Source organism: Microcebus murinus, chromosome 4 (assembly GCF_040939455.1).
Source record: "Microcebus murinus isolate Inina chromosome 4, M.murinus_Inina_mat1.0, whole genome shotgun sequence".
Taxonomy (NCBI): Eukaryota; Metazoa; Chordata; class Mammalia; order Primates; family Cheirogaleidae; genus Microcebus; species Microcebus murinus.
In genome coordinates, this window is record NC_134107.1 from 55959889 (window position 1) to 56031977 (window position 72089).

The following is a 72089-nucleotide window of genomic DNA, read 5'->3' on the forward strand; positions in this document are numbered from 1 at the left end:
TCCAATCTATGTAATGCTTCAAAAAGTGGGTATAGGGAGATATTTTCTAACTGCCAGTGACACTAAAACTTTTTCAGACTGATTTAATTGTGAAACTGGAGTATTCATCCATAACTTTCATCAGTGGGTTGATGTGCTCCGGAGTGCAATGCTTAAGCTATGGATGCTAAGTATAAACCAAAATCTGGTTATCACCCAAAAGCTTCTTCTGTTCCTTGTAATGTGCCCAGGAGGTCAATAATGTTTATAAATGTTTTATTATAAAATTCCATTTCAGATCATTCTCATCTTGATTTGCTGACTTTGGTGCAGAGGTTCTTATGGCTGAGGAAAGACTGGCTTTGTAAATTATGTTGAAGAATATAATCTGTGTGAAATCTATAGCTTATATTTACAAGGTGTTTTGATACTGTATCCTGCTCCAATACCTAAATTTAAGAGATGGGCTGCCTCTGTTACATTTTTATGGTAAGTAGAAGGCATTCCAACTAAGCTGGCTAAGGCCATTCATGTTAAAACTCTATTAGTTCAGTCATGTTTGGTAAGAAAGAGCTAATCTACCTGCCATGGATCTTCAAGTTAGAGTTGATTTGATAGCCTGTAACTTATACCTGAGATGAAAAGGAGATTCAAATTATAATGGGCCAATATCATTGATATGCTTATTTGGGCATGTAGTGGGTTGTGAATGCGACAATATTTACTTATTTATTCATTCATTTTCTTTTTTTCAGAATATTACTGGAGTACAAATGTTTTGGTTACGTAAATTGTTTTATACCATGTGAATCGAAGTTTTCAGTGTGCATATCACCCAGATACTGTGCATTATATTTGTTAGGTGTGAATTTACCCATCCACACCTCGCCCCTCCCACCTGCTTGATTTCCAATGAATGTTATTTCCATATGTGCAGATAAATGTTGACTGATTATTTCCAATTTAATGATGAGTACATGTGATGCTTGTTTTTCCATTCTTGTGATATTCCACTTAGAATAATGGTCTCCAGTTCCATCCAAGTTAATACAAAAGGCATTAGTTCACCATTTTTTATGGCTGAGTAGTACTCTATTGTGTACATATACCACACCTTATTAATCCATTCATGTATTGGTGGGGACTTGGGTTGTTTCCACATCATTACAATTGTGAATTGTGCTGCTATAAACATGTGAGTATAGGTGTCTTTTTTATAGAGTGTCTTTTTTTCCTTTGGATAAATACCCAGTAGTGGAATTGCTGGATAAAATGGTAGTTTTACTTTTAGTTCTATGAGGTTTCTCCATACCATTTTCCACAGAGGTAGCACTAGTTTGCAGTCTCACCAGCAGTGCATGAGTGTTCCTATTGCTCCACAACCACTGCAGCATTTGTTGTTTTGGGACTTTTTGATAAAAGCCATTCTCACTGGAATTAAGTGGTATCTCATTGTGAATATAATAATATTTAAATCTCTCTGAAGAGGTGTTTCAGCACCACTTGCTGTTGGATAAACAGAGTTGTTTCCAAGATGAAGGAAGGTAGATTTATTGGTGAAGTTGCCCCAAAATTTGGCTTGGAGTTTTAATACTCAGTTCTTGGTGTTACCATTGGTGCTGGAGAAGAGACTTTTCAAAATGACTGTGGAAAAATACAATTGCCTAGCCTTGTGTTTAGTTGACATGAATTATTATTCACCAGGGACCCAATGTGCTCTATATTATCAACTCTACTACACATATTTAGGCACTTCCTAGGTATTTTGAGATCACTAGGAACACTGGGTTAGTTGTTCCCCCTGCATAACCTCATTGGATTAGAACTACTGCAACTTTTTTCATCATTGTCTCCAGAAAGCAACTTCCTCTACATACCCTCAACACATTAAAACATTTCCTTTCATCAATGTGCCGGGCCATTAGGCCTAATGTTTACCTATATGTGAGGCTATGCTCAGTGATTGTAATTACGACTTTTTGTCTCTTCCTATATGGTGACATAGCTGATAAAACACAGAGAAAAAAAAAAAAAGAATCTCAATTTCTGGTATAGTATCATCTGAGTAGATTTGTTTATTGAGACTAAAATTCTCTTTCCAGGTATTATTCTGACTAGTTAGTGGTCTGTGTAGATCACAGGAATAAGTGGACAGTGAATTTAGACAACATATTTTCAAAGCAGTTTTTTTCATTAGGATGGAAAATATGCATTCCACAATAAGTGACTGAAAAATATTACCTTGAGACACTATCAACCAAAGCACTCAGAAGGAAAAAGACACATAAATCTCTTTTCTTGACCCTGTCATGTTATGAATTTCTCTCTATAATATGATTAATACAAAAGTTGGAGATACAAAAATAAACAATAAAGAAAAGGAGATATCATGGTTTGGCATACTTAACTATTAGTCTTATTATACAAAAATGTAAAAGTCTACAATTTGGCCACAAAACCAGTGGTGTGATTACATGCTCAGTGTTGTTCACTCAATATTTATTGAGCACCAAACATATCAAGATCTGTACAAAGCACCAAAAATACAGCTCACTTAAAATCTTGCAGGAAGTTTTGTTTACTGTGATTGCAATGTAAATTGACTTTATGATGAAGTTATTTAAAAAGCTACAACTTCTTAACCATAATTCTAAAACAAAAATGCTCTGCAAAATGAATTATGATATGTATTTATTGCTGATATGATCTAAAATAAGATTGTGGCAAAATATCATGTGGACATATGAGAAGATATTTAGTCTTTATCCCCTAATATAAACAAGTGATAGTTTACCAGGTACCACTTGCTAGGGATGTCATATATATTATGTAGTATGTGAATTTTATTATTTTTTAAAATCTGAAACATAGAATTTTGAAATATGCCTAAGGCAAGGTTTCGGGATATAGAGTTGTACATAACCTTAAATTACGTACATAATCTTAAGATTACATACATAATCTTAAAACTACTCAAAAAGAAGATCAACATATGATCCAATGGAGATTTTCAGAATGGGACTGATATGACAAAACCTGGATTATTATGTTCAACTAGGAGCAATATCACAGGAAATGATTTAGGATCAGGAATCATTATATTATAATCAGTTAAAAGACTGGCGGTTACTCAGCCATCAAGAAAGAAGTATTAGACATATTAATGTAGATGCTTTTATATATCTATAGAGAGCAAATAAATGTGATTGCTTATGCTTGATTAGTTTTATTCTGGAGATCAGAACTAGAAATGAGGAGTAGATATTAGATATTTCAGGGAAGTAGATTCTTCTCTCTCTCCCCATATATATGTGTATGTCTGTGTGGGTGTGTATACATATACCCACAATACATATTTATAGCAAATATAATATATGCATAAATTTAAAGTAAATAATGAAATTAAATATATATTTATATGTATATATGAATGAGTTACCTCATAAGGTAGTGAATGTTCAATAAATGGAAAGAACAAATAGATGTCTGACAGACAATCACCAAGATAAATTTGTTAGATGGTGGATCAAGATTTCATAAAGAGTTGGATTAGATCATTATCCTTAAAAATACTACAGTCTTTGAAAATACATCAACAGTTTGAAACGGGGAGAATGTTCTTCAAATGCCAACATTTAGAAAGAAAAAGTGGCTAATCTTCTTAGTGTATGACCCATAGAATACCTGGGAGTGATTCAGGTAAGTCATGCATCATTTGATGTGACAGACTCAGCTTCTCTTAGAGGTTCTCTATTCAAAAAAGAAATGGAGGCCATGGGGACCAACTTCAATGGCCCAGATGGAAGTAAAAGGGTAATATTTGGCACAGTATTCCCAAATACCCTACATGGAAATGAGCTAGGATGACCTCTTGGGAATTGTTTCTTTAATAAATACATCACTCATCAGGACACTGAATAAATACTAAGGATATAGCAAACACCCAATCCTCAGATCATGCTCAGAAATCACAAATAAAAGAACTGTGGCTCAGGTAAGGAAGCCCATGGATTCAAATGCAGCAAATATTTAAAAGTGACTTTTCCACCTGGCTTATGCAACCAATTCTTGGATGAAGAGTGAAAAAGCAGAAAGTATTTTTTCAATTAAATAAAGAATAATTCAGGAAAGGGACTACCATATGGGAAGGCAAACTTGGATGAGCATCATTTATATCATTTGTATTTGATGGATACTGGTTGAAAATATGAGTTTGGGATTTGGGTCCAATAAAGCTGAGTTTGAATTTCTTTATGCTACATATTTGTTGTGTGATCTTAGGCAAATTACTTAACCTAAGGGTTAATTTACTCACTGGAACAATCTAAATAACATATTGCCTTCACTTTCTTGTTTTTCATTCACTTTTCATCACACAATCATTAGGCATCTATTTCTGCCATTCTATTGAAATTGTCAAAGTCACCACAGACCTAGTTGTCAAAAACAATGGGCATTTTTCATTTTGTCTTTTTTGACAATTCTGATATTTTTCACCATTAAACTACTATACTACCTACTTCTACAAACTTTCTTTTCCACTGCTTTTTTTTAAATATAAGTATAGATCACCTTTGCTATCCTTTTATATATTTGCCTACTTCTTTGGCCCTTTCCCTTGAGATATTTTTCTTTCCTTTATTCTAAAGTAAAGTTTTTCCTCAGTTCCCAGTGTTTCTTTCCACGTCTACTCGCCCACGTTAATTTGTACTTAAGGTAAGATTTGAACAATCACTTAAAAGTTGAGACCTTGCATATTACCATCTCCATCTCCTGGTTTCCCACTGTTAGTTGAGTTGGAAATATTTATTCATCTATTTTTACTAATTTCTTCTAAGGAACACAGATTTTTTGGGCAATAGGTAAGGTGAAAAAGTAGAGTCAAGAGAGTTTGATTGTACAGGGTGCTTGCAGATTATCTGGAACTAAACAGAAGATTTTATTCCATTTTCTTAACGTGATCTTAATGTGCTCTTTATGGCTTCTTGTTCAACTTCTTATGTCTTTATAACTGATTTCTGGAACAGTTCCTCAGCCTTGGTCAGAACAGCAAGTTGAAGAAACTTGAAATGATATGTCTATGTTACTCTCAGAAACTCTTGAGAACTCAGGGTTCTCAAGCCACTTTTAAAGAATCAGTCCAAAGACCTTCAGAATGGGAGGAGAGAATAGTGAACTCTACTCACATCTGCATCCCTTATGCAGCCTCTAGGCTTGTCTGATGGTGATAAGAAATTCCACCAAGCTTAGACTGTCACTGATGTCATGCACCACATATTAGGAGACTCCCTAAACTGAGAAGCTAGTCTTAGCATTTTCGAGTGTGTGGACAGTTTCTGGTACCACCAAATTTGCCACCATTAAATGTCAGTATGGCTGTAGCTAGGGACTTTAGGTAATCAATAGAGTACTGTACTACTTAAGTCAATAAAAATATATTAATTAAGTATAACAGCTATTCCCAAAGGAATTACCACACTGTTTTGGTACCTAAACCATGAGGACCCCAATATTGAAAACTCATAGTTCAGGCTTTGATAACACCATTCTAATTTAGGCACGTTTGGGTCTTCTCTTGCTTCCTCTCTCTGGTCCACTTTCTGGATAACAGTAGGTCAAAATAGGCGGTTTGCTCCTATCCTGTACAACAAATCATGGCATTTATCTGTTCTCTTATAAGGCAATGTTGGAAGGTTAAGAGGATTGATAACGATACATATATCATCCAGCAGGGGAGGGGGAGATATATGTTACCAAGGTGAGCCCCACATAGGTTATAATTCAGTGGATCAGGTTAGTTGGCAATATTTTTAGTGTCCACATCAATAGAGTATCTGCTATTTCAGTGCCCAGACTGACATTTTTGTCACTGACAATGTCTCTGAAGTAGCAGGCATTTCCACAGTCCATTAATTTTCCTCTATTCATCTCCTCCCATCATCCATTGCATGTTATTAGAGATGTTACCATGCCTCAGACTTCTCAAACATACATTGATTTTATAGATTTTTATAAAATTGAAGTGGTGCAAAGATTATTATCACTTCATTTTTTTCTGAATTTCCTTTTAGAGGTATTAATACAAATGCTTATGATAGGAAATGATTTTTTAAAAGGTTATACATATAGATCCAATTGAATTTGGGGAAATATAATGTTTCTCTCATGGTTCTCTTTAACTGTTATTGTAATAAACTTGTTACAAGATTTCTTTGTTACATGAAAACAAAGCAAACTTGATTTTGTAGGCATGTAATTATAAATAGGCCATATTTCACCAGCCCCCTATGAAGATCATTATTAATATTTCTGGATGTAGATTTTATCATAATTAGAGGGTCTATACAATTGCATCCAGCAGCAACATAGTCACCATCTTTTCCCATCTGGCAGTCCTTATTTTTTCCTGGAACTGGCTGTGTAAAGTTTATATACTCAATCTCCAATTTCTGATATTATCATTACCCTTCATGTAAATACCTTTTTTAAATTTATAACTCTATATACGGATTAGGCTTCTGTGGAGGTCTTCACTCTAAGAATATGCCTTCTTTAAAAAACTTCCTTTAGGAGTTCCCAACTTGTGTTTTTTTCCCTGTTTTAAAATTTGTCTCTGATGTTGCAGGTCTCAGACCTTTTGCAGCACTGAAATTTTGCTGGGTCTCAAGTCCACTGAGTAATTACACTCTCTAAAATATTCTACTCACTCTACCCACTCGTGTAGATTTCTCTAGACAGCCACATGAACTCTCTCCCTATTCACAGTCCACTCGAGATGGCAATACTAATAATAACATTTCTCTTGATGGGGACTCATTTTTATTGATGAAGCATTTTCACAATGATTGATCCTTAACACAATCATCTCATTAGTTTCAAAAAAGAAAATCTAAACCAATCCAAATAGGATAAAATACAGCAAGGGCCCATAAGAGACATATTATGAGAAAGAATAAAAGAGTGAAGACAATGAAATGGAATTAGAGGAGAGCGGTTTGAGATTAGGAGTTAAGGCTAGAAACACAGACATAAAGTGTGTGATTGAAAATTAAATGTTTTATCTTTCACAGGAAATTGGTGTATTATCATGATTATTATTACTATTATTTGTTATTCTAGGGAGAGGCCTTATGAATACAGGCTTACAATTAATTAATACTGAGACAATATATAAAGATTTGTAAGTGTTATGGCAAAAGATGACCTTATGATGTGCTACCAGCAGATGGTGAAAGAAAGAAAGAACACAGTCCACTTAAAGGTCATTACTTCTGGAAAAGTTCTCCTCCACCTGCAACACCTACCATGTGGTCCAACAACAGTGCAGCCCCCTTCTTGCTGACGGGCTTCCTGGGCTCAGAGGGAATTCACCACTTGATTGCTATTCCCTTCTTTACCATCTATCTCTCCATTTTTTGTGGAAATGCCACACTCCTCATTGTCATTTGGAATGACCACAGCCTTCATGACCCCATGTACTACTTCCTGGCCATGCTGGCGGGTACAGACCTTGGGATGACACTAACTACAATGCCCACAGTCCTGGGCGTCCTGATGCTGGACCAGAGGGAGATTGCCCAGGGAGCCTGTTTCACTCAGTCCTACTTTATTCACACACTGGCCATTGTAGAATCGGGTGTCTTGCTTGCCATGGCCTATGACCGTTTCATTGCCATCCGCACCCCTCTGAGGTACAACTCCATTCTTACCAAATCCCGAGTGATGAAGATTGGGCTGGGGGTTCTATTGAGGGGCGTTGTGTCCATTTTGCCCCCAATCCTGCCACTCTATTGGTTCCCATACTGCCGTTCCCATGTTCTCTCCCATGCCTTTTGCCTCCACCAAGATGTCATGAAACTCGCCTGTGCCGATATTACATTTAATCGCATATACCCAGTTATTCTGGTTGCTGTGACTGTCTTCCTAGATGCTCTCATCATTGTCTTTTCTTATGTCTTAATCCTTAAGACAGTTATGGGCATTGCCTCTGGAGAGGAGCAAGCTAAAGCTCTCAACACTTGTGTTTCCCACATTAGCTGTGTCCTGGTATTTTACATCACTGTGATCGGCCTGACTTTCATCCACAGGTTTGGAAAGCACGCACCACACGTGGTTCATATTACAATGAGCTATGTTTACTTTCTCTTTCCCCCATTCATGAACCCCATTATATACAGCATCAAGACCAAGCAGATTCAAAAAAGCATTGTTCGCCTATTTTCTGGGCACACTAGATCTTGAGCTATTATTTTGGAATTTTGAGATCTCTATAATATCTAGGTCTTCCTTATCTTTAGAAGGGAACCATGATTTTATATGGAGTCTCTTTTTGCAGAGATAGATGATATTTTAATTATTGCACAAAGAAAAAATATAACTTGAGCAGGAAAATATACATTCTAATAAACAAGGAGTGCCCCTATAGAAAACTCTAGAACCTTTATCCAAAATAAGAATACATACTATTTCACATAGAGTTACATGGTCTAAAACAGCCTACTTCAAGCACAGCTCCTCTAACGAAAAATGTGCAACTGGAGGTACATTTTGTGTGTCATATAAAGGTAAATTGGAATGATATAGTATCATCCTTCCATGTCCATGTTTTGAATTTAACTCTATTGAAAATTATGATGCTCTAATTAGTAAACAAAAATGTGAGTCACAACAGCAAATATCTAGAATTCTAGGAAGCTTACTGTGGAAATTTCAGTTTCCCTTAGTACATCAGTGCATTTTACTATTAAAAGGAAATTGACACAGACTAACAGCTCAAGAGCAACAAACACATTTCCCATCAGCTAATGGAAGCCAGATCCTGTCCCACTTTTTTCCTTCTTCCTTTTGGCTGCTGAAACTAACTTAACAATTTTTATTCTTCTCAGCTTTTTACTTTGCCTCCTGATGGTTTTCTTTTGAAAGGGGTAACTATAGATTTAGACATCATCTCCCATTTCCATTTCTTCTCCCTTAATTCTCACATAAAAGAACTCAGAGCTTCTTTTTCACTTCGTGAAATAGTTCTGCAAATCAATCAGAAAACTTGGCAAAAGTAATGTCATATTTTAGATATTTTACACTGATAGAATAGTGTCTTCTTTCAAACTTTGTCCAAGTGCCTGTAAGTCATATGCTGTTCATTCTGGTTGAACCACAGTCTGTTACCTGTTGTTAATGTTATAGGTAATGATAACTGCCTCATCTACTGTTAGTTCTGTGCTAGTATTTGGAGCTAGTCTCCTTATAGGCATGTAACAAGCTGTTATATAACAGGATGTAACAGGCTGCATTCATTACTCTTTGAAGACTGCTGATTCTTCCTATTTTTAAGTTAGTTCTTCTAGTTGGACTTCCTCCTGACATCTTACTTTCTGATTAAAAGTTCATATATAGAACCCAGTGAATAATTATTCTTTCTGCCTCACCTAAGAAACTGTCCATGTTGATATTATATCTAGGCAGTGACCACTCTAAAAACATTCCAGAGATTGGTAAAATAATAATTATCAAAAACTAAAGCTAAATGATGAGAGATTCCTCCAAAATAGGAGAGCTATTTGAATATAGGATAGCTCAAAACTAATAAATGTCTACTCCTGAAAAATTCAGTCACTTGTACAAATGGTTTTGTGAGAGTTCTTGGAAAGTTGGTCCCGAGGGTTTCATTCATTGTCATTTTGGTTGTCATTCTCTTTGTACCATTTATTTATTTATTCTAAAGTTTGCATATAGAATGTATTTCATTTATGGACATAGGTTTCTAGTTACCATTGCATTTGGTCTGAAATGCACATTGTTTAAAATGTAAACTACATAATGAACCTAGTCCCTATTGAGCATTATAGGGATATCAGTAAGAGTTACAAAAAAAAAGTGGTGTTAAAATTTTCAGGCAGGCAAAGGGTTTTTATAAAAATGACAAATGCAATGTATTTGTTAGAAGTGGATTTCAATGCTGTTTTCTTGATTGTTTTAGAAAGACAGCCTACAACAATATGTAAACTTGCAGAGCAAATTTAGAGGCAATGTGCTGAGAAATAATCTCAGGTATGATATGGAACTCTAAGAAACAGAGGTATTTAAATATAAATAAGAAGTGATGGGATCTTGTTGAGAACTCAGGTTTCGTCATGTGGTAGCAAGAGGTGCTGTAATATGTTTCTATAGCCTATCAATCTTTAAATAGCCTCTGTTAATTGTCAAAAATCTATGAAAAAAATAAGATGAATATTGAAAATTATGGATTTTTTAAAATAAATTTACATTTATGGATTTGAATTTTAAATAAAACTCATAACCAATGCATTCTCTTTTACAATTTCTTACTTTAGAAAACCTTTTCAGTTAATAAATAAAAATCCATTTAGTCATATTTAAGGACATTTATTTAAGAACATTTATTTAAGTCATATTTAAGGACTGATCTAGTCATATTTAAGGACATTTATTGCACAATTGACATAAAACCAGAGTCTTTTCAAACAAGTGCAACTTCCAGACAAGTCTCTTAGTCCCTATCTCTGACCCCCACTACCCAGTTTGCCAAACCTGAGACCCTCCTTACGCAGACATCATGTCTGTGAGGTCTCCCAGAGCTCTCCTCTAAGGGGTGATCAAGTCCAAACAGTTTATTCTTTATCACATTGAGTTCAGCCAGGGCAGTAACTGTGTTTCCCTATCAGCTTAAAGTCTTCCTAGGGATGACTACCTGACATTCTGTAAACTCCCAAAGCTATTAATGCAGTCCTTTAAAAAATATACCACGCCATTTGAGTGGTGTGGCGAGGAATGATTTATTGAACTCACGACAGACATCGATATGTCATGATTGTAGCAAACATCTTATTTGGGGTGTTGTTCAAGGGTTTCCATGAATTAATTCATTTCATGTTTGTGCCTACTCAGCAGTTCTTGATTAAGAAGGAAAACTGTGTACATATACATATGATATGTCATATGCAGTTTTCAAATATCTTGTGTAGAAACACAGAATTTGGCAATTTAACAATGCTGATTTATGAATGAGCAGTGATGGCTTTAGACTTGACTAGCTTTGACTCCTCTGACAGCCCACCTTACCCTCTTGACATCATTATTAAATGTTATCCATGTTGAACAGCTGGATCCAAAATTATTGTTGACATATAAGAAAAAGGAAACAAAACTTGCAAAATAAATTATAAGAGGAATAAGCATAGGGCCTGCACTTATTAATATTTAGCTCCACAGCTGAAGGGGAATATACAGGTATTTCTCTAAAGTAGTATAAAAAACTTAAATGTAGAATCTGAATCCTCACCTGAGTCCAGGATATAATGATAATTAAATGAAATAAATTATGTATTCAGGTCTCACTGTTGTTAGTGAGTGTCCTGAGAACCTCACACTTTTAACTAATTGATTATCACAAAAATGCTGAGTTACTTTTTATTACAATTCCTAATATATAGATGAAGAAACTGACACTTAGGTACATTACTTAGGTCAAGTATTTTATTAAAAATCACACAATGTGGAACATAATCAGATTGATCCATAGAAACAATATGTGGTGCAAATTGGGGGTGGTTTCTCTCCTTCCTGTGGTGGTCAGAGGAAAACTGAGATAACATACCCTGTCCATATATCACACTTTAAGTGGGACTCTAGATTTTTGCTGAAGATTTGAATGTGGGTGCTAAGTAACTCAAGGTATAATATCTAAGAGATGTATGAGGGTAGGTGACTCCAACAGAAAGGAGGAGGTTTGCAAGACTATGTTTATGAAAATATATGTAAAATCCACATCGTGCTGCTCTGCATGAATTAGCTGAACAGTGTTTGTAAAAGTGTGTCTATATGCTTATAAATGTTCCAGTGTGTTTAGGGATGTCAAATACTTTAAATTTTTAATTGCTTATTCTCTATAATGTGCCTGAATATTTCTATTTACTTCTTTGAATCACAAGGTGTGTATCATACTAAATATCTGATAAATGCCTGAAAAATAAGAGACATTGCACCAGAAACCCCCTTTCTATATCACCTCATCATGTTGTCATAATGGAAGAGATGAATGCAACAAATACATTTAAATAGCAATATATACCCCGGTTAGATGTTTAAACAATACAGTCTTTGGGTGTTGAAAATGCATCCATTAACCTATTGTTAAATATAAATTGAGGTAGGAACCTATACATACAAAAGAATTGGAGGGAGGAAAAAAGAATAATGATGACAAAGTCCTAGTAGTCATAGGTAAAAATAAGAAAGAATGTAAAAAACTGAAGTTACATAAAGAAAATAAGATGGATAGATGACAGCACCTTATATTACACTAGTCATTTTTTGAGGAAAACAATACTCTATATTTTGAGTTTCTTTGTATAAATTAACAAAAATCTACTATAATAAGCTACAAAGAGGTAGATATTTAGATCAGTATATCAAATACATTTTCAACAATCAGAGCTGTACACTAATGCAGCATATTATCTCATATATTACTCACCACTATATACGTACCAGAAAAAGCTGCAAAATCAGTTACTAGCATTTTAAATATTCAGACATAATGTACAAGACTGTGCACAGCCTCTAAGTTTTCTACAAACTCCAAAACTCTCAAATTGCTCATTTCCTGATTTACCTGCAAATATTTTTAAACAAATTTGTACATGCCACTCTAGTCAAAAATATGTGTACATTACTGAGAGCTCCTGTTTGTAACTTGGTTCTTAATGTTTCCTTTAGGAGTGAACTCTACTTTTTATCTAAATGATAAAATCATATTCCTATCCAAAGTCTTCTAAACACTTCTAGACTAACCACCTTTTAAGACATCGTGGACAAAGAGGGATTTATCTTCATCCATATCTGAGTCAACCAGTAGAGCAGCACATCTCTCATCTTGGATATAGTTCCCACAATCCCCCTCACCTCTGCATCAGAGCTCTGCTTGGCACTGTTTAGTACCATATAAACATAAAATGCATGGCCTCTCTTGAAAAAATATTGTTTTTGTTGTGATACTCTCTGGAAGAGACTAACTTTCCCTCTCACTTTTAAAAGAAAAATCCCTGTATAATCCTCCTTGACAATATAATCTCACTCGTGTATTCCCACCTCTGCTCTTATATGATTTTCATATCCTTGCTCCAAGCCTTCACACCCTCACAATACACACTAGAATAATTTATAATTACTACTAATAATAGTAGTAGTAATATTGATACTAATACAAGGGCACTGTTGATACATTAACTCATTCAATACTCACAGTAACTTTGTGAGTCAGATTTTATTGTGACACCCTTTACAGATGAGGAAACGGTCCCAGAGCTGTGAAGTAATGTCCCCAAGATGAAGTGGCTAGAAACAGCAGAGGAGGAACTTCAACTCAGGCCCACTGGCTGCAGAATATATGCTCATAAGTATTATACAATAATAATTCATAACAAAACATTTTTCAAGGCCTAAGTTATTTGTTCTAAAATAAGATATAGTTTAGGGTGAGGAAGTCTAGACTTAGTCACATATTATGGAATTTGGTAGTCTTTTGGCACTCCAGGTCATATTTTAACTGCTTAAGCGTGATACAAGTTTGGCTCATTATATCTTTGATTTTACAATAAATATTCTTTTTTGGGGGAAGTGTAGGTTGTGGGGTAATGCTAATCACTACTGACTAGTATGGCAGAAACAATATGGGGCACTAAAATCTATATACGTGTAGACAATTTCCAGCAGCCCTTGCAATTATGTTGGCCACCTGCCTGGTTCTGACTCAAAAACGTGGAGACAGTAATGTTCTCCTGGCCAGGGCAGCATGACTTTTATGACTCTTTCTCTCCTCCTGCATGTGGCAGAACTTAAAGGATTCTGAACTGGCGACATCAAATGCTGGAAAGAGTCTGGATTCCTGGGCAGCTGGTTGGAGAGGAGCACTCAGGACCATCGGCATTTGACTGTGACATAGGCAATAAATAAACCCAAACTGCTTGAGAAACTGCCTAAAATTAATTAAGCAAATCATTTTTCTGACGTTGCATATTTGCACGTATTTGCTGTTTTGCTTCCGTATCAATCCATTGAGACAGTTTTCTGTTTTATAGTACCATTTTGAGCTCTCACCTCATAGACTAAGATAAAGTGATTATCAGTTCCTGATCTCCAAAAACGACAAACTCAAATTTGATCATTTCCTCAGTTTCTCCTAGATTGATTATCATTCATGATTGGCACGGAATCATTATTTCCCAAATCCATTATTGCGTCATTATATGTCTGACATTTTAACTAGGACCCAGATTTCTGAATGGAAATAGTGTATTTTAAATATTTTCGCCACAAAAAAAGTAATAAATATGTGAGGCGGTTGTTAACCAGCCTGATTTAATCTTCATTGCAAGTATGTAGCAAAACATCACATTGTACTCCATAAATATATACAATTATTTGTTAATTAAAAATAAAATTTTAAAAAGACAAAAGGTATTAGCCTCTGCAGTGCTTTTGTCAGCCATGCCCATGATGAGTAACTAAATAACTTTCTATTATATTTCATCCTTACAGCCATCTCTGGCTGTGTGGTCTCTTTGGCTGGATCTCTGTTTTTTCCACACTGTCTCCTTGGGCAGCACCTCCATCCTGGACACATCAGGACAGAGCTCTCCCTCACCAAGCCTGTGTTCCTCGCCACATTGGCTCAAATGGACTTGGATTTTCCCTTCACCACCTTTCACATGGTCATAGACTTTTGCAGTTCAATGCCTCAGAGTTCATCTTTTAATCTTGTGTACATTTATTCTTCTTTATTAGATTATCCTTTATGAAGCTCTGCACTGATAGTGAAGTCCTTTAACCACCATGTGGATGACTGCTACTACCTGTATTAAACCTCCATTGTCACTAGCAGATTTACCTCCACTGTTGGCATGACAGTCATTTGTTGCTAGGTCCTGCCTGTTGTTTTAAATGGCTTCTCTTTTCTTTGCCGATTGTCTCTCTCAGCCCTCCTGCCTCCATCTGGGCATGGTCCACTTAGTCTGTGCTTATGTCTGGATTAATAGTTGACATGGATTTATACTAATGTTATTCATCATAATATGGGATGTATTTCACATTATTATTTTTGCACTGATCTGGAGAAGAGTTCGATCATTTTACTCTTTGTGGAAAGTATCTGTAAACCTTCTGGTTCACTGTGCTGTAGCAGTTTCAGTTTAAGACAGTAAGCATGAGGACACCTCCTCTGATTTCTCCCACAGTCTCCTGGGCCACACTCAGTATAAACTGAGTGGTCACCAGTGAAAGATTGAGAATTTCAACAGTAATCATGATGACAAAAAACAATTGACTGTAGTCAAAATATCATTTTGACTTTAATTAGGAGGTTATATTCCCTGACACATTCTGGCAGGACTCTTTAGAGAAGTAGCCTGAACTGTCCTTGGGACCACCAGAGGGAAAGAGATGCCTGTGGAGCTAATTGGGCCAAGATGGGTGGAGCCACAGCGAGGGAAGTGTCAGAGGGTCTCTTGATTGTAGGTGTGTGTCCCACCTTATAGGGACAGGACATCTGGGTACTCCTCCCAGCTTCCCGTTTTCCCAGTACATCCCTTGAGAAAATGTCTGTGCTCTCTTCCCCATTTCCAACAATAAGGCAAAATAGAATAAAACAACACCTTGGATTAGGAAGATGTCATAGACTTTCAAAATATTGTAAATGTCAATTGTTCTTTCTTTATTCCAGGAAAGCAGAAATGGCAACATTACCTTCAATTTAATGTATGGAAAGGGTTTTTTTTTTCTAGAAATAAATAGAAGAATAATCGAGTCTCTCTCCCAACCCTTCTTTCCTTCCTTTTTATCCTATCTCCCTTCCTTCCACGCCCCCTACTAATACTAATTCATGGCAAAACATTTTTCAAGGTCTAAGTTATTTGTTCTGAAATAAGATATAGTTTGGTGTGAGCGGGTTTAGACTAAGCTACATATTATGGAATTTGGTAGTCTTTTGGCACTGCAGGTCTTATTTTCACTACTTAACTGTGATAAAAGTATAGCTCATTATATTTTTGATTTTGCAAGAAATATTCTTATTTTTTTGGAAGTGTAGGCTTCGGGGTAATGCTAATCACTAGTGACTAGTATGGCAGAAACAATATGGAGCACTAAAATCTATATACTATTAGACAATTTTTAGTAGCCCTTGCAATTAAGTTGCCCACGTGACTAGTTCTGGCTCAAAGAACGTGGAGACAACTATGTGCTCCTGACCAAGGCAGGGTGACTTCTTATCACTCTTTCTCTTCCCCTCCATGTGGCAGAACTTAAAGGATTCTGAACTGGCGAACCCCTGTCATCTCTAAAAATTATATTCTGAATGGATTGATATCAGACAGCTCAGGTTGGTTTTCTCTAGGTAGAGGAATTAGACTGAGAAGGTATAACTGCATAAGACCATTAAATATTTACTTTTTATGTATCTGTATTGAGCATTTTATAATATATAAAATATTTCTCAGTTATATATCAGCTATATGATCTTTGAATATTTTCTTACATATGCTGAATTATACTTTACTCACTTGGAAAAGGGAGATAAATGCCTTCTGCATAGTGCATTAATGAGGATTGAGTGAATTAATGTACATAAAACTCAGATTAGTAACTGACACATAGAAAGTGTTTATATAAACAAACATACATATCTCTATATAAACAAACATATACACACACATTTAAAATGGTCTGATTTTCTACTAGGCACTGTAATAAGTTCCTTGATGCATTATATCAATATGTTCTAGTTTCAACATTAGAAAGCAGATATTGTTATCTGAATTTCATACTGAATACCTCCAGACTCATAAAGGTAATTAAACTGCCCAATGTCATATATTTGTTCTAAAGGCTAAACTCAAACAATGGTTTGTCTAATTTTATATATCACCCTCCTAAACATGACACATCATTTTACTATTTTTAAAAGTTATTATTAATTAATTATTATGGAGATTTCAAAACACAGAGAGAACAGGGTGCTACCCCATAAACAGTCTCACAATGAAGGTAGGCAGTTGAAAGAGAATTGCAGGGTAGTCTAGGGACCACAGGGGGGCAGCAGAATTGTACTTCCACTTCAGTTCCGCTTCCAATGACGCATACACACACACACACACACTCACACACACACACATACACACACATACACACACTCACACACACACACACACACACTCACACACACACACATACACACACACAGACACACACACAGACACACACACACACAGCCCTGAGCACTTACATACTATACTACACTCTAGGCTTTTTGCTTATGTTTATAAATGAAGGTGTAGATAGAGGATAGATAGAGTAAATGATTGCCTTTACAGTTGTCTCCTTACCATGTTTAAAATGCTCCTGTCCCAGATCTGAGGTATTTTGCTATAGTTTACTACATCAGTTCCTAGGTTATATTCTGAGGTCAAAGGAATTCAAAATATTTGAAAAACAGTTTCTGACGCACAGCTTATGCTTTGTAGATGTCTGGGCTAAAGGTTTCAGGAGTGTAGTAACAGGGAGTGAATACTAATGTCTCCTCTTTTCCCTACATCTAAGATCCCAGATTCTCAACATTTTAAGACCACATTCCTAATGCTACAGACCTTGGAAACAGACAGGACAGCTGAACTTGGTCAACAATGGAGAAAAGTATATCGGCTTCCAAAGGTACATTCCAAACTTCTCAAATCTTCTCCAGTCCTGAAGGTAAGCAGGCTTGCTTCCTTCAGGGTCAGAGACAAGAATCTTCCTGGAGCTTTTTGTACAAAAACATCTGCATTCTGGGTATATATATATATATATATATATATATATATATATAAACTTTTCTTTTTATTTTAGCATATTATGGGGGTACAAGTGTGCAGGCAGTGTCCTGTGGGGACCACTGGTTCTTCACAGAGTCTTCCACTGGGGAATTGCTAAATAGCATCTGCAGGACCTCTGACTGCACACTTTCAAGTCACTCCCCACAGTTGAAAAGACCTAGGTGCCTGTCTTATTTAGGCCCTTTATAAAGTTGTAAAAATTGAATCTTGATTTTCATCCTACCCCAGTCACTCCATTAACATGAGTACATTAACAATGAGTTATCTGCTATGTAGTATCCCTCAGGTTGTGTCAGGAATGAGTCATTAAAATACTCTGCAACTCATTTCCTTGATGTTCTACCATATTTCAGGCAAAGGACTAGGTACTTTATATACATCATCTTATTGTTGTTCACAATTGTTAGATTAGTTTTACAGTATTGCCACTATTAAGAAAGATGAGGCCTAATGGTCATGGCTTTTATTTTTTGGACTTGTGATGGCTTTCCGTTTTATTCATAAAATTGTAACTTTTCCAGAGTAGTAGCAATTAAGAGTTGTGAATTTATAAAAATATAACAAAGCTGTCATGAAATTAAGTCTACTGTCAATTTATGAGGGAAAAAAGTATATACTTTCCCCACTGAGCCATTGAAACAGGAATAATAGAATAAAATTTTTAAAAATTCCTTTAATATTATGCAAAGACAAGCAAGTGGAGCTGGGAGCAAGTTACTAGCCATGACTGGCGTATGAAGCAAGATGAGGGTTTGGATGGGATGGCACCTACTGCAATGGCCTTGCCATCACTTTCAGAGTAGAGAGCTCTTGGGCGTCCAGGCACACAAGAGGAGGTGCAGGGTATATGCAGACCTCTGAATGTTGTTTCTTTCCTTAGGGGTTAGAATAGCCATGACCTGAGTTTATAGGCCATGAACCCTTTCCTGTCTCTCCCACTCAGCAGCAATAGACATAAGATGGCTTGTCCTGCCCCTGTGCCAGGCTGACTCACTCCAGCGCCCAGCAACGGGAGGGACCCTGTCAGGACTCTGATAGCACTATCTGGAGGGCTAGGTCCAGGGCCAGGAGGGGCCGGCTCCAGAGCCTCTCCTTCCCACTCCCAGAGTACAGTTTGCTTATTTGTGTATTTAAATAACATATTTATTTTTAAAGAAATAACTGGGAGTCTGCCCAGCTCTGGCTATGGCATGGAAACCACCCAGAATATTGTAGGCTCCCTCTGTTCCTTCTCTTATAATGAGCTCAGTTAGAGGCAGAAGGGCTCAGTTTAAGTGCACTGGATGGTAGGTCAGAAGTTTTGAGTCCCAGCCTGGGCATTTCCACAACTAATTATTAATAAATTACACTGACAAAATCCCCACCCTTCTCTGAGCCTCAGTTTCCTCTTTGGTAAAAAGGAGGCTGGAGTAAACCATTCCCAGTGGTGCTTCTTTCAATGTAGAATTTCTACTGATTAAATCCATGAGCTCCCTTAACTCCTAGACTGAGGAGGTCACTGGACCTGAGACTCCTCGGCAGGCAAGATGTCCCCAGGTCCTCTTGTTGAGCAGCTAGGCCTGCTGAGTATCAGATGTGTATGTTCTGGTTCACGTGTGAAAAAAAGAGGATGCTCTTCTTCTTTCTATTCTTATATACCTCTAGAAAATAATTTTATACCTCCTCACATAGCCATCGCCAATAACTCATTTCAGAGATTCAAATCCTTTGATTTACAAACGTCTTAGGTATTACAGAGTGGAGGTTAAGAGCAGAGTCGGGAGGCAGACTGCCCAGAGTGGCTGGTGACTCAGTAGCTCTTACTAGCTCTGTGATCCAGTTTCTTCTTCTGTAAAATGAGCTTTTAACATTCTCACAAGATTGTTTTGCAGACCAAGTGAACTAATATATGCAAACTATTTAAAGAAGTGCCTTATATATGCTACCCAGTCAGGAAATGTTTGCTATTATTATTGGGTTTAACTGCAATAATTCTTGCTATAGTCAAAAACTCTTTTATTCTGCATTTATTGCCAGTTCATTTTTAACAGTAATAATCATAATAACTGACACTTGTTGAAGGCTTACAATATGTCAGACACTGTAATAAGTGTTTCGCATAACTTACTTAATACTTTTCAATTCTTTGAGGTAGATACTATTATTATCCCCATTTCACCACAGTTAAGGAAATTATGTCTCAACTTGATCAAAGTTGCACTTGTATGCACACACATATACAAATACACAAGCATACGCTACTAGCAAATGGTAAAATTGGGATTTGGTCCTCAGCATCTCTTCCTTCATTACCAGTAAATATTTACTGACATCTACTTCTTGGCACTCTTTATGCTGGCTGCTAAAGATACAAAGGTGCTTAAGGAAGTCCTTGCCTTCGAGGGTCTCCCAGGCCATGTTATTCACAGGGCATGTTTTACCTCTACATTCCACTGCCTTGAATGACTATAAAATTACACTGCATTTCTCTTTAGCTGGTTCTTGGATTAGTTTCATTTTTCCAACCTGAGCATAACATCGCTGAGATCAGAAAAGTTTACGCCAAGTGGAGAAGGGGTAGTGATTAAGATCACTGTCTTCAGTTAAATGGTGGGCCTTGTGAATTCAAGGACTGCGGCTCTCTGGTTTATTGCTGGGTCTCTAGCCCTTGTTACAATGTGTGTAATTTGTGTTTAACAAATGTATGAATGCTCCAATATGGGAAGGTTAACTTCTGTAACAGGGAATCAAGTTATACTACCTGACCTAGCACTAAAGGATTTTCATATACGTAAGGACTTTGTAAATGTTGTCTAGCAGTAGCAAGGCTCAGTGGGAAATCCATGAATCCCTTCCCACAATAAAGTGTCTCACCCATGACTGTATGGATCTCCAGAGCAGGTTCCTGCCCTAAACAGAAGGCTGGTGCTGATGAACTCCCAAACTCACATAGCTCTGAGAAGCCCTATGCCATTGCATTTTCTTCTCTGTTCCCTTGTCAAGTACACAGTGGTGAGAACAGGCCTAGACATGAGGGAGGGCTCTTCCCACACTTGTTTATTGGATGAATCAGATCATCAAATGGATATGTTAAGACAATGAGAGAAGCAGGCAAGAAAGAACTCCTGGTGAAATGGAACCTTCCAAATCAGGGCTCCAGCTGGTGGGATGCAGGGCTTTGTGAAGCCTGGCTTATAATCAGAGGCCCGACAGGATATGAGGAGGAAAGAGCCCAGAGCCTACACTGAGCAGCCTTCCTTCATGTGACAGAGAGCCTCCCGCCCCAAGCTTCCAGAGACCCTCCCTTAAGTCTGTCCTACTGGAATCTTCTCACTTTTGCCCAGAAATGGTTTCTCCACAGGTGTTCCCTAGGAGGAAGCCCTCCCAGCATCTGAGGCTGGTCCCTCCAGTACTGCTTCCAGCTGTGCTCCTCCCTTAGCGCCTGCCTTGTCCTGGATCCTCTGCCTCGTCCTTGCTGAGATGACCCCTGTGGCCAGTATGGTTTCTTCAGGAAATGCCTCACTCCTTCATGGCGTATCCCCAAATCCCACCCTAAGATCCAAAATAGCCATAAGGAGAGCATATGACATGGATTCCCTGTAGAAAAGAGAGAACAAAGGGAGAGAGGGGAGAAAGGAGAATAGGGGTGGAGGTGAGTAAGACAGTTCAGGGGCAGGATTAATGGATTATAAAATCTACTAGTATTTACTGATACCTTATATATTCTAAAGTCTAATCAACTTAGCTACTTTTTTCCTCATACTTGGCAGAGTCTGCAGCAACTGCTTCTAAGCCTGTCGCTGCATGGACTAGGGTGGTGAGACGGAAGGGGTGCCACAGCAGAGGAATTGGGCTGCAGGTGAAGGATGCAGCCACAGAGAAGTCTGTGACTATGGCTTTGGTGACATGAGTCTCTAAGGGCTTAGACTTTAGAGAACTTTGACTCAACAAACCTGAACTTGCCCCCCCCCACCCCATGGGGACTTTGGGAGCTGATGTGCAAGATGTGTCTATCAGAGGCTTCAGGCAGGGTAGGGCCAGGGCTAGCTTCCAGCTATCAGGGCCCAGAAGGGCTACACAGCTGCTGGCTCAGATAGGTGGTGAGGTCAGGTTGGTGGCTCTGGGTGGAGTCCATGACTCTTGGAGGTGATAGACCAGGAAGGAGTACAGGGTGGACATGGGATGGGTAGGAGGCACAACATAGCAGCATGTTTTGTTCTACTACCACAGAGACCTGACTTCCCATCCCCTCATTGAGGGGTAAATGCTTTGACTCCTCTGAGTTCAGGCTGGTCATCTATAAAATAAGATAATAATTATATCAATCTTATGAGGTTTTTATGAGGATCCAAGGAGATACATCCTCTCTGAAACAGTGGCCTAGCAATACAGGACAGAGCTATGGGTTCACTGAGTGCTTACGGTCTCAATGCAGCAGGAAAGTTCCAGAAAATAGCACTACCCAATCTTAGAGATCCAGCGCCAACCTTAGAACATGATGTTTAATCGAACAATGGCCTGGGACCCTCCCCCAACAGGACCATCTAATCAGATGCTGCACGCAGTCAAAGTCCAGGTTTAATGGTTGAGGCTTCCGTCTGGGGAATGTACACGCTTGAAGCTTTGACCCTGGTGGGGCAAAGGCAGTACATGTAACCTAAACATTTGTACCCCTGTAATATGCTGAAATTAAAAAAAAATGGTTGAGGATTCTAAGGCCACAGGACACAGATAAGTATCTAGTAGCAACTTTGCAATCTATGAAAATATCACTTCCCTGGGAATCTGTACAAGATTCTGAAGCATGAGAGATTTTTAGGAATCTGCACAGGAGGTGAGAGGAAAAGAGGATGATGAAGGGACTAGAGACCACATGAGGGACAAAAAGAAATAGAGTGAATGTCTATTAGAGGAAAATGAATGGGAGATGGTAAGTAATACTTACTGAAGTCTTTATACATGGCAGGTGCTGTTCTATGATATTTAAATAATATCATTTAATATGGTAGTTTTGTGAGGTATGTACTGTTGGACACATTGTAATTAATGCTAGGAATAAGCAGCACCTCTTGAGTATTTAGAATATGCCAGAGTCTAATTTATGTCCATTATATTAATTAACTTAGTTTCTCCTCATATCAATCTTTAGAAGTAGATTATTGTCTCTTTTACTATGAGGAACCCATGGCACAAATAGTATAAGTAGATTTCTTGAAGACCCAGGCTATTAAAGGTAGCCAATTTGTGATTAGAACCCAGGTGGTCTGGACTCTCCTACTGTCTGCATTATTTGGCCTCTCTGTCAGTGTGGGGACTTGAAGGTCAAAGAGATAAAATAACCTGTCCAAGCTTACAGAGCCACCAAGTAGTGAGGTTAGGATATAGGCCCAGTTGTGTTACTGCTGGAGATGGTGCTCTTTCCATGGGAAAACACAAACATAAATATATACCATGGACCCAAGAAAGTAGAAGCAGATATTCTTCTCCTCTGTCCCCTGCTCCTCACTTTCATCCCTTGGAGATTGAAGATCAGGGCTTGAGCCACAGTTGCAGACCATACTTCCTCAACCATGGTTGCACCTCCTTAGGAAAATTTGAGAGATTAAGAAGAAAAATTGGAGATAAGCTCAGAATAAAAAGAGACTCTTAAATAACAGAAATTGTCAAATGACAAGTCATACGCAGATCCTTGAGAAAGCTGGAGGCCCCTAGCACCCAAATCCTCCCTTGACCCTTGGTCAAACTGCAAGCTTGGTTGAGGAAGAGAGTGTTTATGTATTATGTTGTTCAGTTACTCCTCTTCATAACCCACTGGCTCTCCCTTTACTCTGCAGCAAATTGAAACCTCACTGTATCCAAAAGATACATATATCTATCTAGTTTAAGTCTGTGTGACATTCTAACTAGTGTCAAGAATTGAGGACCCTAAACCATGCTGGGAGCAGTGCTGTTAATACTGTAATAGGAATACAACAGAATGAGGAGAAATTCTCCAAGTTCCCTCCATCTCCCTGTGCAGGATCTGACAAAAAAGTCACCCTGAATTTTACAAATGCAAGCCACTGTTCCATGTATTAACTACTTGAACATAGTTTTTGGCTTCACCTTGTCTTTCTCATCTGCAAGCAGAATCAAAAAACTCAGCATCAATTCTACAGAAGCCTCTGTATTATTTCTGTCAGGCTATAGCTTTCTGTTCTTCTTTCTCAAAAATCATCCATCACTATATTTTCTTCTGAGCCAAAGATTAGGGGTCATATACTGCCTGGATAGACGCTCACTGGTCAGGAGTAGACTAGGAAAAGTACACTTTGACAGGAGCCCAGAGTAAAGAGAAAGGGCGAATGAGAGGATTGGGGATAGGAAAAGGTAGATCCGAAGTTGTGAAAAGAGGGCCTGTTGTCTGAATATCTCCCAGGGAATTATTTTGGGAGATCTGAGTAGTGTTTCAAAATAAGCTTAAATCTGCTACCAACATTTAAATCAAGAAATACATCAAAATAACTGTATTTACAATTATGTTCTAAAGTAACATGTGATCCTAATAGTTACATGTATATACTTATTATAATGCTATAACAGATAAAACTTAGCATATACTATGTTCCTAGCTCTTTATACAGTAAACAAATTTAATCCTCATAATCCTATGAACTAAGACATATTATCATCCTATATTTTAGGGACATGAAGAAGTTAAGCAACTTGCCCAAGATCACATAAAAAGTAGATGGTATTTCTGGGCTCACCGGGTCCTTCCCAATCCCTATGACAACATTTGGCTAGCCTAAGTGTTGATTGCCTCATTTCTTTTCTCTCTTTTTTTTTTTTTGAGACACAGTCTCACTTTGTTGCCCAGGCTAGAGTGAGTGCCATGACATCAGCTTTGCTCACAGCAACCTCAAACTCCTGGGCCCAAGCGATCCTTCTGCCTCAGCCTCCCGAGTAGCTGGGACTACAGGCATGCACCACCATACCTGGCTAATTTTTTCTATATATATTTTTAATTGACAAATTAATTTCTTTCTATTTATAATAGAGGTGGGGTCTCACTCTTTCTCAGCCTGAGAAAGAGTGACCTTGAGCAATCCACCCGCCTTGGCCTCCCAAAGTGCTAGGATTACAGGCGAGAGCCACTGCGCCAGGCAAGGAGTTTGTTGATTGCCTCATTTCATCAGGGGTGGGCTCATATTCACTGCAGACCCTGCCTGGCATCCTCTTCTCTTAGGTGATCTGCCTGACTCTAGCAACCTTATGAAGCTTCTGATCTAGAAGAGAGGAGGAGAGAGGGCTTATTGTGATGGGTGAGGAAGGTCCCTTCTCTGTTCATGCACTAAGGGGATTCCTCTCTAAGATTAAACTCACTCTGGCTCAATGTGTTTATCCAGTTCCATACACCTTGCTCTAAAGGGAGATGAACAGGCAGGTGTTCTCTATCAAGAAAATCCATTTTCACCTCTCAAAATCTGGCTTACATTTTCTTAATTTTATTAAATCTTCTGATCCATTCCTGAATCGCTAAAAATAACCTACACTGAGAGAGACATTCATTTTCCTCCATCCTGTACATATCTCTATTATTAATAAGTATAGAAAATATTGTAATATTGTGTTCTAATGAACTATTATTTTTCACTAGGACTCCTGGAGGGCAAGACACATATCTTATTCTTCTTTTTCATTCAAGCACTAAAATTAGTATTCAGCACCCAGCAGGTGTTTCAAAACCATTTGCTGAAAAATTGCTATACTTTCTACAAGCCCAAACCCCTCTGTTCCTTCCAGCCTCCTCATCTCTGATTAAATACGCTCCTGTTTTTCCTTAGTCTATATCCAATTATTAAGTTCCCCTCTCCCTTCCCATAGTGCAAGAATGGACAATTCTGTCTGGGGCCCTGTTTGAGTCAATGCTCTGCCCATACCTTCTGGTTCTGCATAGCCTTCTAGGCAAACATCTGGCCCCAGCACACCAACGCTGAATCATGCTTAGTCACGCTGAGGCTTAGGGTGTGTGGCCAGATGTTTCTAGCCTTGAGTGATGTCTGCTATCTGGGTCCCCAGCAGGATGCTTACAGGACAGATGGCAAGAAAAGGAGAAGCTGACTGCCTGACTAAAACTCCACCCTACCCCTAAAATGAAGAGAAAGGGATCCTTGAGACAGAATTGATATATCCTAGAATATATTATTCCCTGATTTAAATTTTTTTTAGTTGTGCTTATCAGATGTCGTAGCATGATCAGTCATTGTGAAACAAATATTCATCTTGCAGGTAGCCTCTCATACCTAGAAGCAGCAAAGTCATGCTTTGTTAGTACATATACATGGGTATTTAGTTCATAAAATATATAGTCATTAATCAAATGCTATCAGAGTAATTTGAAGCATAGGAACCATGCTAGTGAGTTCCCTGACATCTGCTCATGGGCCTTACAATCCAGGGCAGAACCTTGGTTTCCTCCTCTGTATAAAGATATGTCAGGGCTGATGGAGAAAGGGCTTTTCCAGCTCCCACGTTTCTAGGATACCACATACTAAACATATACTTTGCATGGAGCCCTGGAGACTTGGACTGAGACAAGAGACGGAAGAGGAAGGAATGAAAAGAGAAAAAGGAGATAAATATTGTTTGCCATTTTAGGGTGCTGACAAAGGGCCTGTGCTCTTAGAATGCACATGCTCAGAGGCAGAGGCAGATCTGAATGAAGCTGCTGGGAGCCCTCAGTTTAAGGACATACTTCAGGCCAGTCTTGGAGCTACTACTTATTGGGAAGATGTAGGTGACTCCAGGCCCTATAAGAAGAAATGTTCCTCCAGAAGGGATAACAGGCTTTACATGTATGGGTAACTGTCATAGACTACAAAGGAATTAAACAAACAAACAAACAAAAACAACATGACAGGTAGAGATAGGGCTTGGGGAGAAGAAAAACAGGAGGTTAAGGGATCAGAGAAGGTCTCCAGAAGAATGACTTTGAAGTTAATTTCTAGAGGAGGTCATGGTGGTAAAAATATGTTTTAGAAACATAAAATGACTTGGGAAATTATACAACAAGGAAATTTTTAAAAGAGAGGCAGATAAATTAGCTCAATAGACCCACGAGGAATTTTCAGATGAATGTTCTGGCTCATTGCCTTGACTGAGCTTCTTGAGGTCAGGAACGGTGATGGTTTTGGGTGCCCAGGGCCCATTACAGACTCTGGTACATCTTTGGCATAGTTTTTCTTAAATGGTGAATGAATGACCTATTGTCAGTGTACTTGGCTCTGCCAGGAACACAGAGAGAAGATTTGGTGCTGCCATGTTAAAACTTCCTTCTTGGTCTCAGTATGTGTCAGTGATAGGAATAGAGGCAGGATACATGATTCATGTCTAACATAAATGAAAACATTAAGAAAATAAATATACCTGAAGATATTTATATGAACAATAGAAAACAGACAGATATAGAGAGTAAGTTAAGTTTGTAATACCTGTGATGAAGGCTGGATCATAAACTATGTAAATCACAAATTAATGAAAAATAGTGGTAGAGAAATATTCTGGGGATGAGTCTAGAAAGACTAGAATAAATGAGTTGTGGAGGAGGTTCTTAAAAAATGGTAGTGGACCAAACTTGACAGTAGTGACTTAAGAACCAGAATATTTTTCATTCTTTCATAGCATGATATAGCTTATTGGTCCCATGCTTAGTATAATACTCTCATTTTTGATGATGTGAAATTCTTAATAATTTTTGACAAAGAAGCTATGTGCTTTCATTTTGTACTAGGCCTGGAAATTATGCAGATGGCCCTGAGCAAAATGTTGTGTCTTGTCTATTTCTCTCTCTAACACTGTTGTCAGTACAATGCCCAGGATATGTAAGTATTCAAACGCCTGTTGAAATTGAATTCTATCCTTCTTATTCCATTCTACTCACAGAGGAATAACTCATCAGGGATGGAAGAGTGCCCCCATGGAAAGCTGGTGGTGTTCTGGAGTGATTTGGTAAGTAGAGGAAAAAGAGTGGTGGTGGGGGTAGCTGATCCTCCTTCCCTAGTGCAAAGGCCACAGCTGGAATAGAAAAGCCCCTCACTGTACAGAATTCTCTCTTGTATTATTGTTCTATGACTTATGTCATCATTTTTCTTCCTCAAAGAAAATGTGAACTTTCTACAACTAGAGGGACTTGGCTCATAAGCCTCTGGTCAGCCTCCAAGAGGTGCTGGTTGATGCCATTTTGGCTAAAGGTCTGCTGTGTGGACAAGCTCCAGAGGTGGTTCTGGTTTCACTATTTCCACTCACCATCCCTGTTTTAAAGCCAGTTCTGAGGCAGTGGCTGTGATGAAGAAAGGCCTTGACAGAACTCAAACTAAAGACTCTCCTTGTCTAGTTTCAACCGCCTCTCACTGATACACACTCACACCAAAATTAGCATGTACTAGAGGGTGAATGAGTGCACATACACGCACACACACACAAAACCCACATCCTACAATTCTATGTCCTCTGTCATAACATCCTGTTGGCTTTACCTTAAAAAACTGACCCAGAGGCTGACCCTTTGCTATCACTGCCATTGTTACAACCCCCATCTGAGCCATAGCATCTCCACCTAAATTATAGCACTAGACTCAAAACTAATCTCTCTGCTCCCATCAATTCCCTCCAACAGTTTCTTCCCAACACAACAGCCGAAGTAATCTTTTAAAAATGTAAGTCATACATGGTCACTTCTTTGTTCAAAGACTTCTGTTGGTTTCCTATATTGGTTACAATAAAACCAAGTCTTTATAATTTCCTATAACAACTATTATTAATGCGTATATTGTGTTTCTTATGCACCAGGTACTGGCATATGTATGTATTGTATATATGTATGTATGCATGTGTGTGTATTTATATGTATATATGAGAGCTTGCATATATGTATAAATATATGTATGGTATGCAGAGAGTTTATTTTTTTTTACAGCTCTATGATACCTGTATTGTTAGTGTCCCAAATTTTATAGTTTAGAATTTCTATGACCTCATCTTCTCCTACTGTCCACCCTCACTTAATCTCACCATCCACTGGCCTTATTGGCATTCCTTGAAAATTCCAAGCTTCCTCCTCATTTAGGATATTTATATTTGTAATTTCCTATGCCACAAACATTTAATCACAGGTCCATATGAATAGGTATCCTCTCAAGTATAACCTTATTGTGAGAAGTTCCTTGCCACACTACTTAAAGTAGCAATATCCTTCCACCCTTGTCCTAATACACTCTGCCCTTCATTTCAGTTTTCTTTTCCACCATAGCACTTAATACTGTTGGTACCTTTCATATACTTTGCTTGCTTATTTACTTATTGTCAAATTCTTCCCACTATCAACTCAGGAAAACAGGGACTATGTTTCTGTATTTTCATGTGTGTGCTGTATTTTTAGCACTTTTATAGTGTTGGATGAATGCATGGACAGCCAACACATACACAACTGTAAGTAAGGGGACACATGCAGTCACATATACTGCTACACACACAAAAGAATCAGTGCAGTGATGCTGGGCGTCCTAAGGCCAGCTGGAGCTGGCAGGGCCTTGATGAGGATACTGAGTTCTAGAATTGGGACCATTTGTTTTGCAGGCTAGGATTTGCTCTTGAATCTTATTCTGGCCAAAATAAAGGGCACAATAGTCTATAATAGAAATGAGAGTAATTATTTATCTATATTGAGATGTGTAACTGGAATGCTCATGTCTATGTGTGCAACTAATTGTTCCCTTTTATAAATCGGTTAAGTAGAAAAAACAAACTGTGCCAAGGCAGGTAGCCTGATGTGGTTAAGCCACTAAAGGAAGCATGATGCCACTGGGGTCAGATATGGCTTATTCATCCATCTTCATGGGAAGGGCAGCTTGGCCTGGACACTGATGTTATGTGAGGTTCAAAACATCTCTGGACTATAAGCCAACAAAGCTCTATGTTTTCCTATCTGGCCAACTCCCTAATGGTGAACATACTTCTCTTTATATATGAGAACATTCCATAAGATAATAGTTAACAGTTACTGGCCTGGGAGTCATTCTGTCTCTTTTAAGCAATCTTAAGCCTTTTTTATGGTCTCTCTCTCTCTTTTTTTTCTCAGTTAAATTTGGAGAGTGCAATTTGTGTGCCTGGCTTTTCAGGCCTTGTAAGTTATCTAGTGACTGTAGTGGCCGTGTTTTGAAAATAGTCACATATGTATAAATATAGCACACACATACATTATATATATATATATATATATATATATATATATATATATATATATATAACACAGGACACATTTATCAGGCATTTCTGAGTAATTAACCATGCAGGACCCTCAAACACTAGCCCACAGACCCTTCCATTTATCTACATGTATAGGCACCACAGATGGGGACTGGGAAGGTACAGCGGGAGTGTCCTGGCTCTCACTGTCTCACTGTGGCCCCTCCCTTGCCACAGCATAGTCCTGAGCACTTATCTTTGCCCACAGTTTCTGGCCCCACCCAGCTATCACCAACCCAAGTCCCCAAAAGAAAAACACAGGATCTGTATGACTCTGTTGATTAAAAGTAAAACAAAACAAAATAAAATAAGCCCCCAAATCTCCCACAAAACATGAATAAACAAGCAAGAAAAAGAAGGAAAACAAACAAACAAAAAAGAAAAAAAAGATGTCAACAGAGACTGGAGGCTGAAGGAAGCTTGAGTACAGAGAGGAGCTCCAACAGCATACTCGACTAGGAACCTGAGAAAGAAATGTCCCTTTCCTCCTCAAACTCCATAATCCAGGAGTTGAGATAGTTTGCTTTCAGGGGGAAAAAAAACAAACCTCTGGGGCTAAAATTATCAAGGTCTAAGAGGGGTTTTGAAGAGAAGCTAATCAATCAATAGGCATCCCCACATTCAATGCATAGAATGCAGGGTCCTCGTTCCTCATAATTCCTCATGGTAGATGATCTCGTTAATGAACGGGTTAAACTATAATCATCGCTGCTTCCATTTGAGCTCTGCTTAGTTGTCAATCCTCAATTTTATCCTCCCCCAGAGAAATGTACATTTTTAATTCAGGAAACATGCCATGCTATAGCTTCAATATTAAATACTCAAAGTACTAAAGATAGCATGCCTAGGTAAGAAATAGCCATCAACTTTGTTTTTTAAGAATTCAAAAATTACCAAGTCAATAACATCTGAATTTTCTAGCAGCAGAGGTGTAATCATAGTACATAAATAATTGGATCTTTTCCAGCATTTCTGGATGCAAAATTGTAATCCCTGCACTTAAAATAGCCCCATTTGAATGAACCCTACGTAGAAATTATTTAAATATTGAGTTTATGTATGTTTCAGAGGTACTCCATTGGAATGATACTTGTAAATTATTACTTGACTTAAGTCTCGGGTAAGAATAATGAGATTTGGGCCAATAAATTAAGGTGGTGCAGTAAACTGGAGGGAAGAAAGACTAAAAAACACATTTCTCCTTTAAAAATGTGGTAAAATTCGGTGTGAAACCATCTGGACCAGGACTTTTCTTTTTAGGGAGATTTTTAATTGCTGTTTCTATTTCAGCTCTTGAGATTGGTCTGTTCAGGAAATCTATTTCTTCCTGGTTGAGCCGAGGGAGGCTGTGTGTTTCTAGAAATTTGTCCATTTCCTCCATATTTTCCAGTTTGTGTGCATAAAGATTTTTGTAGTATTAATAAATTATATATTGTATCTCTTTGGGATCAGTTGTGATATCTCCTTTTTTGTTCCTGATGGACCTTATTAGAGATTTCTGTTTTCTGCTTTTCGTTAGCTTAGCCAATGGCGTGTCAATTTTGTTTCTTTTTTCAAAGAATAAACTTTTTGTTTTATTAATCTCCTGAATAGCTTCCCTGTTTTCAATTTCATTTAGTTCTGATTTGATCTTGTTAATTTCACTTCTTCTGCTGGGTTTGGGGTTCGTCTGTTCTTCTTTTTCAAGCTCTTTGAGTCGTTCCATTAGATTGTCTATTTGTGATCTTTTTGACTTTTGGTTATAGGCATTTATGGAGATAAACTTTCCTTTCAGAAGTGCTTTAGCTGTGTCCCAGAGGATTTGATAACTTGTCTCTCCATTGTCATTTTATTCATAGAATTTTTTAATTTCCATCTTGATTTCTTCATTTATGAAGTAATCATTTAGTAGAAGGTTGTTTAATTTCCACATTTTTGTGTAGAAATGTGAGTTTCTGTTACGGTTGATTTCTACCTTTATTCCACTGTGATCTGAGAAGATACATGGTATGATTTCTATTTTTTTTTAATTTCTTGAGGTGTACTTTGTGTCCTAGGATATGGTCAATCTTAGAGAATGTCCCACTCTGATACTAAAACCAGGAAAGGATGCAACAAAAAAAGAAAACTACAGACCAATATCCCTAATGAGTATAGATGCGAAAAGTTTCAACAAAATCTTAGCTAACGGAATCCAGATGCTTATCAAAAAATAATCCATCACAACCAAGTGGGCTTCATCCCAGGGATGCAGGGATGGTTCAACATACGTAAATCTATAAATGCAATTCACCACATAAACAGAAGCAAAAACAAAGACCACATGATTCTTTCAATAGATGCAGAAAAAGCTTTTGACAAAATTCAACCCCTTTACATGATATGAACACTGAGTAAAATAGGCATAGAAGGGACATACCTAAAAATGATACAAGCCATATATGACAGACCCATAGCCAACATCATACTGAATGGGGAAAAATTAAAAGCATTCCCACTTAGAACTGGATCCAGACAAGGCTGCCCACTATCTCTACTTCTATTCAACATAGTGCTAGAAGTCCTGGCGACAGCAATCAGACAGGAAAGTAGAATTAAAGTTCTCCAAATGGGGCAGAAGAGATCAAACTTTCATTGTTTGCTGATGATATGATATTATATTTAGAAAACGCCAAAGATTCAACCAAGAAACTCCTGGAACTAAGAGATGAATTTAGTAAAGTTTCAGGATACAAAATCAACACACAGAAATCAGAGGCATTCATATATGTCAACAACAATCAAATTGAGAACCAAATCGAAGACTCAATTCCCTTTACAATAGCAACAAAGAAATTAAAGTACCTAGGAATATACTTAACCAAGGAGGTAAAAGACGTCTACAGGGAGAACTATGAAACACTGAGGAAGGAAATAGCAGAGGATGTAAACAGATGGAAATCCATACCATGCTTGTGGATCGGCAGACTCAACATCATTAAAATGTCTATACTACCCAAACTGATCTACAGATTCAATTCAATACCTATTAAAATCCCATCAGCATTCTTCACAGATATAGAAAAAATATTTTTATGTTTCCTATGGAACCAATGAAGACCCCGAATATCAAAAGCAATTCTAGGCAACAAAAACAAAATGGGAGGTATTAATATGCCAGATATCAAACTATACTACAAAGCTGTAGTAATTAAATCAATATGGTATTGGCACAAAAATAGGAATATTGACTATTGGAACAGATCTGAGAATCTTGATATAAAACTATTCTCATATAGCCATCTAATCTTTGACAAAGCAGACAAAAACATATGCTGGGGAAAAGAATCCCTTTTCAATAAATGGTGCTGGGAAAACTGGATAGTCACTTGTAGAAGGCTAAAGCAGGACCCACACCTTTCACCTCTCACAAAAATCAACTCACGCTGGATAACAGACTTAAACCTAAGGTTTGAAACTATTAGAATTCTAGAGGAAAACGTGGGAAACACTCTCCTAGACATCAGCCTAGGCAAAGAGTTTATGAAGAAGTCCCCAAAGGCAATCACAGCAGCTACAAAAATAAATAAATGGGACATGATCAAACTAAAAAGCTTCTGCACAGCCAAAGAAACAGTCATGAAAGTAAACAGACAACATACAGAATGGGAGAAAATTTATGCATCCTACGCATCTGAGAAGGGGCTGATAACTAGAATATACTTAGAACTCATGAAAATCAGCAAGAAAAAAATCAAATAACCCTATTAAAAAGTGGGCAAAAGACTTGAACAGAAACTTTTCTAAAGAAGACAGAAGAATGGCCAACAAACATATGAAAAAATGCTCAACATCTCTAATCATCAGGGAAATGCAAATCAAAACCACAATGATATATCACTTAACTCCAGTGAGAATGGCCTTTATCAAAAAGTCTCCAAACAATAAATGCTGGCGTGGATGGGGAGAGAGAGGAACACTCCTACACTGCTGGTGGGACTGCAAACTAGTTCAACATCTGTGGAAAGCAATATGGAGATACCTTAAAGCGATAAAAGTGAATCTATCATTTGATCCAGCAATTCCATTACTGGGCATCTACCCAAAAGATCCAATGACACTCTACAAAAAAGACACCTGCACTTGAATGTTTATAGCAGCACAATTCATAATCGCAAGGCTGTGGAAACAGCCCAAGTGCCCATCAATCCAAGAATGGATTCATAAAATGTGGTATATGTATACCATGGAGTACTATTCAGCTCTAAGAAACAACGGTGATATAGTACATCTTATATTTTCCTGGTTAGAGCTGGAACCCATACTACTAAGTGAAGTATCCCAAGAATGGAAAAACCAGCACCAGATATATTCTCCAGCAAACTGGTATTAACTGACTAGCACCTAAGTGGACACATAGGTACTACAGTAACAGGGTATTGGGCATGTGGGAGGGGGAAGGGGGGCGGGTATATACATACATAATGAGTGAGATGTGCACCATCTGGGGGATGGTCATGCTGGAGACTCAGACTTGTGGGGGGAGGGGGGAAAGGGCATTTATTGAAACCTTAAAATCTGTACCCCCATAATATGCCGAAAAAAAACTTAAAAAATGAAAAAATAAAAAACCACATTTCTCCTGATGATTGCTGAGTATTGTTATTTTTATGTTGTTCTTGTTTCATAGAATACATTTTCATAGAATACATATAAATAAATACTGTTTAACATAAAGAAAAACAAGAATTTCCTTGAATTTTAATCATGAAAATAAATGAAGACAACTATATTTAGTCAAGATCAAAACACATTAAGAAATCAAGAAAGTAAAGCTATATTTAAGGGAAAAATAGGATATTTATGACTTTTCTAAGTTTTCAGATTGAAGTTTTAACCTTCAAGGTCCATCATGCAGGAAAGTGTGTAATCTCGGGCTCTGCTTTAGGCATGGTGGCCTCAGAGGTCAGTTACACAATCAGTGTCTCTGCTCTAAGCTGCCATGGAAGAAAAGTCACTCTGAGAATGAGTCCAGCTCTGGCTCAAACTCACCTACAACCTGTGTGAGGGATAATGCAGAGGCCTGTGTATATCAAGCCCCAGTGCTATCTGCTAAGCCACTAGTTGTGGCTTAGTCTCTCGTTCTTTGCAGTCACACCAGGAGATATTCATAGGCTTCTTGCATAGCAGCTACCAGAACAGCTTGTGTTACTCATGGTAATCCAAGTGTTTCTCGGCTACTGCAAAATCTCATAGAACCATTGGATCTCATCCATATCTGTTCTGAGAATATATATTTAGACACATTATGAGAGCCGAATAACTTATAGCCTCTCTAATCAAGGAACCTAAAAAGCATTTTCTCTTCAGTGTTGTACAAACCCCGTTCATAATTTTACTATTTTAAAGTTAAAAGTAAAAGAACTCACTTGGAGTAAAAAATAGTAATTGAAACAATTTTTTTTTACTCAAATAACACTATGAAAACATACAGGGAAGGGCCTACATTACCTCCCAACAATCTAATTTACATAATTTTTCATAGTAATAGCACCTAAGGGCAATACAATAGTTGACTCCTTGGATTAAATAAATTTCATAAATTAGCTAAAAAGATTTAAGAAAATATTGAATCTTTCCCTGTTGAAAAGAGGCATCTTACATATTTAAGAATCCTGCACAGAACTTACAAAAGTACAAATGCTACAGGAAACTCTGAGGTAGGAATTGATCTTTATGAAATTTGAGAGGTTCTTTGTAAAAGCCTGTTTTATTTAAATATCTTAAGATAAACAAAGTTTTTATTTTTTTATTAATTTTAAATTATATAACCAATAAAGGAATATTCTTACTGATTACTTTTTCTGACCATTTAACCTTTCTTATCTATCCTGCATAAAGTTGATATTTCTCTTTCTAAACTTTGGGCTTTTCATCTAGAGAAGGTAGATAATAATCACTTGCCCATGGTATTTCACAGGAGAAAAAAAATGAAGTGCTTAAAAATGAGCAGCTCAGGTAATTTAGCTTGAACCAACAAGCGCCTAAGCAATAATGAGACTGCCCTCAGGCTACCTGACTTCAGGATCAGACCTATCATCTTTCAACCCTGTCACCTTCCTTGAATCCTTTCTCCACAACCTTTAGCCACAAGGGAGTATGGGATGGGCCAGGTGTCTGGATTCTAGCCCCATCTGGTCCCACAGGCCATGAGCAGAGGGGTAGATACGGGCCCTGAAACTGTGTCTGAGGGAGGGAGAGGGAGATCAACCCCATACTCTGACTATAAGAGAAGACTGGTGTCCACACTCTGCACTAGATGGAAGATGGGACATACCCACAGGGCTTGTTTTAGGGAGGGTCATTTTCCCCAAACTCTTGGCCTTGGGAGACCTAATCCTTATTGCCTGGACTTTGACAATGTCCAATGTCCAATGCTCACATCCAAGTCCTGATGAAGGGTCACTGCCTGTACCTAGAAATCCATAGTAAATTTCCCTTGAAAACCTAGAGCTCTATCTCCATTGATTAAAAAACTCTTATTAACTCAAGGACTATTCTTCCCTGAGTAGCTAGCTGCCTCTTGACTATTCATTGATCTTCCCCTTCAGTGATCAAACATCTTTTCTCCCAACCTAAAATCCTGCCTTCCTAAGCTATAGATTCTAGCCCAGGAAGTCTTAATCTGGAGTCCACAGAACACTAAGAGAACTGGTAAAATTTTATGGGAAAAATAATTCAACTTTATTTTTACTAACTTTAACTGAAATTTAGTATTTTCTTCCATTTTGAATATAAGTAACAAACTAGTGTAATACCAGCAGTACCTCTTTCCTGTTTATAGAGAGAAATAACAGATATTTTCATATTGTACTGTAGTGATACAGATATTTTTAAATAACATTTATTCGCATTACTACTTGGATATTATGGTAGTTGTGGATTCACTCTTAGCTCTAATGAATTCATAAAGAAGTGTATAATATTATACTGTAATTTGATGTTTGATAACTATATTTCAATATAACTGACCTTCTTAGCAATCCTATGTATATTATTTTATAGAATAAAAAATACATTATTTGGTAATTACAGTCTGATACGTAAAAAGGTTAGTCCATGATACATAAAAAGGTTAGGAATTCCTGGTTACATCTATGTTGGCCATTGGTTAGAATGTATGCCTAGAAAGATATTCTTGATTAAAAGCTAAAAAAGAGTGGTATAGGAATTCAGTGGCCTGGAATAATATCAATTTGGGGAGAGTCATTGAATCCGGTAAAGATTTCTAGAATCAGAAGAAAGACAGGGAAATATTCATATGTGACAGAAATATTTTTGTTACACCTATAAGAAAAGATAATAAATGTCAAGGCAGGGTTATAGATATGATAAGAGCTCTCTATAAACTTGGAATATATGGAGACCTGGAGCACATGAGGCCAAAAGCATCTGGGCACCAAAATCTAAGAAATTGTAGCAAGAGATACTTCCCAGTCTGGAAGGGGTGAAGAGAGCACTAGAGGAAATAAAAGATAGAAATATACAGAGAATGAGCCAGAAGCAGGAACTGGGCATGGGCTACTAGACTATAGTGATGTAGGGGGACTTTTCTAGAATTAACAAAGCTGTAATCTGGCAACCCTGCTTTCATTATTCCCTTAATCATCAATTCTATCATCTGGACAGTTACACAACTTTTGTGATCTTGTTCATTTATTCTAAAAAACAAAGATAATGACAATATATTACTAGGTACAGATTAAGTGATATTGCACAGAGAATATTCTTCATGCACATGGATGGAATTGAATGCATATAAATGCCGACTTCGAGTTGTAGCTCCAACATGTAAAGAGCGAGCAAGTCATCACAACCAAAACATCAAAAACAAGGGCACTAAAGGAATTTGAAGCCTCTGGCATGGGTGGCTACAGCAAACACTAAATTTAGCCTGACCCCTAGTCTTATTAACATATCACTTTGCCTGTTCCTCGGTTTGATGACAAATCCTGGTTTTAAATAATCTCAGTCTCCTCACCTGTCTCACTGGTGAGAAGTATAGGCAGGACAGACAAGCATGAAGAGATACCAGGGAAATACCCCCAAAGTAGCCAATTTCCTCTATGGTCACAGATAATGGAACAAAAAGTGTTCCCTGGAAGCACTAGATGTAATCTTGTTCTTTCTGTCCTCTCTAGGGAATCATGCCTTGGTATTACATTTGGGGATTAAGGTTTAACCACCTTGGGAATTTTTTACTACTTTGTTCAGTTTCCATGTATGGCTCTTGTCTCCCTAGAAAAACTAATATCCAGAAGGTTTAGTTACAATTCACTCCTCGAGAGTGCTAGAACTGGATGAGATTCTATGTCAACAGCTTGAATTTTTCTTTTTTTCTTGGCCCCATTCTTGTCATTGTCACCATCCTTAACCAAAATATTAAACCTGTTTTTGCTGAATTTTTTTCCTATCTTAGGCTTAGCTTGTTTTTATGGGGCTTTCTTGGAAAAGGGGTAATGGGAGAGATGGTTGTCATTGTGGAAGAGGATGTGGGGAGAGAAGAAAGTGAAAAAGCAGAATGAATGAAAAATAATGCTATGTATAGAGGAGGAGCCAACAAAAGAAGGGTCTCAGGCTCCAACACACATTATCACAATGTGTACATACTTCACTGCTGACCCTCTCCTGACCTGGCTCCACCCCTGAGGGACACAGCTCATCCTTGACCAATGACTTCTAACTACCACGGAGAGCAAGGGGCCAGAACATCAGCAGTGGAGAATAAAAGGCCACACAGAGAAGCAGCAGCACATATCTGCTTCTGACACAGCTGTGATCGCCAGCTAGCTCCCAGACTTGACACCATGGTGCATTTTACTGCTGAAGAAAAGTCTACCATCCTGAGCCTGTGGGGCAAGGTGAATGTTGAAGAGGCTGGAGGCGAAGCCTTGGGCAGGTAAGCATTGTGTTCTCGATGCATGGGAATGAAGGGGGAATAGAACCCTGGCAAACTGACCAGGAAAGTCCTTAAGATTTTGAGCATCTTTAATTTTCCATCTGCTATGGTGCCATCTCACAGGCTCCTCGTTGTCTACCCTTGGACCCAGAGATTCTTTGATAGCTTTGGAAACCTGTCCTCTGCCTCTGCCATCATGGGCAACCCCAAGGTCAAGGCCCATGGCAAGAAGGTGCTGACTTCCTTTGGAGAGGCTGTCAAAAACATGGACAACCTCAAGCCTGCCTTTGCTAAGCTGAGTGAGCTGCACTGTGACAAACTGCATGTGGATCCTGAGAACTTCAAGGTGAGTGCAGGAGATGCTCATGTGCTCTTTTTGGCTTTTGACTTTGAGACAATAATGGAAGGTTAGACTGTAATTAGAAAGATCAACGAAGATCTCAGAAACCACCAGCTTGGTGTTAGAAGGACAGTCTTCCAGCGGGCATAACCAAGACCAATTTGCTTCAGAATTGGTGACAGTAAAGGGATACTAGTAGGCTGAATTTACTTAAAACTTTTTCAGAAAATTGTGTCAGAAATGGATGTTTTTATCCTGGAGAATAACATTATACATAACAGACTTCTGCAAGGATAAATGCAGTTTTGATTTTAGTAGATGAAGTCCTGTCTCAAAGAAGGACAAATTCCTTATTTTATGTGTGTCCTGGTAATTGAAATTTAGAAAAAGATTTTGGTGAAAAATTTCAAGACAGATTTTCTCAAAGAAAAATACAACAAATTCTCTAAAATACATTGAATTTTCTGTCATTATTGTGACCAAATGGAGACTCGTTCCTGCATTGATTGGAGATTTTAAACTCCCACTGAGAACCCTTGCAGCACTGAAATCCTGTTTACAGAAATTAGACAATTGGTAAATAAGAAAGGGAGAGAGGAAGGCAAATAACAATGGCAAAATGGGGAGAGAGGATGAGGATATGGGTAGGCAGGATGTTGAATGTAGGGCTCATAATAATAAAATTGAACCTATGCTTATCTAAACTTACTGGATAGGTACAACCCTTGGAGGAGTTTGAGGTCAGAGTTGTCAGGGAACGTGTAAAACCACTTTTTTCCCCTGCAAATAAGTTTTCAAAACTTTTGCTCGACATGCCATTTTTTCTTTCATTTTGTCTTTCACCTAACAGCTCCTGGGAAACGTGATGGTGATTATTCTGGCTACTCATTTTGGCAAGGAATTCACCCCTGACGTACAGGCTGCCTGGCAGAAACTAGTGTCTGGCGTCGCCACTGCTCTGGCCCACAAGTACCACTGAGCCCTCTTTCTAGTTTGCCAGCATCCCTGTGTGTCCCTGACATCCTCCTGCACAAGGAGACTGGGCTTGCTCTTGAGAGCATAGCTTCTGTTTAATAAAGTACATTCTATTCAATAATAAAAAATTGCAATTTTATATTCTCCGTCGTTTCCTCACATGTTAAAGGAAAAAGGGCTCATGGGCTGAGGAATGGGAGAGACATAGGAAAAACAAAAGCTTCTTTAAGAAGTGTGTGGGGATTCATCGAAGGAAAGGGGATGTTATGGGAGGATTCTACAGGGCCAGGGAGGATGCCAAGATGGGGGAGAAGTTTTATAAGGGTGGGAAAAGGGTTAGCTAAGTGGGCTGGGACATGTGGGAAGCATGGCAAAAACTTCCTGCACAGGATAAGGAAGGAGGTGGTAAGTGGTCCATGAGAAAGCAGATTTGTAGTACATATTAAATGTCATTACAAAAAACGAAGCATTGTAGGGATCCAAGATTTAGGCTAGGATTACTACTGTGTTTCCCCGAAAATAAGATAGGGTCTTATATTTATTTTTCCTCAAGAAGACACCCTAGGGCTTATTTTCAGGGGATGTGTTATTTTTTATAAGTATGGTATAACAATCTACATTTATTCAAATATAGTTAAGTCATCTTCTTCTGGAACATCATCAAAACTCTCCAAACCCGGAATTCCATCCTGAATTTCTTGCAACTCTATTTCCTTTAGAACCGTTGGCCCCAATCTCTCATGTCAAGCAATAGAGCTCTCATAGGGCAGATGAGAAGGGCTGCTCCTGTTCTTTACTGTTCCTCAACGAAATGCATGGGTTGTGCAGGTACACTGCATAGCCACGCCCATCACTAGGTCTTATTTTGGGGGTAGGGCTTATATTGAGCAAATGCTTAGAAATCCTGCTAGGGCTTATTTTATGGGTAGGTCTTATTTTCGGGGAAACATGGTATTTTAATTTTAATTTATTCTAATGTACACTTTGAAGCAGTTAGCTTATCATATATCTTGTGAGATTAATTTGGAGATAAGAGCATGAGTTGAGTAATGGATGAGAGCTTTCCAGAAAAAGTCCCATTGACTAATAGTCTGGTCTTTCCTGAAGCATTCCATTGTCTCAGTGGGGAGCCAAGACCATGACACTTAAAAATCATTGTTCATTATCTTCTGATAGAGTGTAACATGAACTAAAATAGAGTTAGGACATAGTGAGAACTTTTTTGAGGGTAATGATAAACACTTCATGAAGGAGATAAAATACTAACAAAGACTCAGTCTAAAACCAGCACACTAGGGCTTGGTGACTTGCATGAAACCAGCTTTCTGGAAGTAGAATGGAGAGTAATATATGGGTAGCATATTAGGAAAGACCAGATGGTACAGGACCCTGACTATAAAAATATAAGATTATATTATACTATTGGCAATAGTAAACAATAAGTACTCTTAAGAGGTTAGGTGACTCAGGGAATAAGATTTTGGGGAAGAGTAATCTGCTTATGAGCACAAAATGAATTCACATTTGCAGAGACTAGATATGGATGATGATTCAAGGGAATAAATATAATTTAAACCTGGGAGGAGCAGTGAGGTCTGCAAAATGGGAAGGATGGATAAATGTAGAGTGAGAAAGACGTGGTATCTTTTTGGCTGGGGAGGATGTAAGGGAAGAAGAAGGCAGTAGATAACTGAAAGCTCTCGTAGCAGAAGGAGGCCATGCACTGCCCTGGATACCAATGATTATTGCAGTTGTAGGGTATCAATAGCACTATTCTCTCTGAGCTCTATAACTTTTCAATATGCTTCTAAACAGAGTAAACAGAGGCTACTTATGGCACAGAATATTTTCACTCAGTCAACAAATGAGAGCAATGTGCATTTTGGTTGATAAATACTATCTATACACATTTATGGTGCACATGTGATATTTTGTTACATGTATGGAATGTAGAATGTTCAAGTCAGTGTATTTTGGGTATTCATCACCTTGAACATTTACCTTTGCTATGTGCTGAAAACATCCCAAGTTCTCACTTCTAGCTATTTTGAAATATACGATACATTGTTGTATACATTAGGACATATTCTTTCTGTTTAACTGAATGTTTGTTTCCATTAACCAACCTTTATACATCCCCCATCACACCCATTTCTCAGCCACACTCACATTTTTTCCCAGGCTCTGATAACCATCATTTTACTCTCCAGTTCCATAAGACCAACTTTATTTAGCTCTCACATATGAGTTAGAATATTTGTTGTTCTAAGTATGGCTTATTTCATGTCATATAATGACCTCTAGTTCTATTCATGTTGCTACAAATGAAAAGGTTTAATTATTTTATATGGTTGAATAGTATGCCATTTTGTAAATATGTCAAATGATTTTTATACATTCATCCATCGATGGACATAGGTTGGTTCCATATCTTTGCTATTGTGAATAGTGTTGCAATAAACATAGGGTGTGGGTTGCCCTTTAATATAATGACTTTTTTCCCTTTGGGTAATTATTCAGTAGTAGGATTTCTGGATCACATGGTAGCTTTTGATTTGACTTTTTAAAGAAATCTCCATATTGTTTTTCATAATGGTTGTACTAATATGCATTCCCATCAACAGTGTGTAAGAGTTCCCTTTTCTCTGCATCCACACTGGCATCTATTAATTTTTGTCTTTCCAATAATAGCCATTCTAACTGGGGTAAGATGATATCTCATCGTGGTTTTCATTTGCATTTCTCTGATGATTAATGATGTTGAACATTCTTTCATATACCTATTGGACATGTGTATATCTTCTTTTGAGAAATATCTATCAAATTCTTTACCCAGATCTAGGCATAGATTTTATGGCTAAGACCCAAAAAGTACTGGCAACAACAACAACAACAACAACAAAATAGACAGCTCAGACTACATTAAACTTAAAGTTTTCTGCACAGCAAAGAAATCAACAGAGTTAAGAGACAACCTATTGAAAGGAAGAACATATTTGCAAAACTATTAATCTGACAAGGAATTTATATCCAGAATATACAAAGAATTTAAACAACTCAATAGCAAAAAACAAAACAAGAAAAAAACAAGCAATGTGCATTTTTAATCAATCAGTCTCTTTTTCTTGTTTTGTCCAAAACTATATTCTGTATTATTTTGATTCTTGGTGTCAAGGGCTCAAGGATGGTGATGATGGAGTGGTGGACAGACACACTCCTGACCTCCAAGTGAGATAGATCTAGAACTAGATATTGCCAGCCCAAGACAATTTAACTGAAAAAAATTCATAATGAACACACACATGTACAGTTCTATAGTACCAATATCCCAGCTGTGACAGTGTGTAGACTATTACCCAATGGAAATAGCCCCTGCTTCTTTGGAGTTGTTTTACAAGCCACACAAGAGGAAGAAAGGGAAGTCTTTCTAATGTTACGTTTGAAATAAAACTGTCTAAAAGTGACCTAGCATTAATCAGATAATTAATTCAAATCCATTATCTACCAAGGAAATATCTACCATTGTCTTCACTAAGCATAAGCACTACACTAGAACCCTGGGTCACAACCAGCACACACACTGATCCAGTGGGGAAAGCACATCATCTGGTGCCCAGACAAATACGTTGACATGAAGACAAATACTTTTGCTCAGATGAAACATACGTGCTTTATTTCAAACAGGTACAGGTAAGTAAATACTGAGGTAAGTATTCAGTCCTATATTATGTTACCTAACACTAATTGATTCTTGCACTGAAACTGTTGCTTTATGAAATTGCTTTCCCCCAGACTATTGTGAACTAGAGAGATCATGGCCTAAATTCACAGTGCATTCAAAGATAAGGATAGCACTGCTCACTTAGAAACCATTCCTACTAAACGAGACTTACACTTGTCTCATTAGAGATCCTAGACTCGGGCCTAAAAAGAATTTCACAATTCCTCAAATTTTCAAATATTTGTCTTGCTTTAACTTTAATCTACAGGCCTCTCTGGGGCTAGAGACAAGAATGTAGAACAGGCTGGCAAAGAAGTCCTAGAGTATTCTCTGGTAGGAGGAGAAGGAAGCTAGCTTAAGAAAAGAATGAATGAGGAAAAAATTGGAATATCTGAATCGAAACAAGACAAAGACCATACAAATCATGAGCATCAGGGTCCTCCTGGGGGCCCCTTCCCCACACTATCTCAATGCAAACATCTGTCTGAACCCTTCCCTCTCTAAACCACACCCAGAGTTGACCAGCCTTGCCTTGACCAATAGCCTTGACCAAGTGACCTGACCAATAGCCGCAGAGCACTGTGAGAGGCAAGGGGCCAGGGGGTCAGGGTTGGAGAAATAAAAGGAAGCCCCTTCTAGGGGTTGCACATATTTGCTTCTGAAACATCTAAGATTATCGACAAGCTCCTGATCCTGACACCATGGTTCATTTTACTGCGGAAGAGAAGGCTATTATCACAAGCCTGTGGGGCAAGGTGAATGTGGAAGAGGCTGGAGGAGAAGCCCTGGGAAGGTATGCTCTGGGGAAAGGAGGGACAAGGGAGGGATGGAATGAACCTGTGTATGGCAGAAATACAGGACACTTCTCAGGAGTACTGACAATTTCTGGGTTTCTGATTGCTATTGTCCTATTTCATAGACTCCTGGTTGTCTACCCATGGACCCAGAGGTTCTTTGACAACTTTGGAAACTTGTCCTCTGCCTCTGCCATCATGGGCAACCCTAAGGTCAAGGCCCATGGCAAGAAGGTGCTGACTTCCTTGGGAGAAGCTATAAAGAACATGGATGATCTCAAGGGCACCTTTGCCCACCTGAGTGAGTTGCACTGTGACAGGCTGCATGTAGACCCTGAAAACTTTAAGGTAAGCCCAGGAGATGTTAAAGCCCTCTTGCCTCTAATCTTGGGGTGATTTAGATAACTGAGCATTGATCTGAGTATACCTGAGGCCACCTACAGGGTGTGAGATATTTGGAGATATTATGGTTGGGAGTAAAGAAACTGAGCTGAGACCAAGAGGTAGTAGTAGAGCCTAAAGAGTTGCTTTAGAAGTCTAGAGGGACTTGTGTGCATTCTGTTAGCTTTGAGAAAATGAGTAAAGATGAGGAAAATGACTTTTGTTAATTGAACTCCTTTAAAAAGAACTTTGTCTTTTCTTTTATTCTCTAATTGTTTTTCTTTTTTTTAAACAAACCTTGCTGGAGGCAGAAAAAAATGGCCATTGAAAAGGTACATGTAGGCAGGTACATGTTGGCTCAGTAAAAGGAAGACATTTAGCTGGCCAAACATATATTGTTAAGGCTATTTCTATATTGGCTGGACATATATATAAAATGCTGCTAAACTCTCATTTCAAAATTACATACTATAATTCCAGGAGGGGGGCAAAGAGTCTCTGAGAAAGAGAAACAACTGGAACACAGGGTTTGGAAAGAGAGCTATGAGATTTTTTGAAAAAAATATTTTCAACCCTCAAAATGTGAAGCTGTTGGTGGTGATAAGGTAGAAAGATTTAAATCATGGCTAGTGGTTAGTGCTGCAAGGGGAACAAATTACCTGTGTTTAAGGATAGGCAATTTCTCAGAGGTTGTAAGAAGTTGACATAGGCTTGGTTCTGAGTGGGAGTTGGGTATCCAGATACCTGGAGACCAGCCTGTACCTATCTGCTCACTTTTTTCTCATCTCTATTGTCTCTTTCTACCTTCACAGCTCCTGGGAAATGAGCTGGTGATTGTCTTGGCGAAGTATTTTGGCAAGGAATTCACCCCGCAGGTGCAGGCTGCCTGGCAGAAGATGGTTGCTGGAGTGTCCATTGCTCTGGCCCATAAGTACCACTGAGCCCCCGGCCCATGGTGCAGAGCTTTCAGGGAAAACTTTCAAGTAATAAATAATAAACCTATTCTGTTATGAAGTTACACATGTTTGTCTTCAGTTCTTCTTTCCCTGTGTTCTTTTAAATGTATGACCTCAAGGGCTTTTATGTTGAGGGGGGTTTGTGTGTGTGTGTATGTGTGTGTGTGTGTGTGTGGTGTGCATGCTATCCATTTGTTTTTGCATGATGTGTGAATTCTTATGAGAAAATGAAAGAGCAAGGCAATAAAGAAACAGGCCCATAGGAGCTCTGCAAGGGAAAGTAAAAGGTATCAGAGAGTTCTGGCGGAAAGGAGGGCTCTGTAGGATGGGACTCCTCAGAAACAGACAATTGAGAGGAGTAGGGTGTGACTTCAGGGAAGACATCAGGGCCTAAATGAAAACAGAGTAGCAAGGATGGGGCTCAATGGAGCAAAAGTGTTCCAGGCATTAAAAAGTCAAGGTCCAGGCAGAGATTGTAATTCTATTCTATTTAGTATGACACAATTTCTAAGGGCAAATGTCTTTTCACAGCCTTTGTGAGGCTAGATTGGAGGTTGGTAGTTTTGAAGATCAGAGAAGGATATCTCTTTTCCAAGATAACACCAAAGAACTGTTCCTGGCTTTATTTAGGAACTTTATGTTTTAAGTGTTAATGCATGCCCAGGAAGTTGAATTGGTCCCATGCCCCCAGGAGAGACAATGCCAAAGTGTGCAGATTGACTACAGCATTTCAAGAAAGAGATATCATCGTAAACTACTGGAGGAGATGGAGATTTGGGTTGGGGAAAGGAACCAGCAGAGGCTTAGAAACTTTACACATGCCCTTATTAGCCTTGCATGTCTACGCAACAGAGCAGCACTGTGAGACCAAAAGGAATTGGGAAGGATTTGTGTACATTCATTGGGAAGGCAGATTCACTAGAATTCTTGTACAATTGGAATTTAATGCATATTTATAAGCAAGAGTATGATGTAATGGCATTATGGCCTGAATGTTTGTCTCTTCCCAAAATACATATGTTGAAACCCAGCCCCTCAATGCGATCATAGTTTTAGGTGAGGTTTTTGGGAAGTAATTAGGTTTAGATGAGCTCATGAAGGTGGATCCCCCATCATGGGATTATTTTCTTTATAATAATAAGAAGAGATAGCAGAGCACTCTCTTTCTTCCCTCTGAGGACACAGGCATCTGCAAGCCAGGATGTGAGCCCTCACTGGGAACCTAATGGGCTGGGACCTTAATCTTAGTCTTCCTGTCCTCCAGAAATATGAGGGAAAAAGTTGTTGCTCAAGCCATCCAGTCCATGAAATTATATTTTTTTATAGCACCTCTAGCTGACTAAGGCAGATGGAGAAGGGAAAAAATAAACCTGGGTGCTGTGAGGATTAGAAAGCCTGCTGATCTCAGGTGTACAAATCTCCACTGGTTTCCCATGTTTTGGAATAAAATATCCACTCTACTATTCTCATTGGCAAAACTCAAATAATAAGCGTGGACCCATGTCTCCAACTTTGATTCCTTAATACACTTTACTCCGGCCTTAGTCATTATATATAGTGAAATTCCAAGTTGTGTATTTTTCTTCTTCTTTTTTTCTTTCTTCTTTTTCTCCTCAGAATTTCACGTGTGCCCTTCCTGCTTTCTGGAACTTCTTATGCCTACATATCATGGAAGTCCCACTTCAAATGTAACTTCCCTTAGGACAACTATCCTGATATCACTTTTCTTCAGTCCCTCACTACCATTTTCACAGTGTGCATTTTCTTCATGTCGTATTATATCATTTAACATTCTCTTACTCATTCGTTTCCTTAAATATATGTGTTGGTCTCCTCTGCTCACTGAAACATGAGGATCATTAGACCAGAGAAGCTGTCTGTCTAATTCATCTAAGATTCCCAGTGTCAAGAAAAGTGGATGACATATAGAGCTTAAAGAAATATTTGTTGAATTAATGTGTGAAGAATGAATGGGAAATTTTGATGACTGTGATGATGACTGAGTATTGATATCATAAGGGTCTAGACCTCAGTAGAAGCAGTGAATATAGAAAACACTTGGAAGGGTAGAACAGCCATGGACAAGAAAGAATCAATACTTCTAGGAATGCTACCTATAGTGGGTGAGAGAAAAGCGTGAGTTAGCAGTAACTGTTGGATTCCATCTGTATGGTTTTGTGGGAAGATGGGGCAGCTATCACTGACATGAAGGGCTGAAGATGTATGTACTTAAGTATAGCGTGTGGCAATGAACATATATACTGTTGGAGATCAGTTTTAGGGCCGTTAGAGAGTAAGTACCTGAGCTATCTTCTCAGGTTAGTCCCCACAGATAAATAAAAGGATGTTTCCTGGATATTATCAAAGTTGCTACTTCTTTTTCCTCATTTCATGATCTCTGCTCTTAAAGAGAAAATTCTTAGTTTTGACTCAAACTCTTATCTGTCTTTCACTAAAAATATTTCCTATTTTCCTAAGTAAAACAGATAACAGCCTCCTGATTATATTCAGTAGATTTAAAGATTATTTCTTTAATATTAGAAATCCAGGTCTGATATACTGGGCTGAGGTCTTTGAAATTTATAGCATCCTTTAAGTACCCACAGAGGTGATTTCCTAAACTTTATTTCTTGTAATGCTTTATCTCAGGGGAAAACAAACAAATTACCATCCTGGAGCACTAAGTATGGAGACAATAGGCTAATCTATAATTGCTTGTTTGAGATGTGCAAGACCAAAGCAATTTAGGTGATCATCAGGTAGAATAATCCAAAACATTTTAAATTCACAGTGGCAGTGGCATGAGGAATACTGTCAGTGAAGACTGCTTCTGCCTGATTAGCTATGAGAAAAAGTTAAACACAGCAACAGAGTGTAGACCCAACATGAGCAAGAGACAAATCACTTAATGTCAAGTCCTTGCCATGGAATCTTCTTTTACTCTCTTTGTTGGACACAGTAGCACCCTTCTCCCCCAACACCAAACACCTTTGTTCTCTGACACAAATTGGTAGGTACGCAGAATATGGCACAGACTATTGTCTAGACTCAGAGACACTACGTTTTGCTCAGATACATGCAGACTATTAAATAGATTTAAAAACGCAAGAATAACTCCCAGTCTTGCTCTTAACTTGGTTAGTTTTTCCTATTCTGCTTCCAAATCGATACTGAATGGAGGTGTTTATTTCTATTATAAAAAGTGATAAAATTGTGCCCTCCATGGTGGCTCATGCCTGTAGTCCCAGCTACTCGGGAGGCTGAGACAGTAGGATTGCTCGAGCCCAGGAGTTTGAGGTTGCTGTGAGCTAGGCTGACGCCACGGCACTCACTCTAGCCTGGGCAACAAAGCGAGACTCTGTCTCAAAAAAAAAAAAAAAAAAAAAAAAAAAATTGTGCCCTCAATGTAGTCTTAAAATAATTAGGGACCAAGGAGGACTGTGGCTTCTTCCCCATACAGCCTGGCTGGATAACAGAATAATATACTGTCACAGCTCCTTACCCAGGAGTTGAAGGCTATGAGATTTATATTTCTTATTGCTTTGGTTCTAATCTATTCCTCATTATCAGCCTCCGGGTTATAGTGGGCTAGTGGTGACGGGGACCTTGAAAAATAAATTGCACACTAGATGGTGAGGGGTAGTGTAGGAAAAAAAGAGGGGAAAGAAGTGAGGTTTAAAATTGATCCTGAATGGCAGAGTCTGCCTGAGTGGCTACTGTGAGACACAAATATCCATCTCACAAAGTCTCCCTTGCCCAAAATCCACCCTTGGGATCACAACCCACCCTTGAATCATAGCCTTATTTCTTTAGGAGAGACAAAGGGCTGGGAGCTAGAAATGAAGAATAAAAGACCACGGAGAGAAGCAGCAGCACAGGTGAGCTTCTGGCTCATCTGTGGTCACCAGTAGACTTGCAGGCCTGAGTCTTTGGTGCATTTCACTGCTGAGGCGAAGGCTCTGTGGCTAGCCTGCCAGGCGACATGAATGTGGAGGAGGCTGGAGGCAAGATCCTGGGCAGGTAGGCACTGGAGGCCAGGGTCCAGAAAGTGTTCCTGAAAGGGGATAGCCAGTTATACTATATAGTCTGACTTTGCATCTGTTTTGTGACGACTGCCCCATAGGTTCTTGCTTGTTTGTCTACTCATGTTCCCAGAAGTTCTTCAGTAATTTTGGGGAACTTGTCCTCTGGCTCTGTGCTAATGGGAAACCCCAAGGTCAAGTCTTATGGCAAGAAGCAGCTGACCTCTTTGGAAAAGCTGTTCCATGCATCGATGATCTCAAAGGCCTCTTTGCGCTTTGCTGAGCTGAGTGAGCTGCACTGTGACAAGTTGCACGTGGATCCTGAGAACTTCACGGTGAGTCTGGGAGATGTTCCATTTTTTCCCTTTCACTTTCTAGTCTTTCACTCTAGTTCTTTACCTACATGCTCTTTCTATACATTCATTTTTACTTTACCATATTTCACCTTTTAATGCTTTTCAAATTTTTGTCAATTTTCTTCTTTCAACATTCTGTATTCTTTGCTTTTGCACAATCTTACTTTTTATTGAATTTTTAAATTTAATATCCTATCATTTACCTGTATCTCTCCCATCCCCCCATTTATTTCTTTCTCTCCAACCACAACCCAAATTATGCATATCAGTTCTCATCTGCTATTTCTACACTTTGAAAAATCCTTCTGTCTCTTCATATGTGGATAGAAGATGTTCCAACTCAAAGAGGAGAGGTACAGAATGCTGTTTTAGAGGCTATAAATCATTTTTTAAATGAATAAAAAATGAAATTTTAAAAATTCAGGAATAAATGAAATGAAAGAAATAGAAAGTAAATATCTGAGGATGAAAGATTAGAAGTTCATAATGGAAGTAGGGCACCAGTTTTTGGTAAGAGACAGACTATCATCACACTAATCAATCAATTTATTTGTATATAATATATATGTACACACATATATACTGTACACTACTTAAGTGTCTAGTATTATATATGTATTATGTGCATACATACATACACATACTTAATACTGGTGTGAATGACATGGAGATCAACTTGGGCTAGGACACGGGCAGAAAAAAATTGGGTGTTAGCCCAGTTTCTCAGAAGCCAATATTGATTTCTCTGTTAACCATACCTATGTGTCTACCTACCTCTTCCCCACAGCGTCTGGGCAACATGCTAGTGGTTGTGCTGGCTGAACAGTTTGTCAAGGAATTCACCCCGCAGGTGCACGATGCCTGTCAGAAGGTGGTAGCTGGTGTGGCTAATGCTCTGGCTCACAAATACCATTGGGGCCCTGGACCATTTCCTGTGGAAGACCCTATTTCCATAGATTCTGTCTTCTGCAATTGGAGAAATAGTGCTTACCTCAAGGGTATGGCATCTGCCTAATAAAGATCTTTCTGATTCACTTCATTTATTTTATTTTTTGTCTGGGAACATGAGAAGGTCCCTGAGGGTCTACAGATAGAGAGCTCTCGTGTCTTATACAAAAGGTCAAGGGAAATGAGAAAAGAAAGGGAGCCATACACAGACACTAATGGGTGACACTTCTACCTCCAAAGCATTTAATTGTCAGGAATGTTTGATACAGAGAGGATACTGGCACTGCAGAGGTTCTATGGGAGACCTCAAACCTCAGATGTAGCCTCAAGACTAATGCTCTGATCCACCTCCAACAATTACTGAGAAAATTATGTGCTCAATTAGAGGCATAATCACTGCTTGAGACACTGTTATGTTTCCTTTCTCCTTAATTCCCTTGCCTGCACATTGCAGTTCATAATATTATACTCTTAGCATTATAGTGTTCCTGCTCTAAGAAATAACCTCCCTCTCTTACTTTCCTTAAACCATCTCCAAAAATAATTTCTTCTTATACTCTCTACCCCCATTTTAGACAAAATTCAATGCTCATATATTACTTATGCACTCTCTTGACCTCAGCCTCAGTGAACTTTCCTATACTGTCTAAGGAAATCTTTTCAAACATTACCCATCCACTCATTTTCATATTTCTTCTTATTCATCATACACACACACACACACAAACACACACACACACTCTGTGTTCTATAAACATTTCTGCCTATTCTGTACTATCTTGCATGCCTACTATTCCTTGTATTCAATTTTTCCAAAGGCAGTAAGTAAATATTTCTTCAATAAAATACAGAATGAATGAATGAGTCAATAATTATTTCTTCTTTTAGAACTTCTGAAACTAGAGGACATCTGAATAATAAGACCATTGTATAGAGTTCCTTTGGTGTTAATGCTACTACGAATTAAACTATTCCTTTCCCAGATTATTTTTGTGTGTATGTGGTTTGTTTTTATGAGTTCTACTCTTCTCAGAGCATTTTTATTTTATTTTAATTAATTAATTCTGAGAAGATGCTAAGCTGAGGTAACCAAGAGTTTGTGCATCTGGGACAGAAAACTGTAGTAAGTAGCTAGACTGTCCTTGAGCCATGAAAATATAGACTAGATTGCTAAAATGTCCCACTTGAGGAATTTAAGGTTGAACACTAGAGCATGTAAGAAAATATTCTACTTGAGGGAAATTTTTGAAACAAATGAGAAAATCTCATTTATATATGAGTGTCATAAATCTCTTGAAGGAAATTAATATCCATCCTCTTAATTATACTCAGACTAGGCCCGTCTTGGTATTGACACAGGGAATCCCTTTTCTTCGGTTTAGCCTCAAAATATTTTTGTAACTGGAATTTCAGAGTGTTAGAGCTGAAAGAAGGAGAGGTCTCTGATAAATCTTTGATGTCAGCAACGACAAAGAAGAGAGAAAGATCATTTGTGATCTTGGGTTGCCTGAATCTGGAGAAGGTTCCAAGTGAGGAGAAATGTGGAGAGTAAAAGAAGTATGGCCTTTACTTGCTGACAAGCAATGGGAATTCAGGCAGGAGGTAGGTTCAGAAGGTAGAGGTGATAGAAAGTTAGGGGAATGAATAGCCAGCTCTCAGGAAATGCCGAGAGCCTACACTTGGCTCACTTGTTGCCTTTGCTGTTTTCATTGCATCTTTTAACAGCAAAGAACAGAACTCTACACTTCAGAAGTTTTGCCTAGCCTGAGAAGTTAAATCACTGCATGGGAGAAAGAAAAGATGGAAGAAAGGAAAATATTGGAAAATCTGTAGAGACAAAAGAATACATTTTAGTAAAAGGAGGTTTAAACAAGCAAACAAAATATATATAGAAATGGGAATTTGAATAGAGGAAAGGATTCTAAAACACAGCATTTTCAGTGGCCTAGGAAAAATATATAATCTGAGCCAAGGCTAGAATGCCTTTCCACATTCCCACGTCTACTTTGAAGTCACAGAGTCTTCTCTGTCCCCCCAGATACTTTCCCAGATCAGTCTAAGCAGAAACAGATGTTCCTGCTTAGACTCCCATTTGAAACCATTTCTTACCTCAGTGTTACTCACAACTTTGAGTTGTAATTGACTTTTTACTTATTTATATTTATTACTGCACTGAATGCTCTCTGTTTTTCCATCTCTGTATCCCCAAAATATATTAGAATGACTATTGTACAGGACAACGTGATTCATTTTTATTGATTCTATTTTTAAACATCATTTTTTATTTGGTGAGATGACTGAATTACTATAAACAAAACAATAACAACAAATGAATGAATGAATGAATATTTATTTTCTTACCAGGAGGATTTAATCCAAACCAGAAGGAAGATATACTTAGAACTGTCCTTGTGGTCCATTCCATCCTTGTCCATTCTGTCCTCGTGGTTATTTTGCATATTCTGGAGACACAGGAAGAGATATATACTCTTAATTTGAACCACATCTAACAAATAAATACCTTCCACTTTCTGTGCCTCAATTCCACATTCTTGTAATAAGAAAACTGGGAAAGCAATCTCTAATAGGCCTGCCAGGCTGTGATTCCCAAAATTTTATGAGTAAACTTGCCAAGCAGCGTGTTTTTAGTAGCAATTTGTGCTGCTTGGATAGAACCAAGAGATACATAGAGGGAGTGCTGAGGGTCTGAAGTCAGACTCCTAGACCAGTTTTAGAACTGCCAAGGACAAGTACTGCTGCCATCATTCAGGCCTCACCCTGGAGATCCACACCCTGGGCTTGGCCAATCTGATCATAGGAGCAGGGAGGGCAGGAGCCAGGGCTGGGCATAAAAGTCAGGGCGGGGGCAGCTACTGCTTACACTTGCTTCTGACACAACTGTGTTCACTAGCAGACACCATGACGTTCCTGACTCCTGAAGAGAGTGGTCATGTCAGCTCTCTGTGGGGCAAGGTGGATGTAGAGAAAGTTGGTGGCGAGGCCTTGGGCAGGTTGGTATCAGGGTTATAAGGCAGGCTTATGGAGACAAATGGAAACTGGGCCTGTGGAGCCAGAGTAGTCTCCTGGGTTTCTGACAGGAATTGACTCTCTCTGTCTCCTGGGTTGCTTTCACCCTCTCAGGCTGCTGGTCGTCTACCCATGGACCCAGAGGTTCTTCGAGTCCTTTGGGGACCTGTCCTCTCCTTCTGCTATTATGGGGAACCCTAAGGTGAAAGCCCATGGCAAGAAGGTGCTGAGTGCCTTTAGTGAAGGTCTGCATCACCTAGATGACCTCAAGGGCACCTTTGCTCAGCTGAGTGAGCTGCACTGTGACAAGTTGCACGTGGATCCTCAGAACTTCACGGTGAGTCTATGGAGAACTTCATTGTGAGTCTTCAATGCTTCCCTTCTTCTGTCTATCTACTGTCAAGTTCATGTTATGTGGAGGGGGCATGGGTACCAGGTCTAGTTTAGAACAGGAAAGAGGCATCTGGTGGAATCACGGTGGGCCCCTAATGGTTATCTAGTTTCTTTTATTCTCTGCTCACAACCTTTGTTTTCTATTATTTATTTCCTGCTTTCCTCTTTTTTTTCCCTGTCATTTATTCTGTTTTTCTAATGACATAATTTTTTATGTAACAAAATGGAAATATCTAGAAGATAACTTAAGTGACAAAAAACAAACAAAAAAAAAACTGAAGAACTTATACAATCTGCTTAGTATGTTGCTATTTTGGTATGTATGTGTATTTTTGGATATTAATAATCTACCTACTTTATTTTATTTTTATTTGATGTTTAGTTGACACATAATAATTGTACATATTTATGGTGTAGAGTGTGATGTTTTGATTCATATATGTATACATGGTATAATGATCAAATCAAAATAATTTGGCATTTGTGATTTTTTTAAAAAAAAACTCTTCTTTTAGTCCATTTTTTCATTTGTCTTATTTCTTATGAAACATATGCTGCTTTGCATCATTCTAAAGAATGAGAGTGATAATTTCTGGGTTACAGTAATAGGGAGGGATATTTTTTGCATATAAATCATGGTTGATATGGGAGGTGTCATATGGGTAGTAGCAGCTAAGAGGCAGCTGTTGTTCCATTTTTGTTTTATGGTTACAGTGCTAAGCACAGCTTGAGATGAGACTGAAATATTCTGAGTCCCAGCTGAGTCCCTCTACTAATCACGTTCATACCTCTTGTCTCTTCCCCACAGCTCCTGGGCAACGTGCTGGTGATTGTGCTGGCTGAACACTTTGGCGCCGCATTCAACCCATCGGTGCATGCTGCCTTCCAGAAGGTGGTGGCTGGTGTGGCTAATGCCCTGGCTCACAAGTACCACTGAGCTCCCTTTCTTGCTGCCCAATGCCTATTAAAGGTCCCTTTGTCCCCAGAGCCCAACTACAAAAGATAGGGAAGTTATAAAGGGCCTTGAGCATCTGGCTTCTGCCTAATAAAGAACAATAATTTTCACTGCAATGGGATGTGTTTAGCGTGTTTATTTCTGAATCTCTCACACAAAAGCACACACGGAAGAGTAAGGCATTTAAGAAATAAAGAAATGAGGGGTTCGTTCAGGCCTTGGGAAGATACATCTGTGAGGCCGTACACGACTAATGTGTGTGGGCAACAGCCCCTTACCACTCCTCAAAAAAGGATTCAAATGGAGGCTTGATTAGGGGGTTAGAATTTTGCTATTTTTTAAATTATTCATTTTCTTTGAACTTCCTCATAAATGTCTTTTCTCTCTCCAATTGCTTGTCCTGAACTTCATAGCCTCTGCTCCACTGGTTCTCCTGCTGGAAGATGCCATGTTTTCCCTGACATTTTCCTCCCATGTTATACTGGCCACGTCGCTCTTCCTCCCCTGACCACGCTTAGCGTTAGCCCCCTCTATTATCTCATCAAGATCTGCTTGATGGAGGAAAAACTGGGTGGTAGGGGGTGGGGCTTTGACTGTCCTAACAGTGATGAAGAATCTGCAGTGATGGTCTCCCTGGGGCTTTCTCTCTTTCACAGTCTGCATTGGAAGGAGGGAGCTGTTCATAGTTTAAAAATATAGGACAGAGGAGAATGTGAGAGGGGGCTTTTTGCAGCTTGACATTCACTGCTGCCTTGTAATTCTTTCATGGGCTCACACCAAATGGAAGTCCCATTCTCCCTCGGAATGTTTAACGTTGGTATCCAGTAAGTGATTGGAGGTCTGCTCTCTCCCTTATCTTGCCTCTGATGGCTTTTCTGCCTGTTCTAAGAGTTAGAATAGTGTTATTAGCAGCAATACACCTTGACTTCATTTTTTCATTCAATACCTAGGTGGTAGATGCTAGATTCTGAAAATAAAATACGAGGCTCAAGTGGTCTCTGTCCCCTCTCACACCCAATTCTAAATTATTAAAGCCAACAAAATAAATACATTCTCTTGAGAGAAATAAATGATTTAAGTCAAAGTTTAATAAAATTAAAAAAAAATCTTGGTGGAAACTTCTAAAAAATCCATGTCATATATTTTTTATGCTTCTAAGGTATGATTACATTTTTAAATATTTCAGTAATGCTGGGGGTATTATTTATAGACAATTTATAAAATATATAATAAAGGATAGATAAATAAATTTAATAAAAGACAATTCATAGAATTAATAGTCATAACAATTCAGATAAACTAGAATTTTAAGACTACTTTAGGTTTGTGGTGAATTAGTTTTCTCTTATGTAGCATATGCAGAACCTCTAAACACCCAGTTCTTTGGACAAGTCTTATCTCTTTAGCCATGCCAAGGCTCTTAAGGGCCTGTCCTCACTGATATAATTCTAAAACAAATCTGCCTTATGCATCATTAAAGTAGGAAGGGAAAAAATTCAATGAACCACTTATGACCCCTACTGTTGTCCAGAAGGGACCATTAGAGAAATGACCTTCCAAAGGTAGTTATATAACTTTTTTTTTTGTCTAAAGCAGGACATGCATGGTGTCTTTCAGTAATTATGTTGGAAGCACACACAAAGGATGGACTGTCCTGGCAAACAGGGGTGCTTTTATTTAATGTACTTATAAAGAAACTGACTTCCAAACACAACAGACATCCTCTATGTTTTTAGGATGAGCAGAGAGTATTGATCACTACTCTGCTGAATCTCAAAAAGACAGCAAGTAATCACACAGGGAATCATACTCATAGGACAGAAGAAAGACAGAGACATCTGTCCTTCCTTTGTTTCTAGTTAGAGAAAAGAAAAAAAAGACAGAGATGTTTATGGAGGTCAGTTTTAGTCAGAGTGCTTAAGAAAAGATTCCCTTTAGAATGAAATAATGACTTTTACAACTTGGATGGAACTGGAGACCATTATCCTAAGTGAAGTATCTCAGGAATGGAAAAACAAACACCACATATACTCTCTAATAATTGGGAGCTAATCGATGGGCACACATGAGCATGAAGAGATGTAAAAGTCATTGGAAATCAAGTGGCAGAGAGAAGCAGAGAGGTAAAAACTTTCCCATCGGGTATAATTAACACTATTGGGGTGATGAGCACACTAAGACCCCTGACATAAGCATTATAAAAGGTATCCATGTAACAAAAGCATTTGTACTCCCTTACTATTTTGAAAAAAAAAAGAAAAGACTCCCTTGAAAGAATGATCCCTTTAATTTAATCACTGATCTTTTTTTCCAAGTCTATATTGCAGACAGTGCATAGAAGGAATGTCATAATTCTATTACTGCCTCAGACTCAAATCCAGTGCTATTTGTCTTTCTTATTTATTTTATGCTAGTCATTGTTCTGGTTTCTGGGAACTCCAATATCACAACCACTGACTTTGAGATAAAACATAATAACACATGCATAACACAGCATGATGTTTTGGGAAACTGTGGGTATTTCTTTTAAAATATAGGTGGAGCATTCGGTACATTTGACATAAAGTCCATTTTCCTCTTTAAAAATCTGTATTTGTTGGCCACATCAACACCACATTTTCCTAACTCCCATCCTACCTCTCAAAATACATTTAAAAAAAGTCTCCAACATTTCTTGCTCTTGTATTGCTAAAAGGCTTATATTTTCTGTGGTGGCACCATTAACATTTGTAGCTAGTCTGCAGAAGCCTGAATGAAAGTATGTACTTTTAACACATGATTACATTCACAAGTGTCTATGTCTTTTGTTATTAATCACAGAAGTAATTACAGTTGTCTATATGTCTATATCAGGCTGGGAATGAGAAGAATCATGTTTAAATTCTGAATATTGTATCCAAGGCCAGCAAGAATTCTTAGTGTGGCACCTGTATATATCATACAAACCTAATATATGATGACACAAGATTTGTAGCATGTGGTCAGCAAGGATCAGTTGTATACAGATGATTTTATGTGTACTTGCAAGATACGAGTGTTCACATTCATTTTATCTTTATATCTATGTGATGATAGTACAGCTCTTAATTCATAGAATAATTAATTAATTAAAAATTATTTGATAAGTACCCACTTTAGGTTAAACCTCGTTTTGCACATTAGTGAGCAAAAATCAGACATGATTCTTAATCTTCTTGAGCTTCCAATAAATCTAATGAAAAATCTATATATAGTAAGTGGTATAAATATAAACCAGTGCATTGAGATAAAAATAACTTAGTTGAGGGGTTTGAAGAAGTAGGATAATACGGATGGGAGTGGTATTAGAAAAATGCCCCTGAAGAAGTATCACTTGAACTGAAATGTGATCTTGAAAGTGATACTGAAAAGTGATAAATGAAACTGCTATGCAAATACTTAGAGTAGATAATTCTGAGCCAGGAGAAGATAATGGGCAAAGGTACTGAGACAAGAATATATCTAATTTAATTTGCTTTGAGGAAGAGAAAGATAACTAAAGATTAAAGAGTGGAGGCAATAGTGGCCTAAGATGTAATAGGAGAGGCAGATGGGCTAGGTCATATGAAGCTTTTTGACATGATAAAGACTTTGCATTTTATTAGAGGGAATGAGAGGCTATTAGAGTGGTTTTTCAACAGGGACTTATGCAATCTAGTAGATGTTTATAGAAGAAAAGTTTACTTTCTCTGGGAAGAATACTTTTTCAGGGGGCAAACAGAAAAAAATAATGAGATAAGCTAGCAAATTATTACAATAGCCAGACAATATTATAAACCACGACTGCATCAGTGTATAAGTGAAAAGTGGGAAGATTCTGGATATGTCTTAGGTGGAAGTGACAGAAATTGATGAAAGATTTGATGGAGAGAGGAAAGGGAAAGATAAAGAGAAATCAAGAATGAATTTTAAGACTTTTGTTAAGAATCGTGTTATAGGTGAAGTCATTTTTGATATTAGGACAAATTGGGGAGAAGATAGATTTGGGAGGAAAATCAAGTATTTTGGGGGCATTATTCTTATTTTGAGATTAAGCATCCAGTTGGAGACATCAAGTAGGCTGTCATATACATGAATTCGAGCTCCCAGGGGCAGTCAGGAAGTAGTGGCATAAATGTTAGTCTCAAATAGCATGAAAAAAATCAATACAGTCTCCACTTTGGGGAATTTACAAGTTAATGTGTAACAGAGACATTAGCCAAATATTTAGCTAATAAATGTCAAATTATAAATTGAATAACTTATTTAAAAATAAAATGTTATACAAAACAATAGCTATATGGGGGAATCTGTCCTACTTAAGGGGTGTCTTGAAAAGTGATGGTTGAGTTACAAAGGGAAACTATAACATTGTTTCATAAAAGGCTGGAAGAAGTTGAGGGAAAGGTGGTGACTATCCAGGCAGTTAGAGTATCTGGTGAATAACCTTACAAAAAAAGAGAAACGGGTTTTGAACAAATGAAAAAACATAAGTATTCAAAAGATGGACACATTTTTCTGCAAAGAGCAAATAAAATATGAGCTTATGGTAGAGGAAATGTATTAAAAATGTGTCAGTTGTTCAATGCTGACAAGGAGCAAGGCAAGAAAAGACGAATGGATAGACTCCTAAAAGAGTTTATACTAGTGGAGAGGGTACATTGAAAACCAGCAATCCCATTACTGGGCATTGACCCAAAAGAACAAAAGTCACTCTATGAAAAAGACATCGGCACTCGAATGTTTATAACAGCACAATTCACAGTTGCAAAGCTGTGTAAACAACCCAAGTGCCCATCAATACATGAGTGGATTAATAAAATGTGTATATGTATACTATGGAGTACTATTCAGCTGCAAGAAACAACAGTGATATAGCACTTCTTGTATTTTCATGGATATAGCTGGAACCCATTCAATAAGTGAAGTATCCCCAAAATGGAAAAATAAACAGCACATGTACTCACCAGTAAATTGGTATTAACTAATGAACACCTGAGTGGACATATAGAAATAACATTTATTGTGTTATCAGGCAGGTGGTGGGGAGGAGAGGGGTATACACATACATAATGAGTGTGATGCGCACCAACTGTGGGATGGACACGCTTGAAGCTCTGACTCAAGGGGGGAGGGGGGCAAGGGCAATATATGTAACCTTAACATTTGTACCCCCATAATATGCTGTAAAAATAATTTAAAAAATGTGAAAAAAGAAAAGAAAAGAAAAGAAAAGAAAAGAAAAGAAAAGAAAAGAAAAGAAAAGAAAAGAAAAGAAAAGAAAAGAAAAGAAAAGCCTGCGGCTAGTAAGAAAAAATAAAGAAGAGATCACAAAGGGAAGCCAGAATCTGAAGGTACTTTAACATGTTGGAATGATTCAATCAAACATGAAAGTGAGTGTGGACTTTTGAATGCCTGTCTGCATTATTAGAGTTTTTAAATTTTTTGTGATGATATCCAGGGACAGCACTGAAAGCAAAACAATGTAAATAAGAAGCCAGTTGATTCTAATGTAATAAGGCTTTTGCAATTATAACCTTGGCCTTCTGATAGATACAAAGTGGCAGATTCTAAGGAAGAAAACACACTGGCTAGTATATTGAATCAATTATTATTAAATAAATGCTTAATTGACTGATCAGCTGAATGAATCAAGGAATAGGGAACACTGAGCTGCTATCAGAGGCTCAGGGTCTTCAGTCTTAAGTCTCTACATCACAAGGGCACGGATGAGTTGAACATCTCAAGGGGCCAGAGCTCCTGTGGGAAATCATTTGCTAAAGATCTCATGCATAAATATTCCCCTCTGCCTATCATTGAAGAAGAAAAAGGAATTGCTGGCTATGTCATCCAAAGTGAAAGAAAGCAGAAATGTCCTCAATAAATTCTATTTGGAGAAAAAAATACACTTGGAGACAGCAGAAAATAGAAAATGATGTGTAAAAAATGACTACTTAAATTGACTTATGATACTCAAATACCAAAGATTACTCTTCACTTCAAATGCCTACTGAACTGGAGGGAAGAAAATAATAATTTTTTGAGTACATCAGCTTTTAACGTTACTCATATAAAATTTTCACCACTAGTTCTGGGAAAATGTCTTAGGAACACGTTTTCTTTAAAAATAGCTTCCTATTTTGATTGATTTCTTCCTTATTTGTTTTCACATAAGGCTTCTAAGGATATATCCACATCCTACCAGGATGAATAATTACTCTCAAATGACATTAGAAGAAGACTGTTTTCTCAAAGGCAGCAGGTAATACACCTCTAAAGAAGAGAATTACTACTCAGCTGTATTTTTAAAATTTAATAACATTTTAGGATTATATTTTTACTTGGAAATTTCATCTCATTCATCTGAAATTAGAACATTTTCTTTGAAAAATTCTCTCAGTATCTCAATTCCAGGATGCTTGCTTCAGTAAACCTCAGCACAAATTCGTCCTTTTTCCTCCTCACTGGATTTTCTGGCCTGGAGCAGCAATATCCCTGGTTCTCCATCCCTTTCTCCTCCATCTATGCCATGGTGATTTTGGGAAACTGCATGGTGCTCCATGTGATCCGGACTGAGCCAAAGCTTCACCAGCCCATGTTCTATTTCCTGGCCATGTTGGCTTTCACCGACCTATGCATGGGGCTGTCCACCGTGCACACGGTGCTGGGGATCCTCTGGGGGCTCATTCGAGAGATCACCCTGGATTCTTGCATTACCCAGTCCTATTTCATCCATGGTCTGTCCTTCATGGAGTCCTCTGTCCTCCTCGCTATGTCCTTTGACCGGTATGTTGCAATTTGCAATCCACTGCGTTATTCTTCCATCCTGACTAATTCTAGGATTATCAAAATTGGGATTACCATATTAGGTAGGAGTTTCTTCTTTATTACGCCCCCCATCATCCGTCTGAAATTCTTCCATTACTGTCGTCCCCACATCCTCTCTCACTCTTTCTGCCTGCATCAGGATCTTCTCCGCTTAGCTTGTTCAGACATCCGATTCAATAGTTACTATGCTCTGATGCTGGTCATTTGCACACTGTTGCTGGATGCTGTACTCATCCTCTTTTCCTACGTCCTGATTCTTAAGCAAGTCCTGACAGTTGCCTCTCAGGAGGAGAGGCACAAGTCATTTCAGACCTGTATCTCCCACATCTGTGCTGTTCTTGTGTTCTACATCCCCGTCATTAGCCTCACAATCGTGCACCGTTTTGGCAAGCACCTCTCCCCCATGGTCCATGTTCTTATGGGAAACATCTACATCCTTTTTCCACCTTTGATGAACCCCATCATCTATAGTGTCAAGACCCAACAGATTCGTATCAGAATACTCAGACTCTTTTCTTCAAAACTACTTTGAGATACTTAGGTCTTTAAAACAAAACAAAACAAATTAAAACAAAAAAACAGAAAAGAAGAAAAATATAAAGTAAATTTTATTAGAAATAGAGCTTTAGCTCTGAGTCCATGATCACTTATTGTAAAACAAATGTAGTCAGAGAATCATCTACAAATAAGTCCCACAGTTCCATTCTAACTACTGTCCTGGAGGTGGCTGTTCTTAGAGCCACAGGTAGGGGAGCTTCATCTGAAACATTCCATAAATTTGACAACAATTGATCATTTGTGTCAACCTGGACATATGTAGGTCACTCTTTCAGCATGACCATATTCAAGAAATAGGAAAAAAAAGTTAACATGCTACAAATGTACTTTTAAGCATTTTCTTTGAGTAAAACAAAAATGTAGTTTTTATTTGCTTAGGTCTTCACATTTCAGAGTAGATAACTTGAAGTTTCTTTAATTCTGTGAAGTTTAGTTAATTCATGTTCAAAAATGAGGAAAATACCCAACTTACAGGAATTGTGATAAATGTATAGACCAGAATTGTCTAATGGAACTTTTCTAAAATGATGGAGATATTATATACTACAGCATAGTAAAGACCAATATAGAACATATGGCTACTAAGCACTTGTATAATTGAACAATTGCATTTTCAGTTTTAGCTAACTTAATTTATACTTAAATGTTGAAGATCATTGTGTTGGACAGTTCAGTGGCTACTGTATTGGACAGTGCAGCTATAGAGTATAAAGAAGACATAATAAACATGACTTTGGATCCAAATTTTACCATGTCTAATTTAAATTAGAATCCTTACCTTTTAGATTTTATATATAGATTCCACTGCCACCAGGCTGGAAGTGGATTTTGATGTGGATCTTTTGCTTGTATATATAAAGGGCTGGATGTTTTGAACAGATGTATCTGCTTATGACCGATTATGAATTCACTTAATTATATAGCTATCATTCATTAAATTAGTATGACTGTCAGGTGCTAGGTACTGCACTAGGTTCCCTGGTGGCAACAAATATCTACATGATCCATCCTGGCAGACTGGAACATGCCCAATTCGATAAGATTCCTATGGCCCAGTTTTATAATAAAAACAAAAGTTAGCTGTTGAATCTGCAGATGTTATGTCCATGTCTCGCAGGTAATCACCAGGCACATATTTCTCAATGGCTATGGAAGCTTCTCTTCAATGCTTTGGCACTGAATAAGCATCGCTCCTGCTCTTCCTAGCTGACACAAAGCTGAGGGTCCAGGGAACTCTTCAATACCTAATACTATATTTTTTTCCAGCCAGTCATAGGGAAGTATCAAACTGAATTGTTATCACATTATAGGAATACAGTTACATGTGTAACACACTGGAGCTGGTCTGAGAGTGGTATTTCATATGCAGAGAGGAAGGCTCATTGAGGACTTCATACTATGAGTGTGTGTACCTCAGATTGTGGCAACCTATAAAATATGCGCCAAAATATTTTGAAACAATGGCAGTGGAAAAAAAGGGTATGAAAATAAAACAGCTACATTTTCAGAAATCATTGATTATTTTAGAGGTATATAATTGTAATAAGATGATAAGATTTATGATAAACTTCAGAATGCTTCAAAATTCATGACCCAATAAAGAGGGTTCAGCCAAAGGAAGAAAGATGAGTGAAAAGAGCTGATGAAAGTAAATTTTTATTTATTTATTTATTTTACCATATTATGGAGGTACAAATATTGTTAGGGTTACAAATATTGCCCCTGCCCCCCCCCCCCCCGATGTGTCCAATCCCCCGGTGGTGTGCATCACACATGTTATGGAAGCATACACCTGAAAGTAAATTTTATATAATTACTAGGTTTTACACAGAAAGGGACAGGTTTAGAACATTTGTGGTTTGGATTGTTTGTTTGTTTTTCAGAGGTCTCTATCTTGGAGTAATAACTTAAAAAATAACTAAATCTCTCCTAGGGAGGAAAGGTCCTGACATCTAAGATTCCTGTGTGCTCTTATATGGCGCTGCAGCCTTGGTTTACAACTCAGGTGCAGAGCTTCAAAGAAGGGATACCGGAACACGTCATCCCACACTGAACTTTGTGGTTCAGACCTGATGGTGACCCATTTAAACAGCCCTGATTTACTTTGAGTCTATAAAAACACAGTTTTATTTAAATTTTAGCTAAATTGTATACTTCTCCAGAATTCTATAATAACTATCATTTTCTTTGATTGAGGAATGCCCTTTGGTTCTGGCATGCTGCCTTCTTCACTGAAATGATTTTAATAGACCTGATTTTGCCAGACTACAGTTTGTTCCTGGTGGTTTTTATACATTTTCATATGCCGTATCAGGTCATATTTTCTTCAGCCTTTGAGTGTTGGTATTTATTTCTACTAAATAGCATTTCAAATATGTATGACATATAAACATACTAATATAAATTTAAAAAACTATTAATCAAATATATTTAGTATATTGTATTACTTAATCCATTTTCTTTAATTGTATTTCTCATTCTCCACCTATTAATCCATTAACCTGCTTTATCTTGTTATTAAAAAACATCCACCTCTGTATTTGTTTATATCTTTCCCTCCTGGTCATTATTCCTGAATCAAATCTGATTATTCAAGAATAGACAAATAGTGAATAAATTACAGTACATCCATTTACTTAGTATTAGGCAGCTATTACAAAGAATGAAATAGATAAATATATATTGAATTTGGGAATACTCATTACATATTAAGTGAAAAAAATTTAAGATGCTAAATAAAACATATCTTCCCATTAGGATAACACACACTTAGATAAAAACTTTTATGCTTCTTTGACCATAAAGAGGAGTGAAATGATTCCTTTCACCTTGATTACACTGAATATCATAGGAAGGAGGAAGAGATTATCATTAACATTTACATTACATACCTTTTATTGTTTGACTTGTTATGAGCAGGCATTAATCTTGTAGTTAAACAAAACCCAATAAAATATATAAAATTTACACAAAACATAACAAAACAAGGAATTGAAATCTGTTTCTTTAAATACAAGCAGTCACATTGACCTCTATGCAAGTTTATCTCTTTACAACACAGATATTATGATAGAAAGAGGCCAAACCTTATCAAGCCTTACTTTAAGTACTGGCATATCCTTCCTCAAAACAAGTTACCTATAACCTCACATTAATATAGTTAAGAGATACTACACTAGTGATTGCTCCCAAATAAATCCTCTCTAAAGTGGCTCAACAACTTCATCTGGAAAGAATAGTGGCTATTGCTAAAGCTATTCTTCAACGTGACAGGACAAACTACCTTGAGAAAACAGCAAGGCTCCAAAAATACTGCTCCCAACCACTGAGAAACTCTACAGCCTACAAACAAAACTGAAATAAATGAATAGGTCTGCTCTCTTTCCTGGCACCAACTCCCAGCTGCATTAACTCATGAATGAGCGGAAAACAAGGAATCAATTATACCAAAAGTACTAATTCAAGATAAAGACCACCTGGGATTTCTCAGCTGGACTTTCCCTATGTAGGTCCTATAGTAAGAGGAAGGCTTTAATTTGATTTGGCTTGCTTTCACTTTTTGCCCGAGGTACTAACATTCAGGACTCTGGTTTGCCTATAAAACAGTTAACTAGGCTCAATTTGAATAATGCTACATATTAAAGCAGCGTTAATACAGAGCTAAAATTCGTAAGCAGTCCAACATCTGTAATTTACAGAAATGAAATCAGTAGCCAAAGGCATTTCTATCACTATTTTGGTTAACAGGGCCACATCCCTTATCCATTTTCTTGAAATCCATAGGAATTTGAAAACTGAAGCTTTTGGAGGCACAACATATCCTAACGTGATAGCAACCCCTGACATGAACTGAAATGAAGATATTTATAATCTTCATTTATTCTTTCTAGTTAAATATTCATGTGTTCTCTGCAAAAATTTCTATATCTATGATTATGAAGAACTCATCAAGACTTCAATGATATTGTTACTTGATATTAAGAATGTGCACATAAGTGCACAGAGGTAAGTAAAAGTCATTGGAAATCAAGGGGCAAATGGGGAGAGGCAAAAACCCACATAATAGGTACAATGAACACTATCTGGGTGATAGGCACATTTATTGCCCTGACTCAAGTCATGTAACAAAAGCATTTGTATCTCCTTAATATTTTGAAATATAAAAAAGAATATGATCATGTAACTTTCATAAAAACTGGAAAATGATTTTTCTAAAACATGTGGGCCAAGAATTTCAGATAAAGAAATACTATAGACCTCTGTTAGGGAGACTAAATATATTGAGGGTCACAAATAATCATTATTCCATCCACATAGGATATTACTGGACTGAATGTGTGTTTTAAAGTAGTTAGTAGAGGGCAGGTTGGATTATTGCCCTCTTCATTATTGTATTTATTTGAAATCATTATCTACCAAAACTTTTGATCTAAGAAACAGTACTTGACTCTTTAAGAGGTTGGGGCAACTAGAGCTTTAGAGCCACAAAATTTAAAAACATAAGGATAATTACCAGCAAAACCTACTCCATGGATTCTATTCCTTGTTCTTCTAGTCATCACCAGACAGTCAGATTCAGATGCCAATTTCTTTTTTTTTTCTTTTCTGTGTTTTTTCTTTTTTTTTCTCCCCTCTGCTCAAGATGCCAATTTCTATTGTCACTTCAATCCTCCCTGTCCCTCCTCAATCTCTTTTTCTTTAATATACTTTGGTTTCCTTAATTTGTTTCTCAAGGATAGGTGGGAAAATAAATACTGTTCTTGTTTAATGTCCAAAACGATGAGAAGCTATCCAATTGGTCATCATTTATAGTTTCAAAACCTTTGAATGAAAAGTATTTGAAATGCAGGAGCACTCTGTTTCTCTCTTCATGTAGCACTCACACTTATGTTATGTAACAAGATACCATCTCTCAGCCAGTGAGCACAAAGATATCTAGATGACTGAATATGAGATTTGGGCACTTGCCCAGCATTGATCAACAAATCAAGGTCAGCTGATAGATATCATATTTATAGGGAACTTCGACTAATATAGCTGAAAAAAGTTTTCAGGGAATTCTTGAAAAATATCCAAAATTCATGAATATTTGCAAGGTTCTACTTGAGAAATATTAATGAGAAAATATCTTCCTCCACAAATCTCTTTCATCTGCATGGAATCAGTTTTTAATCCTCCAAATACCATAAAATTTGTCTTTATCTCTTTTTTTTCCTCCATCTGTATTTCTCATTAAAGTATCTTTCAAAGGAATGGGATCTCTGTAGTGGCTAATAGATAATGGCATTTCTAAATCCTTCTGATGTCAACCAATCCTACCATGTGACCAGTAGAAAAAAGGGAAAGCAGAGGAACTTTAAAAATTAAAGGGAAATAAAACATGAAAGAATCCATTTTAGATGCCTTTTAAGAAACATAACTACTCAATTATAAAAAAATGATGGTTATCTAAGCGCCTCCTATATTTTCCTGGATAGAGCTTGAGCCATCCTCAAAGTGAGGTATCACAAGAATGGAAGAATAGGCACTACATGTACTTGCCATCAAATTGGCACTGACTGATCAACACTAAGGTGCTCACACAGTAGTAATATTCTTTGGGGGTTGGGGGTTGGGGGTGGGTAAACTCACAACTAATGGATGTGGTGAGCCTTGTAGGAGGGGAAAGGGCATGCCTCAAATCATGGTTTGGGTGTGGCAAAGTCATAACATGTAACCAAAATGTTTGTGTCCCCATAATATCCTGAAATAAGAAAAAAAAATTTTTAAAAAGAGAAAGAAAATCCTTCTTGCACATGTGGCCTTGACAACCTATGTTTGCAGATGACTCCATGGGAACATGAGATGGCTGTGGTAGAATGAGTCTCCAACAAGGAAAAAAGACCTGGATATGTAGCTGTATGTCTGAACTTGGTTTCTGAGAGTGTTAGCCAGAGAAAAAGTTTCCCAAATCATAAAAGAAGAGAATGCAGGGTTGCTTCTCCCTGTGGACGATGTACCACAACCACCTTTGGTACATCTCCTTCAATGGGAGAAGGAAAATTCAATCCTTTGGGACTGAAAATCTTGAGCCCAAGAGATACCTTGAAAGAGGTATAAGTAGTTATAGATTTTCTATCTTTGTTTTAGACATCTCCTTGCTTTTATTTTTTCTCCTTTCAATATGTTTAATATCTTCAGGATCCTAGATAATACAAGTAAGTAAATGAAGTTATAATCACCGAAGGCATTTAGAAAATAATACCAGGAAAAAGTCAGGGAACTGTAGAGGCTTCTCATTATTCAAATGACTTAATCATTGTACATTTTCCTCAGTTCTGGCTCATGCAGTTCTGGATTCGGCTTTAGCTGAAGTTGATATGCAACTGCAGTATCTTTTGGTCTTCTTTCACAAATAGGTCATCTGCGAAAGGAACATTATTTCCTCTTAGAATATATTCATACAATGGTCATTTTTGTTTGATATGCAGATCTGAATGTTGTGCATAGATATAATAGACATATCTTAGTAGTTAAAAGTAAGGTTCAGTTGTTAAACAATTTTAGTAGTCATTGTGTGTATGTGCACTTTTTCCACAAAACTTACTGATTATTTATTATGCATCAGGTGCTTGACTAGGCACAGATTAAGAAGCTGAAAGAGAATTTTAACTATCTTCCTGTGTAACACTGGAGATGGGGCAAAAATAAAATTCCATTTCAAAATCCATACGTCCAACAGTACCCTGAATGGTCTGTACCGTTATATAAGTAAATGGCAGATTTGGGGGGAAGATTACCAATTGATGTCATATGTATAAGAAAATAAATCTTTGTCTTTATGAGTACCGTAAATCAATTCAATCGCAGTTTAGTGGATGGTAAGCCTGAACTCCAGAACATCAAACTTGTTCAAAGTAACAATTATTTGGTCTTAATGATGGTAATTTGTATGTGTCCTAATGTCAACTGTTATTGAGATAGAGATTTTCTTTTTCAGTTTTTTTTTATTTTTTTATTTATTTTATTAGAACATGATTTTTATTTCATCATATTATGGAGGTAAAAATATTGTTAGTGTTACAAACATTGCTCCTGCCCCCTCTCTCCCCCCGAAATGTCCAATCCCCTGGTGATGTGCATCGTACACGTTATGGAAACACACATCCCTTTCCTCCTCCCCACTCCTGCCTGCCCACCACCCGTTAGAAAGTTTTTTTTGTTTGGTTTTGTTTTGTTTAACATTTTGCTTACATTGTATATATTTGCTTTAATTGATGTTTATTTTTAGGTATTTTACAAGCAAGAAAACTAAAGTTTAAATTAAGTAACTTTCCTAGTGTCACACAACCAGAATCTGACTTAGCCAGTACTTAAATCTGGTTGTATCTGTCAGTAGAGCCACCCTGTTTCTATCACCCCACACCACCTCAGTGCATATATTCATTATTCAGTCAGAGTACACCACCCGAAATATCATAGAAAAATGCTATAAGAAGTCCAGGCCTATAATTTGGGTCATCACAGGCAATAATTTTATGATGAAAATAACAGATAAAACAAAAGATCATTTGTGTCTCAAAACATCACCAGCAAAATTAGAAGAAAATCTGCAGAATTTTTTTCCTTCCCATCTTCATTTCTATGCTCATTTCTTTTGCTTAGACTCTTCTCTCCCCATCCCTAATGTTCTTATGAATCCCCGCTCACTATAATCCACTTCTGTGACTACACTTTACCCACACACCTGGCTCTGGGATAGATCTGTGTCAAGCAGGCTTCCAGATTACTCCTCTCTGTCTCTGAAGCATCAAAATTCCATTTAAAAAAATCAAACAATGTTGGCTACATGTCAAATGGTAACACAATTGATTTATGTCAATAAAGTAAACCCATAGACTTACATATTTTAACATTTTATTAAAATAGTTTTAAATAATCTCATGCCAACTCAAGGCAAGGACAAATTGACCTTGTAGATATTACATGCCATAAATATAACTCAAAAATGAGGTTCAAACATTTTAATCATATAAAATGTAAGATCTGGATATTTAACACTTAAAAAAATAACTACAAGTAAAAGTAGCAAAATATACTATACAATAGTCAGTATATTGAACTACAATGGAGTCAAGAAATGGAGAGGCGGTCATTGCTTAAGCATGAAAAATTAAGAACTTCAGCCAGTTTTTTATTTAAGAAAGAGGACTGGGGGGGTGGGAGCCACTTATTCAAATAATTTGTATCTATGTCATTATCCATACTTCTAACTACCTATTTACGCATCTATCTGTCTATTTACCTATCTATTGCCTACCTTAGTGTTATATCTCCTAACCTGCCTTTTCACCTAACATTACCCTCACTCCTACCCACATTTTTTGGAACCAGTAATCAGTAAATTGTTTCCCCCACCTTTTACTGAAGGACTATGCACTCCTGCTTTATGTGAAAGTATTACTTGCTGCTGTGGTGGTACTTGGAAATACAAAGTATATTTTATCATCATTCGCCCCTCCCATGTACATGATTTGAGTGATGGACACGCTAAAAATCCCGACTTCACCACTATGCAATATATCCATATAACAAAATTACATTTGTATCTCATAAATGTATACACATAATAAAAAGTGTATTTTCTAATTTTAAATCAGTGATCTCAGAAATGGAATAGAATAATTTTTATTCATCATATACTAGGCATATACAATTAAGAACACAGCTCAGTTTAGCATTGCAAATAGATTTTTAATGCCACATTCTACAGTTTTGAAGAATGGATTGATTGGCAGACAGGGGTCAATTTAATTC

At 37.7% G+C, this 72089-nt stretch overlaps 5 protein-coding genes and 1 long non-coding RNA gene across 6 annotated transcripts; all 6 read left to right on the top strand.

Moving 5' to 3' along the window:
* The first annotated feature begins 6540 nt into the window (after positions 1-6540).
* Positions 6541-8220, top strand: LOC105883402 (olfactory receptor 51B4). The gene has a single exon (XM_012786470.2). The coding sequence runs from the start codon at positions 7285-7287 to the stop codon at positions 8218-8220; it is 936 nt and encodes a 311-aa protein (XP_012641924.2). The 5' UTR covers positions 6541-7284.
* Positions 8221-17586: 9366 nt separating this feature from the next.
* Positions 17587-28606, top strand: LOC142870475 (uncharacterized). Its single transcript, XR_012918845.1, has 3 exons — positions 17587-17700; positions 27765-27830; positions 28498-28606. It is a non-coding gene; the product is annotated as an uncharacterized LOC142870475 (long non-coding RNA).
* A 10239-nt stretch (positions 28607-38845) lies between these two features.
* On the top strand, positions 38846-40479 carry LOC105883505 (hemoglobin subunit epsilon). The gene is made up of 3 exons (XM_012786629.2): positions 38846-39042; positions 39166-39388; positions 40233-40479. The coding sequence occupies exons 1-3, from the start codon at positions 38951-38953 to the stop codon at positions 40359-40361; spliced, it is 444 nt and encodes a 147-aa protein (XP_012642083.1). The 5' UTR covers positions 38846-38950; the 3' UTR covers positions 40362-40479.
* A 4300-nt stretch (positions 40480-44779) lies between these two features.
* LOC105883506 (hemoglobin subunit gamma) lies at positions 44780-46194 on the top strand. Its single transcript, XM_012786630.2, has 3 exons — positions 44780-44871; positions 44998-45220; positions 46066-46194. Exons 1-3 carry the CDS (start codon positions 44780-44782, stop codon positions 46192-46194), a joined length of 444 nt encoding a protein of 147 aa, XP_012642084.1.
* Positions 46195-54381: 8187 nt separating this feature from the next.
* On the top strand, positions 54382-56026 carry LOC105883507 (hemoglobin subunit beta). Its single transcript, XM_012786631.3, has 3 exons — positions 54382-54546; positions 54677-54899; positions 55764-56026. Exons 1-3 carry the CDS (start codon positions 54455-54457, stop codon positions 55890-55892), a joined length of 444 nt encoding a protein of 147 aa, XP_012642085.1. The 5' UTR covers positions 54382-54454; the 3' UTR covers positions 55893-56026.
* A 6287-nt stretch (positions 56027-62313) lies between these two features.
* On the top strand, positions 62314-63267 carry OR51V1 (olfactory receptor family 51 subfamily V member 1). Its single transcript, XM_012786410.2, has one exon. It carries the CDS (start codon positions 62323-62325, stop codon positions 63265-63267), a length of 945 nt encoding a protein of 314 aa, XP_012641864.1. The 5' UTR covers positions 62314-62322.
* Positions 63268-72089: the final 8822 nt, after the last annotated feature.

Excerpts from the sequence above, each read along its gene's own strand:
- LOC105883402 (XM_012786470.2), top strand. The coding sequence starts at position 7,285 with ATGTGGTCCAACAACAGTGCAGCCCCCTTCTTGCTGACGGGCTTCCTG.
- LOC105883505 (XM_012786629.2), top strand. The coding sequence starts at position 38,951 with ATGGTGCATTTTACTGCTGAAGAAAAGTCTACCATCCTGAGCCTGTGG. Across the intron at positions 39,043-39,165 it reads GGAGGCGAAGCCTTGGGCAG|GCTCCTCGTTGTCTACCCTT; the intron begins GTAAGCATTGTG and ends GCCATCTCACAG. Across the intron at positions 39,389-40,232 it reads TGGATCCTGAGAACTTCAAG|CTCCTGGGAAACGTGATGGT; the intron begins GTGAGTGCAGGA and ends TTCACCTAACAG.
- LOC105883506 (XM_012786630.2), top strand. The coding sequence starts at position 44,780 with ATGGTTCATTTTACTGCGGAAGAGAAGGCTATTATCACAAGCCTGTGG. Across the intron at positions 44,872-44,997 it reads GGAGGAGAAGCCCTGGGAAG|ACTCCTGGTTGTCTACCCAT; the intron begins GTATGCTCTGGG and ends CCTATTTCATAG. Across the intron at positions 45,221-46,065 it reads TAGACCCTGAAAACTTTAAG|CTCCTGGGAAATGAGCTGGT; the intron begins GTAAGCCCAGGA and ends CTACCTTCACAG.
- LOC105883507 (XM_012786631.3), top strand. The coding sequence starts at position 54,455 with ATGACGTTCCTGACTCCTGAAGAGAGTGGTCATGTCAGCTCTCTGTGG. Across the intron at positions 54,547-54,676 it reads GGTGGCGAGGCCTTGGGCAG|GCTGCTGGTCGTCTACCCAT; the intron begins GTTGGTATCAGG and ends TCACCCTCTCAG. Across the intron at positions 54,900-55,763 it reads TGGATCCTCAGAACTTCACG|CTCCTGGGCAACGTGCTGGT; the intron begins GTGAGTCTATGG and ends TCTTCCCCACAG.
- OR51V1 (XM_012786410.2), top strand. The coding sequence starts at position 62,323 with ATGCTTGCTTCAGTAAACCTCAGCACAAATTCGTCCTTTTTCCTCCTC.